This window comes from Cinclus cinclus, chromosome 5 (genome assembly GCF_963662255.1).
Source record: "Cinclus cinclus chromosome 5, bCinCin1.1, whole genome shotgun sequence".
Classification (NCBI taxonomy): Eukaryota; Metazoa; Chordata; class Aves; order Passeriformes; family Cinclidae; genus Cinclus; species Cinclus cinclus.
This window is the reverse complement of record NC_085050.1, coordinates 51237777-51309865: the sequence shown is the minus strand read 5'-3', so window position 1 is coordinate 51309865 and position 72089 is coordinate 51237777. Positions and strand designations below refer to the sequence as shown.

The 72089-nt window shown below is 44.6% G+C and overlaps 1 protein-coding gene across 1 annotated transcript; it reads right to left on the bottom strand.

The window, feature by feature from the left end:
- Positions 1–43994: 43994 nt before the first annotated feature.
- On the bottom strand, positions 43995–45458 carry CXXC4 (CXXC finger protein 4). Its single transcript, XM_062493653.1, has 2 exons — positions 45354–45458; positions 43995–45248 (listed from the first exon to the last, which is right to left on the bottom strand). The coding sequence occupies exons 1-2, from the start codon at positions 45456–45458 to the stop codon at positions 43995–43997; spliced, it is 1359 nt and encodes a 452-aa protein (XP_062349637.1).
- Between the last annotated feature and the right edge of the window lie 26631 nt (positions 45459–72089).

The window sequence follows — 72089 nt, the reverse complement described above, 5'->3', positions numbered from 1 at the left end:
TCTCCGTCCTTATTAACATCTTGAGCCAGAAATAGGTTGAGTCAGTGCCCCTCCAGGGTCGGCCATAAGCCAGCCATTCTCAGTACATAAATTCAGTGGGCTCCACCTCATGCCCTGGGGAATGAAACAGGACAAACACTTTGTTTACGACTAAGGAATCCCCCGGTATACATGTGCCACCGTATTTCCCCAGCTCAGCAATGCTGGCTGTACTACGGATGTAAATCCCAGAGTCAAGCTATGGCACTGACATCACTGACACACTGACCGACTGGGAAAAAAACCCCAGCGCCCTGACCCTTTCTGTTACATGGAATCCCGGCAGCAGCCAAAGGACAGACTGACTCTTTCTTGAACGCTGGCTTGATTAACAACAAAGCTGTGCTTTGAAAAAAAAATAAATGAGGGGTTTCTATTTTATTGGGCCGGCCTTTCCTCTGCTGAATTGTGTCTGTTTGAAAAACCAACCTAGGGGAGGGGGCAAAAAAGCAAATTGCTTTTTGGAGCGAGCAAGGAAGGAAAAATAGACCAATAAAAGCAAAAACCGGCAGAAGATCAGGTATGAAATGACTGCACTCAATAACCCTTTCCCCTTTCTTCCCCTGAACACCATTGGTTTCCAATTGTAGAGCATATCGATTTGAATTTTTTTTTCATGTTAACTTTTAATTGCCTTGCTACAGCTGCCAGGCAGCGCCTCGCTGAGCCCATTTCCAGCCGCCATCCCGAGCGCCCCACCCTCCCCAGCACCCTGCGCTCTCCATCAATAGGAAATCAAGCGGCTGCTCACAGAATAACTCTTCCTTTCGCACTTTTCACACTTAGCAGCGAAGCTTTTTCAGCCTGCTCGCGTGTCACCAACCTTGGGAGCAGCTTCGCCGCCCGACTATCAGCCCTGCTGGAGACTTTTTATCTTTCTTACAAACTTATCTTTCCAAGGTGCTTTTTAATGTGTAATCGTTGTTTGCTTTGGCAGGGGACGCTTCCTTGGGGCTTATTGTGCTTAACTGGCCCTATTGTTGTGAGCCTTCCCGATAGAAGATGTTGTAAAAATACATGGAGGTCGGGCTGGATATTTGCGCTTCCATTTCATGGAGATAACGACATTTTCCTTAAGTTATATGAGTCCCATTTCATTATTCCGTGAACCTCTCGGTGAACCTCAGGCTTCACTGTATAATTTATGGTCCTGATACAATCCAACGGTGTAATCTCATGATTTATACGCTTCATTTATAATTTGATCATTTCGGTATAATACGTGTTTTCCTAGATGATTTATGTACTTTCACCTGTACCGCGTGTGTTTCGTGCCATGATACACGCATTCATCAGCCGCGGGCTCTGCCCCTGATGGCACTTTCCCAGGGAGGAAGGTGGGACACCCCAGCCCGAGGCCAAGTCCCGGGGTTAATTGCAATCAATTCACCTTCCATGCAATTACACTTTCATCTGCACGCGCCTGTGAAGTGAGCATGCTTAACGCCGCATCAGCGGGAAAGCAAATGTGCCTCTTTTCCCCTTAGAGCCAATAAAGCCAGCCGTGGCATAGGATTACAGGGGGGCAGCGGGGACAGTTTAGCCCTCCTTTCTCGCATTTCCATTGAGAAGGTGCTGAGAATAATTAATTATGTCCCCGTTGTGCTGATTAATGCAGGTCTCGTTTCGGTGAGTATCCCGAATGCTGACGAGGCAGCAGTAGCCTGCTCTGATTTCAGGAGAGCATCCCCGTGCGGGCACAAAGCCCAGGAAAACAAAAACATACCCCCTCCTAATTCCCCCCCTCTGAAATGAGGGCTGGAAGAAGCCAGAGGGACCACCCTGTCTGCTCACTTGTGGGATCAACTGTGCCCAAACTTCTCCCTGCTACAAGCGGCAAGCCCACCACCCTCCAGGTCACACACGTTCTTCCCAGCACTTTCCACCTTAACCACAGATCTCACTCGCTTGCAACCTCCTGGTCCCTTTCTGCTACACAGCCTGGGCTTCTGGTCCTGTCCACCTCGCCCCCCACCTTCCTGCACCTACTATTATCCTCAGCACGAATCAATCCTGCTCTTTCCACTCTCCTGCGCAGGATGTGCTCCCAACACCACACACCATCCTCAGTGCTCTCAGGTGAACTCTTGCCAATTAATTCATCTTTTTCTCCAAAAGCAGTGCTCAAACTGGTGCAGACAATTCCACCTGAGCCCTTGATAACACTGGATGGTGCAGAAAGTCTCTCTCACCTGAGATCTGCCCCTTGTTTCACCCGGTGAGGCATCTGCTTTTCCACAGCTGTGCTTCATGTTCAGCTTGTGATGCGCTCCAACCCCTTTCTGCCTGTTAATCTGCTGTCTTGCTAAGTGTTCCTGATCAGAGTTGTGCACCATTTATTCCTACCTAAAAACAGTTCTTCGCATTTGTCCTTATTGAAGCACCTTGGCTTTCCGCCAGCTGTCCGTGTTGCCCCGTATCCCACCATAGGGATGGATCACAGAGGTGATGGTTCATTGTTAGTGGCTTTTCCCCACCCTGCATGGTGGGAAATGCCTGCATGATGGTCTGCATCCCTTTGGCATCTACAGGAGTGTGGCTTGAGACAGCATCAGAAGCCTTGCTGAGTGAAGATATATTATATTCACTGCCTCTCCACATGGCTTATTGCCCTGTCATAGGAGGAAATAAGGTGAGTTTGACATAATTTGTTCCTGACAAATCCCTGTTGTCTGTTACTTATCTCCATACTATATTCTAGAGGCTCATAAATAATTTGCTTGATTATTTCTTCCAGCATTTTTCCATGCACTAAGTAGACTGACTGGTCTATGGCTCCGTGGTCCCCTTACTTTGCCTTTTTACCAAGATGGCCATTCCTGTTATCCTCTTCCAAGCTTCAGAAACCTCCCCAGTCCTAAAAAAACAGAATTGCCAACAGCTAAATGAGTGTTGCTGTGAGCTGCCTTGGATCCAAGTCTTGTGAAAAATATCCTGCTGTATTCTTCTTCCACCCTACATTCTACTTCCTTGTTGCTGAGATGAACACTGTCAACCTAAAAAAAAAGTACATTGGTGAATAAATGGGTAAAGCTGGAGGAAAAATAAGAAAGTTATGGAGTGCTTTCATCTTCCTGACATCACCTATTGCTGGCCTTCCCACCTCCTTTAACAGCAGGCCAGCCTTTCCTGGTCATCATGAGAACCAACTAAGGTACCTGTGGAACGCATCTGTATTGGAATGAGATGTTTCCTTGTCCTCTCTTAGAAGATAGATAGATAGATAGATAGATAGATAGATAGATAGATAGATAGATAGATAGATAGATATGGATGTATAAAAATAGATGGTTGTATATAAATACATAACAAATATAAAAGTATGGGTATAAAACAAGCTGGTGCTTTGATACCAGAAGGGGCAGGATTTCCACATGGACAGGGCATTCCCTCAGCACCAATGCTGCTCATTTTCAAATATTCCAGGCTGTGAGGTAGCTTGCCAAAAGAAATACCACCAAGCTGCAGCTTTTTACCACAGGATGAAACAAAAGCCCAGAACAAACTTAGTGTGTTCAAACTCAGCTGTATAAACAGGAGGAAGCTGGTGTGTGTGTGTGTGTGTGTGTACTCTTTTAAGTGTAAGCCAGATGTGAATCCAGGTGTGGTGCATCCCTTCCAAAGCCAGGGTCTGAGGAGCAGGGACTTACACAGCCCAGTCTGCCCTGCTGTCTGCTTCCCTCCTCAACACAGAAACTCGGGCTGTTGTGTTCATGTCAACCACCACTGCTCTGCATTAAGAAGGAGCATCTCTACATCATCCCAAGACTTTGAAATTAAAAATTAGCTTGACAGACTTTGATGATATTTGCTGGGGACTCCCTCTCCGAAAGGGGGAAATCGCAAGTGGAGACTACTTTTTAGAAAAAGAAAATATTTTGTTTAATTTGGAATAATACAAATAGTATTCTGCACTATAAAAATCAAAGACAGAAAAATAAAACCCTCAAACCCCACAAAACTCCAACAAAAGGCATGCAGCCCCTCAAAGACCAGAGCTGTGATCTAACTGGTTTTGTTAGATAATATTGGATATCACTGACAATTAAAAGCATCTTTCAGGAACATGGTGCTTAAAAGATCTTATCTATGCATCAGAAAAGCTTAGGCCTCTTGTGTCTGAGATCAATTACAGTACTGAATAGGAAATAAATGTTGATTTGTTGCAAGTGTGGAGGGAATTTAGTCCATCTTAGTTGAAACCAGTCACCTAAGAACTGGCCTAAGGAAGTAGACTCCCAACATGTCAGACAGGATGAAGAAGGATTTATTAATTCTTGCCTCACTGGGAAAAGACCTCTGAGAGCATAAGGTTATTTACCGATTATTGCCATTTTTTTTCTTGGCCTTGCTCTCCAAAGAGCAATGCCACATCTGGTCCCACAGTTTTGTGTTGCCAGGGCCTGGGTACATCCTGGAGCGTCACTCATAACCATCTGTCACTCAGCACAGCCCAGAGACCTCTGGGTTTTAACAACAAGGGGAAGGAGAAGAGAACAAGAGAGAGGAAAAAGAGATGCATTGCAGCCTGTGGACACACCCCAAACACAACAGGATCAAAAAGCTGAATTTTGGAGTGACCTCTTAGCTGCTGGCACGTTCACAGTGAGGCACTGGCAAGCACAGCCCCAAGAGGGGCCTGGAGGAACGGAGGGACAGACATCCATCCCAAACTGATCTGCTTGCCAAGAGCTACTGCAGTGCCAAAAAAACCCTCTACAACTGCAGGCAGCTGGTGCAGACCCTGGGACCTGCAGTGCTGCAGCTGGCCAGTCCATTGGTGCTGCTGTCACAAGTAAGGTCATGAACTCTGGGGGTGTGCCAATGAAGAAGACTTGGGGAAGAGTGAACTTCACAGCTCACACCCTGCCATCAGGTGTCCTGTGAGATTCTCTGACAGAAGGTACCTCACAACCATGTATTCTCCTGGGTCTGCTGCTGGCAATCAGCTTCTCAGGGAAGAGTGACCTCACAAGAACATGGCACAGCTGTGTGAAGGCTGCTGACAGAAATTACCTCAAAACCATGTACTCCAGTTCATAGAATTGGGGAATGGTTTGGATCAGATGGGACCTCAAAGACACTGTTTCCAGCTCCCCAGCAATGGACAGGGACACACCTTCCACTAGACCAGGTTGCCCAAAGCCCCATCCAACCGGGCCTTGAGCCCAGGAGTTTTGGCTCTTTTGGTGATTTATCAGCCCCCCACTGCAGAACTGTCTGCACCAGCACATACCAAAGTCAGTGCCTGCCTCTGACACAGCAGCTGTACAGGCAACAGCAACACAACAAGAACAAACATCCAAGCTGCCCATTTGCTCTCCAAAGACCCTGCATGCACCCAGCTTTCCCACCCTGCTTAGACCTCAGTAGTCTTTTTTCCTTGACAGGCTTCAATTCCCAAATAGCATCTGATAATGGGTCTGAATAGAGATTTTCTTATTACTGACTAGGACACATTCCCAGCCACAGTACCAGGGGCTTCCTGAACATACTCACCATCATCAACCTTTACCTTTCAGCTTCATTCCTGAAGCTCCTCTCCAGGCGTACTGCTAGTTCAAGAGCAGCCTCAGGGAAGTATTGCATAGGACTTGTGCCATCAGAGAGGCAGAAAGCTTGCAGGAGATAAGACAGCTGACACCCTCAAGGATTTGCATGGTTCTTTCTAAGGAGCCACAAAGAGCGCTCCACAGGAGCATCAAGTCAGGAACAAAGCCATTTCCTTCAGACACAGAAGGAAACAGGCCACTTGTGTGGAAGAGACTGGCCAAGGGCCAGTAATGACCTCACCTCAGTATACTGGGTGTGTTTACCACTGAGATGGAGATCTTCAAATGTGGATGAAGAAAAAAAATCAAAATATGACGAAGTAGGTCCCATGCTCTCAGTAATAACCCTGTTTGAGTGGTGAATGTTGGACTAGAATCCTGGGTAAAACAAAAGTGCAGCCAGGTATTTGAGGTGGCATATAAACCTAAAATATGTTTTCCTGTTTGGTGTATTTGGTTGGGATCAAGCTCTGTTTACTGTAAAGCTTTGCATCAGGAATTCTTTACCTTGTATTTTTAAGGTCAACAAACATGGTTTTTTTTCACCTATAACTTAATTTAATTTGCAATATAGAACAGTGAACAACAGAAGATAAACACCAAACTTTTATCTTGACAAAAATAATTAGGGGGTTTTAAATCTTTTAGTTGAAAAGTGAGGTCCTTGGCAAGCCCTGCATTGCACCCAAGCACTGAATTACCACTCAGACAAAGAATTTGTGAGTGGGACTTGGCTCCAGGCAGCTGCTCAATTGAATAACCTCATCAGCAGTGCACATGTAATATGGACCTACCATTTTTCAAATGTCAGGGGACTGGGCTGGACAGTTCCCACCAAACCATTCTGCAAAATGTCAGCACTTGGCTCAACAAGCACAAGTCATGAGAAATGCTGAGTTTTATGGAATGGTAGGCTGAATGTTATGAAGACACCTATTTTCTGTACAGCACCAGTGTTTTACTAGAGCCACAGCAAAGCAATAATTAATGTCCCCAAAGCTCTCACAAGAAGGTGGTGAACTGCAAGTGGCCACCAGCAGCAGCCGATGGGTGGGAAGATGTGCCCCATATTCCCTAAGAAGCATTGGCATCAGCTTAAGCCCTGGTCTGGGATCACAGAGCAACACTGATGTGACACATTATCCAGAGCCTTGGGAAAGCAGCCCTAAGTTCATAATCTGATGATTAAGTAGACAACCTTCTTGGCCTGATCATTGGTGTAATTTTTTAAGGCTCACTTTTAGGACAGGTGCATTAACTGCAGCACAGCAGCTTTGGGACTGGGAGTACCCATTGCCACAGAGTTTGTGGTAGGGTTTGTGCCCCTGGAAAGCACAGATGTGATGGAAAGGGCTTTTTCAAGAGAATGCAGCTGTGTAAGATGGGAGATTTGTGCCACTCTAATTTCAGACCTCTGGTGAAAGCCAGGTTCAGCACAGCCCACATTTCAGAATGTTGCTTGTGCCAACAGAGATAGGTGATAGCCATCAGTCCCTGGGAGGGCCATAAGGCTGATGCATGAGGAGGTTTGGCAGGGAAGAAGACAAAAGCATGATGCTGTCATGCTCAAGACCATTGCACTTTTGAAAGGAAAGCAAAGAAGAGCTCTGCTCTCTCTAGTGACACAGCATGTTCCTTGTAGCTTATGACTCTTCTGACTGCAGAAATGAAGGAAGGAGCAGATTTATCATTGCTCTGAGGAGGCACCCAAAGACAAGACCAACAGTATGTGAGCCTTCAAGGAATCCACAGTGAGGTCATGTAGGACCTGTGGAATCAGGAGCTCCCATTGTCAAAGAGTTTGTAGCCAGGTGCCTATGGAGACTGCAGGTGGGCAGTAAAGGGGTGAATAGTGTCATCCATCAAAAACAGAGCAGACAGCTATTGGAAATAAATCCTATGTTGAAGTAGTCAGCTCTGAAGGTACTGTACTGCTGCTTGCTCTTCAAATCAGAAATGCTTTGCAAACAACATCCAAATTCATGTGAAGTACTGAAGTGCACGGAAGTTCAGGTTTTGGGAGGGAAAGGCTGGAGGAAAAAGCTTTGTGCTGCAGCTGGGGAGGATGCCCAGCCAGCTCCTGCCACTCGTACTGGAGCCACGACTGGATGGCCGGGCACGATGGCACCGGCAGCGAGTCCATGCGGACAGCACATGAGCTGGGAAGGGGTGCCTGACCCTGCACCAATGACAAGTGACCTCTCTGGGCAGCACCAAACACCTCTCTCCTTATCTGGGATGTCCCTAGGACAGCCTGACTGAGCTGCCACAGCCACCCAGTGGAGGTCTGGGACCCAGCCTGGGGCCACCCAGGGCCACCCCACCCTGCCCCAACACGGTCAAGAACTGCAGGGACCTCACCCCCAAGCACTGTGAGCCAGCTTCCTCCTCTCGTTTCCCCAGTACCTCATGCAAGGTTATGGGTTTCCTCTCTCATGACAACTCGACTGCTGCTTCATTGTCTGAGGTATCGGGGGGGGGGGGGGGGGGGGTGGGGGGTGGGTGGGGATGGGGGGGGGGCCACCTCTGGCAGGGAAGCCATCATTAAGAGAGCTAAAAAGTGAAAAAAAGACAACTTCTCACAGCCTCTCCTAGCCCAAGGCTGAGCACCTCATTGGCTTGAGGGACAACAGAAGTGTCAAAATCTGCTCGTCCCTTTCATTTTAAAATTATTTTTTGCCTCCCAGGCAGGAAGTGACCCATACTCATCCTGCTACGTCTAGAACTGGCAGGTTGGGGTCTGGGTGGGTGGGTGACTCTCATTGCCCCATGCCAGAATTGGGAATACTGAAAGTGGTGGGTCTGCCTGTCATGCAGCTTTTAGGAATAACTTCCCAACCAGAGGTGAGTGGGTCTCTGGCAATACTGTTCATTGGGAAGAATTGAGAACTTTTCTTCAAATAAACTAAAAAAAAAAAAAAAAAAGGAAAAAATTTGGAGTCAGTATGTTTCTCTCGCCTGCAAGATGCCCGTGAGCTTTTGTGTCTGTTTAGCTGCAATCTCCTGGTTTCTTTGTTGTCGGAGCGCATTTCACTCTCGTGTCAAAGTGTGTCAACTCTAACCTTTCCCTCTGCAATGCTGGCACCCCTCCAGCCCCCCAACCCTTCTGCCTCAGCCAGCCACAACACCACCCTGCACGGCGAGCAGGCACCTCCTCCCCCTCAGTACAGGCAGAAAGGCAATTAAAACTGTTTAGGTATTTTTGTTGTTGTTGCTGCTGCTGTTTTCTGAGGCTCAACAGCGTAAATGTGACTTCTGCTCAATTAAGCTCTGGGATAAAAATAAAAGAAAAGAAGGTATTAGAGTGGTTCTTTATTTCTGCACATTAAAACAGGAGTCTGGGATTTACTGAGACCCCCTCCCAACACTCTTACTGAAGGAAACTTTGAAATAGATCTTCATATAAACATATCTCCAACCAAAATGACCATTCACGTCCACAAGCAGGCATATATATATATATATATATATGTGTGTGTGTGTGTGTGTGTACACATATACAATTGCATATATACACATCCACACATACCTATATATAAACCCCAAATCCGTTTGTGCCTATTCCTGCTAATGCTAAGGGTACATTCCTCCCCATTACAACAGCATTTGCACATTTATAGGAGGAATAAAGAAGGAAAAGAAAAAAGATGCATGATACATGTGGAGGAGCCTTTCCTCTGCCATCCAGAGAAAGAAGAACTAAAAGGATTATAAAAGTTCAGATTAAAATGATATAAAATCTAGCATTTGGCTCCAACACTAGTGCCTTGGTCCTCTGTAGCTAATCTGTATGCACTCTGTGACCTCCTCGCAGCGAACCCTGCTAAATATATTATTCCCACGGGGGCTTTCACTGCTGCTTGGTGTCAGAAATCAATATGTATGAGGCGCGTGGATGGGAATTTCTAATAGATCTGCCTGGCCCTGTGCTGCTTTTCAATATCTGCCTTGGACTATTAGTGCCGGCTCGGTGCCTGTGAAATAACCGAGATAATCTTTTAAGGTGCACTGTTAAGGTGGAACCTAAATGTTGCCGTTTCAATTAAAACAAAATATACACACACACACACACACACACACACACACACACACACACACATATATATATATATATAAATCAGTCAGTGCTGTGCATAACCTTGTGTGTAGCTCAATTATAAACAAGGATGGGGATTAAAGTATTAAGGCGAGAATGCTAATGTCTAGATTTTTGAGGAAGAGCTTTAGTTTCTTTCTTATTTTTTCTTTTATTAATAGAAAATTGTATGGATTTGCAGGAGAAGGGGGGAGGAATTAAAAGTGGAGGGAATGAGGGATGGCACATTGTCTGTGTGATCGCCTCCATGCCGGCGGAGCCACGGAGGTGAAAGAGCGAGATCGCTGTGTTACTGCAGATAATGCACCCATTTTACCTAAGTGACACCAGACTGTGGCTCTGCAACGCTCTCCATTTTAGACCGGTTTGTGCACAGTGGAATTATTGCCTGAGTGATCTTGAGTGGGTTTTGGGGGGGTTGTTGGCTTTTTGCGATGATGGGGGGAGCCTTTTTCAGTTATTTGCATTCTTGCCCCCAACTGTGGCTTCCCCTCACTATCCTGAGGGTGCTGAAGGAGTGAGCAGGTTGAAGGTCCCCCCCACAGCCCCCACAGCCAGGGCAGGGTGCGCCCCCCATGCAGGCAGCGGAGCGAGGCTCAGGTCTGAGGGGAAGGCTGTGTCCTGCTCCTTCATTCTCCTTCTCACTCTTTGTTTTCAGTTGAATGCACAGAGGAAGCTGTCTCAGCTCAGTGCACAGAGGTGCGGCTATGAAAGCAACAACTTGCTAAAGGACCTCTTGCACTCCCTTTCTTTCCCCTTTTTATTAGGTAATCACTAATCCATGCATCTGCTCCCTCAGCTTTATAGGCATCCAGGCTGAGCTCAGCCCTGTGCTGGAGATGACAAGTGGAGAGTCACCACCCCAGAGGACCTGTTTTAGTCACATTTAGCTCTGCTGCCCTTGTGAGGTTGTCACCCTACCAAAGGTTGAAGAACTGGCACACAGCCCTGGTATTTTTCTTTCCCCTTCTCTCCTCCTTGCACACTTCACTTAGCATGGCCCAATCCACCTGACAACTCTCCAAAGTGCCCTTGACTGCTTGTCTGGCCTGAGCTGGAGGCAGAGGGGGCAGGGCAGCAGCCCACCATTAAGGATGTGGGTCTGGGGAGAAGCATAGGGAGAAATCTCTAACCTAGGAGTGCTCACACTGTGTCAGGGCTGTCCATCAGGATAAAAGCAAAAGGCTCCAAAAGGAGGTTTTACACATTTGAATTTCACAGCGACTCCTTGAAATGAGAGGAAGATGGTATTGGATCCGTTCCGTTCTGTTTTATGTAATAATTGTGCTTTTCTTCACAGGTGCCATGACCCTGCAGGATGCTGCCCTGGTCCCAGAAACAGAAAAGCATCAGGGTTACCTGAGAAATAAGAACATGGTTTTTCAGATGCTTTTTTTCTGGGTCTGCTTCAGTTTCTGGTTAAGCATTAGTGTGGTGTACAGACATAAAGTAAAAAGCCAAAACCAAACAAAAACAAACAAACAAACAAAACCACAAAAAATACTCAGGGTGGTTTATGGATCTTATTGTTTTGTTTCTTTTCTTTTCTTATGCTTAGCCATAAATAAGCCACAAATCTCTCTTGTCCCTGAAAAATTTCACCTGCATATATTTCTGCCCCATGCACTGTATATAAAAAGATCAGAGCAGCAAAGCTCAATTCTAGATTTAAAAATCCACCTGCAAAGACTGCAGGTATTTACACCCAGGGAGTGGTTTTCCAGCAGCTCCTCTGGAAAACAGGACCAGGCAGGGATGTGTGCATATCTCAGTTCTGCTGCCTAAGGTCCTGGTCCAGGAAAGAAGCAGCACTTTTGACAGCCAGAGGAACTAAATTCCAGGTGTGTAATTTGGATTAACTATCCCTCCCATCTGGGAAAACACAAATGTTTATAAAGGGCTCCACCATCACTGGTGGTTTTACCCCAGATGCCGAGAGCCAGCTCACTCTCTGCCTCAGCTTCTCACAGTATTTGTAATACAAACACTTCTAATCTAAGGAACGCCATTCCCAACAGTTTAATAGGGCTGAAGTTCCCTCCCTGCCTCCCCTTTCCCAACCCATCAATTAGGTAGATATATGTGAAAACAAACAACCTGTGTGTTTTCTGCATCTCTAAGGAGGTGTAGTGGTGCAAAGTGCTGGTTATGTGCGCTTACTGATGGGAAAAGAGGAGAAGAGTGGGTCTTAGCAAACGGCAGGTTTGGTTTTTCCATGAGTGCTGAAAAACAGCAGCAGAGGCAGTGCTGGAGAAGGAAAAGGCAGGGGAAGGGCTTGCATGCATGCCACAGCTTTGCAGAGTGGCCATGGTGTTGCCAGTATCAGGAGTGGTGAGAATGAGATCCAGAACCTAACCCTGATGCCCCAGGTGGGGCAGACATCAGGCTGTAGCCCAGAAAAATTCCCCTCCCTGGGTGTGGAAATCCCTCACCTCTGTTTTCCTGATCCATTTAGTCTCCTGTCTTTATGTTCATGGCAGCAGAGTAGGTCATGGGAGTCCCTTATGGTCCACAGCTGATGGTCACTTCTATTTTTCTTTGCTTTAGTCCATGCTGACCACCAGAGCTCAGCTACAGACCTGAGTCCATATTTAAACAAAAGGATTCCTCTAATAAATTTTTTAAGTCCACACTCGCACCTATACTTCCGAGAGGGTGCACACCTCCAGTTCCCAAAGAGGCTTCCAAAGCAGCAAAAATCCATGTGGGGCTCCACCAAACCAGTGAGTGACACATGAAGCACCCCTTGGTCTTCTGAGTAGCTCTTGTGGTGTAAAATATCACCAACGTGTAAAATCATGTGTGCACATATCAAAACAGTGTGTGAGCCATTACTGACAAAAGCACTGGAGCTGTTAGGAGGAGCAGCCTTCAGAAGGTGGACCAGCTGCTCCTCATGCGTGCCACTGTCCCATGCCATGTTCACGCCATTGCAGCACCAGGACAAACGCCTGCCAAGGCAGAGCGCTGCTTTGACTGACCTTTTGCCATGACCTCTGCCTTATTGCCTCACAGACCACATCTGCAAAGATGGGATTTGACAAGAAGTGTCACGTCTCTTCCATCCTAAAGGCAAATAAATGTCCCTTTCGATCATGGCTGTCACACGCCGCTCATGGCTGAGTGACACCTCAGCCGAGCAAATTACTCCTACCCTAGTTGCTGCCAGCATTGGAAATGCAGGTGATTTGGAGACACTCCTAGATTAAGGCAGAACCAGAAATAAACCCAGACTACAGGTCCACCCTGCAATACTCACATGCTATGTAGATACCATCAGCACCCAAGTAATAAAGAATCATTTTTGCAGTAGCATGACCTTTTTGAAGGTGGGCATTCTACAGGCACACTGTGAAGGGAAACGCAGTTAAATCAACTCTGTAGAAAACAGCTGGAGGCTGTGAGGGAAGTCACAGCAGGGCAGGCAGATCAGCCCAATTGTGCTCTTTTTCCACACAGGTTGATGGTTCGACACGGGAGTGGTTTATGGCCCCTTCCACTGCACAGGGGAGGCACAGGCACGCTGCCACCTGCAGCTTGGCAGCAACCCCAGCAACCAGTGCCCGAGAGTCTGGGAAGGGAGTGGGAGAGACGTGCTGGTCTGTGGCAGGGGCCTGTGCAAAGACAGCAAAGCCTGTTTGGATCACTATCTGGCAATGAAGCTGGAAGTCAAGCCTATGTTGTACATGAGACATCAGCATGGGAGGCAGCCACCACCCAGAGCAACCCTCATTTATTGTGGCACAGCTTTGGGATTTCCTTGCATGTCCTGGGGAAAAAAAGCTACCACTTCCTGGGATGTTGAGATCCTTTTGTCCACGCTGTTCCAGGGAGTTCCCACCACACCACTTGATCACCATGGCAGCTCCCTGAATTCCTCCTCTGGTGTCCTACTGAGGTGCTGCCTACACCTCAGTGGGCCAAGTAGGAGCCAGAGTAAAAATGGGCTTGGAAGCTGCTTGTGATAGGTATCCATTAGAGTACGAATGAAGCAAAAATGTCATCCAAGCCTGAAACAGAGAGCCCAGAGCAGCACCAGATAGTGCAGAGCCTTGAGGTCTGTACAGGCATTGTGCCACACCATATCTCTCCTATGCCAGGCCCATGGCCAGAGCAGGGTGTCCCTGCAGGGCATTTCCAGGGAGTGTGGCCATACACCTTACCCTGCCAGATTCCTCAGACACTGGGAAGGGCTATGAGGAGCAAGTTCCTCTCTTGAGGGGCCAGGGAGAGGCAAATGCTCTGACGGTGCATGGGAGGAGAGACCAGCAGGGGCCGCGGGCAGGGCCAGGAGCTCAGGCGCACCTTCAGGGTCACGGCCATGGCTGCTTCCTCTGTACACACCCAGACAGCAGCTGCTGGGCTTTATTCCTCTCCTGCTTCCTCTCCTTGCAGTGCTGCCACCTTCATCCGATGAAGGGGTGGGGGACTGACTGACAGCACGTTTCCCAGCACAGGAAGGGATGTATGCATTTGATAAGGGATGTTCTCGAGGTCAGGGTTTTTTTTGTTTTTTTTTTTTTTTTTTAATACCTGTCTACCCCTCCAGAGCTGTAGCACCTTTATTTGTGGAGGTGCATGTTTTAAGCCCTCCTTCTCTGGCTAAAGCACCATCACCAAAAGCTCTCGGTCGCTGCCACAGCCCTGGCAGCGCTGGCGATCCTGACCCGAACCCGTGTTTGCCATGAAAAAGCTCCAGGGAGCAGCACTCCCCCCAGGGCAGACCCCGCCCGGGTAAGGGGCAGAGGGAGCCGCGGGCACCGCCGGCCCGGGGATGGGCTCCCCCTGCTCCGGGGCCTCTCGGGAGCCAAAGCAATTCATCTCAGCCTTCTCGGCAAATTACTCCTGTGACCACACAACGAGAGCCGGCCATTCAGCCTGAACCCTGGCCGTGCATTATCCAGACGGCGAATCCCGCTGAGCCTGGCATCTCAGCCCCGCTCCCGCAGCTCGCCCTGCCTCCCAGAAGGCAGCTCCCGAGAGCTGCTACTGTGGCAAAGGCAAAACTCCATCCAGTGGAAAGCAGGCAAAGTTTTACATCTCCCAACTCCCCCCAAAAATTATGAGCGCAGGTGCTGTCTCACCTGCGTTCATTCTCAGCTGCTCCAGCTGCAACCTGCAGCTGAAATACCCCAGGAAAGGGCTTTCTGCATTGCTGCACTATTGGTGTGTGGGTTTCCAGTGAGAGCAACGCCAGATCTCATAGAATTGCTCAGCTGCACTAATCAAGGTCTGTTTTCCCTCTTTTACTCCCCATAAGGAAATGGGGGTTATGGAGCCATTCAGGGGCAAAGGCAGAAAGGGAAGGGGAAGGAGGGGAGAGAAAGAGAAGGAGTGGGAACAGAGCCAAATTGCACAGCCTGTCTTCAAAGAAGTAAAAAGTAGAGTTAGACTAACAAACCTAATCTCCAGTCGAGCACTGTCTGTTAACACTCGCATGCCCACACAGATGACAAGCAAATGCAGATGCTCTGGGACATGGTGGCACCGATGGGTCCAGCAGCAGAGATGGTCTTTGGGCTGTGCCTGGTGTGCTTGGGCTGGCTGGGACACAGGCACAGAGGCAGCTGCAGGCATACCTGTAATCATGTGCAGCAGCACATGCCCACAGTTCTGCCCCTGCTTCTCTTCCTGGAGGTGTCCCTGCCTCAAGCTCCAGGAGCAGAGAAGCCCCATCTGTAGAGACCAGGACAGCCCAGCAGAGTAGCTGCTACCCTTCCCAGCAAGCCATGAGCCAGCCAGTTGCATATGGTGACCCTATAAGGCAGTCTTCCCAGGCTTTTTTCAACCTAGACGGGCAGTTTCTCCTTTCAGCCTCATGGGCTGCACCAGGGATGCTCAGCTCCGTGACTACCTTAGGTGAAAGCCAAATTACCAATTCCAGTGGCTTTTTTCATGTCCCCTCCTCAGTTTCTATAAGAGGTTTTGGGCAGCCCAGTTAGGACACAACCTGCTACTCTTTTCCATGGCTATTGGCAGGTCTGGTACCCAGCTCAGCCATGACCTATACAGCAGTGGTGGCATTAGGCACACGTATGTCCCTGCTAGACTCAGATGGGAAACAGCTTTGCTTCCTGAGAGTGTCCTCTCCTGCAAAAGTGGCAAACACACAAGTGGTAACAGAAGTGTTTGAGGAAAAGGTGTTGCAAAAAGGGAATTCAGAAGAAAAATACCATGTTCTGGGCTGAAAACTAAAAGCATTTCCCAGCACAAATTCCCCATTCCCATCTCCCCGCAGATGAAGTCTGCCACCCCTGAGCCACCTCCCCACTCATTTGCAGGCAGAAGTAGGAGAAAGTGAGCAAAACTGCATTTAGAGCAATCTAAGAAAAATGCCAACCTGCCACGGCCAGACAAGATTGTTTCTGCATGGCTCTAGATTCCAGACTGTGCCACTTTGATGCTTGGAGCCTGAAGGACCACTGAGGCTTGGCACAGCCCAGTGCAGCCGCTACAGCAAAAGGAAATGCTCATCCAGCAGCAAAGGCCAAACACAGCATCCCCAGGTGCCAAGAGCCACGAGTTTTGTCTCCTGCCCTTGCAGAGGGGAGAAGCAGACCCCAGTTCCACAGGTGTGATGGCAGCAGAAGGCACTTGGCTCCCCCCAAAAAATAATGTGGAGGAAAGAGCAAGGAAAAAAATTCTCCCTGTAGTTGAATAGACATCAGGAGCTCCAACACCCACTTTGTTTAAGGAGAAGATCTTTGAAGGAGAAGCATCAACCCACAGGAGGAAGAACCACGATACTATGCATCCCACATCTTGTGAGATTACTGCCAAATTGGTGTGAAGGTGACACATCGCAGGCAGAACAGCAACTTTAAAATAATAATAATTAATGAATTATTACTGACAATTGGAAAAAAATCCCATTCACTTGTACAAATGAACGTTGGCTTCTGGAGTTTCTAGTGATAATAAATATTTAAACACCTCCCTTGTTTTAACATAAAGCAGAAGAGAAATGCAGCAGTCACAGTGGGAGCGGCAAAGTGTCAGAACAGTAGCGTAGAATGTTGGATCAAAACACGGCAGAGGCTTGCACCCCCGTGAGCAGGGAGCAGGGAGGGGCCACCCCACTGCCCGGAATGGCACTGCCAGGGCATCACCATCACTCCCAGCTCATTCCTATTAACAGCCACCCTGGATATAACCTGCCTCTGTGCTCAGCACACACCAGGCCGGGAAGCTGACAAACTGGGTTGCTGGTTCTTTTCAGTGGAGCCAGAGACTGAACTTGTAGCCTTCACAGTGCATGTGCCAGGAGAGCACCTCCTCTGCATGCTCCCTGGGGCACAGTTTGGCATCTCTGGGAAGCATTTTGGCTGGCGGTGCCACAGCCACCTGCTTTCCTTGCCCAGCTCATCCTTACCATCATATAATGGGTATTTAATGCTAAGGGGATGCCCACTCAAAAATCCCCGACCCACCTCAGCTGCTTCCAGACCAGACAGTCTCCCACACAGAGCTGCAGAATTAATGCACTTCTCATGCCCTCCTTTACTCCTAGCAAAGCTGGTGGCAACATCTGCAGATCACATCACCTAAAGTGCCTATTACAAGGTCCCTTTTTTGGTTGCTCATAGCTTTACTCAGACCTTTAATCCCACAGACTGAAACCTTTCAGGCAAGACACCTGCCACCAGCACAGTGCCTGCCTTGAGCAAGGCGTGCTTTCAAATTCCTAGCAAAACCAACTCAGCTGTTTCCAAGAAAATAATTAGGGAAAAAATAGCTAAGACCTGGCTTTCTTTCACCTCTTTCCCAGAACCACTGCTGTGGCCAGAGAAACTTTAGGACATGCCAGTGATGGATCAAACACGTCTTACTCTCTGCTCTTCAGAGGTCCCCCTAGATTTTCTCAGCACCAGCATTTTAGGGCACATGTAATCTACATATTCACTGCTATCATTGCAAGCTGCACCAGCATCCTGACCCTGCCATGCTGGGGGATGTAAAAACTTCAACATCGACTGCTTCAGCCCAGTATCTGCCACCATTTCCCCATGGAATGCAGTGGCACGAGCAGAAGAGCAGCATCCCCCACACTTGCTGGGGCACCACTCCACACACCAAACACCTACCTACCTTGCATTTGCTCCAGCCTCCAGAAGCTCAAGCCTTTATGCAGCTGCAGCTCCATCACCTTCCCAGGACACAAAGCACGGAGCTGGAGACTGCTGGCAGGAGACACAGCATATGCCATATCTGCCTTCCTCTAGGGAAGAGAGGAGTAAACGAAAAGAAATACAGGAGAGAGGGGAACAAAGAATGAGAAGGAAAGACTTGAGCAAATGAGCTTTTTCCTCTGCCTTGCTGGGGAGCTTCAGTTTTCTCTGGTTGCTGCAATTTTCTCTAAGGTTATTGAAGTAAGATGTGCTGGGTCACAACAGGAAAAAAAAACCATCAGATAATAATCCTGCTTGTGCTCCATCTCTGTGGTGAGGCTGCCTCAGGATCAACCCCATCTTCTAAAAGCCATTGTTTCCAGAATAACTAGGAAAGGCCAGAGTAGTGGTCCCCAAAGATCCCTGTCTAGGACAGCTGTACCACTGGCAGGGTCACTGTAGATGGAGGCTGGGTCCTGTCCATTCCAGCTGTGCCATTCAGTGACACTTGATCTCACTGCTTGCATTCAAGGCCTGAAAGCTGACAAAATATCAGCCCTCCTTCTGCTCTTAAATTCCCATTTGCTCTTTGGTGAGATTAAGATTATCTGTGTGACTGGGCCTCCAGTGGACTGAAAAATACAATTTTTATGCACGTTTGTGACACACTTCAGATGAACATACGGAAAGGATGACAATTTCTTTACCTAGAGGACTACATGTAGTTGTGTGCAGACATCAGGCTAACATATTTTAGCTTTGCTGCCTCTGTCTGCACAAAGTGCAATTCCATCCCAATGGCCTCCTTGCAGAGATCATGTAAAAGGTTATCAATTACTGCCAGCTTCCTCATCTACTGAGATGTCTTAAACAGCTATTACATGAGAATTCATGTCCTTCTGTGTACTACACTTGGTATTGCCAAGCTGTTTGAGTTTGAACTAACCACCTAAAAAAGAAAATACTCCACCACCTGCAGAGTCATCTCTGACCAGACATTTGCCAGGCACAGCAGGTCAGGGAGCATCAGACCCCAGGAGCGTGAGAAGATGCTGGCCCTGGACCTCTGTGTGCTGAGAGGTCGCCTGCCCGCGTGTGCTCCAGCTGTGCCTGCGCCGACACGCAGCCTGCAATGAGCATCACCCGGCCACAGCCAGGGAGCCACACTGGAGGCAAATGCTCTGCTTAATTGGTCTCAGCCGGAAGCTGCCCTGTGCATGTCAGCATGTTTAAGAAAGGAGGTCTACAGGAGAGAAGACACTAGAGTAACCAATTAAAGAAAAAAACCCAACTTCCCTTCCCCCTCCTTCCCCTCTCAGCCTTAAGCCCTGGAAGTTTGCTTTATTTGTAAGAAGGAGTGTTTCTCACTGTTAATGAAATCAACTTGAGAATAAGGTTTTACTGTTGGTTTTTCTAGGTCTAGTACTGACAGCATTTGTGGAGATAGTTACAGAGACCTGGTTCAATCAAGTCAAGGTTTGCACCTTTATTTCTTCTTTTTTGTTGTGTATGGTTTTGGGTTCTTCTCTTAAAAAAGAGGAAAGAAATGACACCAGGAAATGCTTCATCCAGTTCAAATCCAAGTTTATTAGCCTGTAAAAGTCTGTTTCCACACAGTAATCATAATAAATGAATGAATGAATGTTTATGGAGCGTAGCATAAAAATATACGGAGTCAGCCATAGGTTGGAGTTTATGATTGCTCACAAAAATTAATCAGCAGATCACATGGCATTGCATCAGAAAGGCAAATCAGTCCTAGGAATGCAAACAATCAGGATAAAAAAGCAAAACAAGTAAGAGCAGAGTACGAGAAAGCAATAATTAGTTCACGGTTCCTAATGTAGATTACAAACTTTGCTAGATCAGGTTATTTGCTCACTAATTCTCCAACAAAAGGCTGAAAGCCAGTTGTAATAGTTCTGCATTAATCTCGGTCAACATATCATCTGCTCAAATTCACAATCAGTCTCTAGGTGTGACCATTAAAATGTAGGCATGTAAGAGACTAGGCATATTCAATAGCCCAGAACCTTCTCCTACAGCCTGGTGGCCACCAGCACTCACAGCTACCCATCAAAAGCTAACACAAGATAAGTAGGTCGAGATGGTCTAGTCCCTGTCTGGACACGTAAAAACCTCTCTTCCTAAAAACCTCCAGCATACTACAGGTTCCTTGGGTCTAGGGAAGTTCACCTCTCTGCCGGGCACAGCAAACCTGACCTCCTGCATGGGAAGGGTGTTGAACCCCTGGCATTAACTTGTGCGTGTCACATGTACCAGGGAGAGGGCAGTGGTGTCCCCCACTGGGTCCTGTTTGCTTTAGTGCTGATGTTCTGTAGGGCTGTGTCCAGTTGCCAAGATGATGTGTGGACTTTGCTCACAAGCTACATCCAATGCAGACAAGACCCCTGTTAGGAGATCTGAGTAAGCACCAGGAGCTTCTGACCTAGACTAACTCTTTTGTCCTTTCCCAAAGGAAAATATTTATCCAAAAAGAGATGCCTTTCTTCTAATGCTTTGGGCTTTCCTGAAGAAGTGCAGAGGGCTAGACTTATTAACTCCATAAAGAGAGCAGCCTTTAAGGAGCAAGGGAAGAAAGCTGCTTTCTTTTCAAATGCAGGATGCTTATTTACATCATAAACCAAGATGGGGAGAACTGCACTGAATAATTAATCCAGGCTCCGGCTGACATCATGACACCCACAGATCCTTCTACCAGAACTGTGAATTCTTTTCTATCAAAGATCCCTGACTCTGCAAGTCAAGGCCCTATACAGGCCAATGAACCCACAGCCAGAGCAGCTTCTGTTATAGGGAAGTCATATTACACTAAGGAGCACCTTCAGAGTTGGTTGGGAAACGAATCCATTAAGGCTAACTTCTAAAACCTGTTTTTCAGCAATAGGCGGTAGCATGACAAATCTTTCTTGATTATTACATTAATAATATTGTGAAAATCCTTTAATATCATCTAAGAACACAGAAGAGCAATGAAAATCTACTGGACCATCACAGCTTCTTTAGGCAATCTAGATCCTTGTCTTGCCAGAATAGCATTTTGCTACCTGTGTTTCCTTCATTCTACCTGCCTTGGGCAAAACTGCTCTGCTGAAGCCCCCAGAGAGCTAGCCAAGTGTGTCCATCCTAAAAACCAAACTGCAAACCAAGAGAAACCTACAGGGGGAGCAGATCCTGCAGCACTTCATCTTTCTTTCCTCAGATAGATACAGTGGTTTCAAACATCACTGTATGTTCTGCAGTTACTACAGAGAAGAATTTCTTTCCTTTATAGATTTTGGGGCCATCTATCCATGCTTAGTGCACACTGGTAACTGAGTAGATTCTTACAGTGAAGTAAGATCAAACTTATAACTAAGTACCTATATAATATCCTCCAATTCCATGAGCTATCTGGTAAAGCCCATGGGAACGTGGGGAGGATGGGAGCCTCCCAGAAGGCACACTGCCCTGTATCACTAGGCTGTTCATAGTTCCAGACCAGTTCCTTGGAAATATTGACATGGCTAGTGGCAAAACCAAATTGAGCCAAACACAGCCTAGAAGAAATGAGTTTCTACATAAAAAGGTATTTTCCTTCCTTTAATTGGCTCAGTAGTAAGTTTGTCAGTTTTGGCTTTGAAGAATTACTTGTTTCTTGACTGGGTTTTTATTTGTAGTTGCTTGGTTTTGTTGTTTTGGTATTTTTTTTGTTTGTTTGTTTTTTAATTAAAAAGTAAAAGCTATTAAAAATTAGAGGTAGTTTTAAACTGCAAGGTTCACGTCTGAAGTGAGTATTTCTTTGGAGCTGAGGGACGTTTTTCATTCAGACCAGTATAAAACAATACTTGAGGGGGAAAAAATGTTGAAAGAGAAAGCATTAAAAGAATAGGAACTCAGAGACCTCTTCCTGCTTCCAAATCGACCATCTCATGAAATGAGTGTGTTTCCTCCCTGTGAATTCTATATTTAATCCAGAGAGATCATGGAGTATGCCTGAGCAACCTGGCAGCCCTTTTCCTCCTCTTCAAACAGACCTCAAGATTCACTCTTGTCTAATGAGCGCTCTACGTCTCCCAAGAACATATATCCTTACGGATTTCGATGAGAGCAGACAGGATCAGTGGAAAACCCACTTCTGTTCCTTTTTCTTTTGTTGCTTTCTTTAAAAAACAAAAGGATACACCAAGGCTCCCCCTGGAAAATCAGCTGGCATTGAAGGCATCTCACAGACTAAAGGACCTACCTCATTTTTCAAACTCATTCAAAATTCTGTTTTGGCACCTAAGAGCCGACTTTCTGTTGATTAAAAGAATGCACGCAGAAAAATGACGTTCCAAATTTCACCAAAACCAGATGATGTGCTGCCAGCTTTTGTCACAAACCTCCCCACCTATTTGAAGTTGCTTTAATGCTGGCAAGTAGAATGGGGAAACAAAATGTCAAGAGGAAAACATTTCCTTAGCTATGTGTAGTTTTTGAGACAGGTAGGGAGCTGAATGTTGAACTGAGAAGCAGTAAAACAGAAAGGAAGATAATGTTGTCATTCTCTCACAAACCATATTTGTAATTCCAAGTACTTCAACAGCAATGGGATGATCTATCCTCAGGACTACAGTTTGTTGCAAGAGCTATAGATGAGATTTCACCTTTGCATGCTTCTCCATACAAAGCTAACTGCTAATTTAACACACCCTCACTAGTCCACTCTTTTTATACAACACAGGTCTGCATTAATGGGTTTAAGGCTGTTCTGTAATCAGTCTTGCTCCTACTTCTCTAACCTTTCAAAGCCTCAAAATCTCAAAGTAACATTCCTAGTCAAAAAAAGGCAGTATTCTTTTCTGCTATTTTAAAAAATCCAGAGTACGATGTTACCTTCAGTTATACAACTTATGGGGTTTCCATCAATTGCCAATTGAGAAGGAATAAGCTCTGTGGCTATTGTACCATCACTTCATAAGCATTCATTCCCATACACAAGACTGAGGTCAGCATTTGGACCTTCTCGCTCATTTTGAGGGTTCTGTTGTAAAAGAGATTTTCTTTGTTTAAGATCCCACAAACAGGACCTGTTTATGGAAAAAGAGAGATATTTTGAATACTAAAGTCCTTTATTCAACAACACAGAAATATCACAAAAACAATTTTACTGGGCAAATTTAATGTTTTTATACAGTTTTGTACATGCCCCATAAGTGATTATTTTTTCATAAATACACTGTTTTCCAAAACTGGGTTTTTCCATAATTGCACAAGCATACATACACCTTACACAAATATCTATTAGAAAATTTAATAGATAACTGCACAGTTCAGAAATAGGAGAACACTGTGAAAGGAGTACATTTCTGTGGCCCATGTTTCTGAAAATACCCTCCTAGTTCCCTGCAATTGTGAAAATGGAGTACTTTCTAACATAGGAGCTGTCTTTTGTTCACTAAGAATACAGTAGAGCTCAGCGTGAAACTGCCAAATTTAATAAAAACAAAATCTGAAACATTTAGCTGTTACATGAGAACCCACTGTTTGATATCACTATGCATCTAACCATGATCAAAGACCCACTACTGCTTTTTGCTGAATGCATTCGACCCCGAATGGTATGTTCATTTAACTACTTTCTTTCTTCATTATTTGATTACAGATATAGCCCATTTAAAGACTTTACATTCTTCAACATTAATTGTAGGACTTACATACCGGGGGGTCTGTACAAAAGGGAGTATTTTCCCTCATAGGGAGGGTCTGTTATTAATTGACAGAATGGGTACAAGTGCCTCCCTTTCAAGCTTACCATTTTTCATAAGTTTATCTGGGCTATGCCAAAAATGCTTCCACTAGGCTTAGTGCTCACACCTAGAAGACAGAAAGAGTTCTGCTTTTTTTTTTGCCCACACCCTTTTTTTTTTAATTTTCACTATGAGAATAAAGAACAAAGAAGAATACAAATTTTCACTTTGGAAAATGGTATTGGACCTTGTGAAAAGCACAAATTTGGTAATTAGAACTTGACAATAATCCGATTGACAAATATGTAAATAAATGGGGAGGGGTGGGGAGGGCAGTGGGGAGAGACAGGCCAGAAAATGGATTTCCTTCTTCAAACATCACTAATTAAAATGCTCTGTGCACACTACATCATATAAATACTGTTTCAGCAGAATCTAAAAACCTGATGGTGCAAAGGAACAATATCCAAAATGAAAACCATATGGGTAAATCAAAGAAAAATCACCTCTCGTCCATTTTTAATAATTAACAGGTATGTTTGTTTGTGTGTTTAACAATTTTGACTTGACATGTAAAACACCACAATTACAATATACAGATCCATCAGTTCTTTAAAACAAAACAACAAAACAAAAAAAGGAACCACAACAAGACATGCAACATTAGGGTATTAGATAGTAAGTACATTGCTATGAGTATCTTTGTACACCTAATGTACAAAGAACTGAACTTGGCCTCTGCTTCTGTAAGAGCAAGAAGAGTTTTTCAAAGAGCAAGGCAAGCCTACCAGCCAGATGTGCAATAAGGCTTCAGTTTGTAAATCAATCAGCACTTTGGTAGAGAAGACCTTGCAGAGCTCCTACGGATCTAGTGATCAGTAACAGAGGCTCCTAACCAAAAAGTCTCCAACACAAAAAAAAAAAAAATCCATATACGGCTGCCATACAAACAGACACAAAGCTCATTGAATGGGCATTGGATGAGTATTCAACTGAGGATCTCAACAAACTGTAAGAGGGGCACCATGAAAGAAGCATTTTAAATGTGACACTCCGTCTCTGAAGCCATGTATGTGATGTCATATGACGCAAGGGCACAGACACATGCACTGACCCTACGTTGAGGATGCAGGTGTAAGCCCAGCCCAACTGTGCCCTCCAGTTACCCTGGGTCACCCACGCTCTGCCCAGTCCTGCTGACACACACACATCATTTCAGGAGGTTTCTCTGCCTCCATCCCTTGGTCTTCACTTTCTGGGCTGTTCCCAACACCTGCCAGTCCTCAATTACCAAAGCTGGCCTCTTCTCCACCTGCACAGGTCCCACACTGGAGCATTCCCAACCCATTCCTCATGCTTCACCAAGTAAGTGCGACCAGGGGCCAAAGGCTGAAGTACTTAGCAAAAACTGGAGAAAGTGCTGAAACAGTAGGAGATTTGCATGTGCTCTGCAACATTATCTGGTTATTTCCATGTCCAGCACCTTGTCTGTGAAACTACTGGTAGGCCTACCTTGTATAAAATTATAAATCTATCAAATACATGGCACAGCAGTATTCACTTACTTTGGTGGCATGGCCTTTTCACTTGTGAGTAGTATGACAAAGCCAAGCAATAGAAAGTGATGATCAACTGATAATAAGCATCCCTAAGTAAAGAATCCTCCATATTTTTTACAGCATGTCAGCTATATCCCTCTGTGTGCTGCCTTTCCACGGAGTAGACATTTCTTCCATACAGCTAGAACAGGAAGAAGAACAGCAAAGCATTTTTGTGGGGGCTTAAGGGACCAGTCATTCAGCAAAGCTGAGATCAGTGGACCAAGAAACATGTGGGGAGAAGTGGTCTTTTTTAAAAAGCATTTAAAAAAAAATCATTTTTATACCACAAAAATATCAAGGCTCTCAAATGAGCACAAGTACAAGTGAGACCTAAACCAGTTCAACTGTCAAAACTCACTTAACTGTGAAGAGCTCCACCTGAACCAAAAATATGGCATTCCATTTTATAAAATATTTACTCCATTGACTGAAAATGTTACATAAAATCTTGTAGGTGAAGGGTAATTAAGCTGAGTCATCATTTCCCCTAAGGTCTCATACTCTTTTACATCCTAGAATAACATTTATTTAGATGGCTAGTTTTGCACATCTGCCTATGCTGGGCACTCCAGCTCAGAGCACAGTGAAAAATGAGTCAGACACCAGACAGCATTTTTTGAGAGATACCCCTCTATAAAGCTCCTTTGGAAGCAATGCAAGTGCACGAACCACTATTCTAATATAGTGCTTGAAAGATTAATTTTAAGTGATACGTCTTCCCCTCTCACAACACCACAACAGAAGGTAATTGCTGGATATGTCACAATCTTTTGATCTTGGAAAACTTGGCATCAAGTCTCTATGGAAGGATGCATGGTAAAACAGTGCTGCTGTTGCTGCTGCTGCACAACTAGCAAAATAATAGTTAAAGCTAGAATTTATTGCTCCGGATTTAATTTGCAGAACCACACTGTTGTGTACAAACCGTTTATCTCCATTGATGCTCAGACATGATTGTCTCCTTGTGTCTAAACACACAAAATACAAGCGGCTATCTGTACAGTTTACAGTACTGAAACACATATATTTGAAAATGAAGTATAGATATGTTACTTTTCAAAGATACATGACTTTATAGCAGGGGTTTACCCAAACTTTTTTTTTTTTTACAGCCACTTTAAAAATAGACAACAACTTCACTAGTATAGCTAAGTTACATCAAAGAAAGAATTGGTGTACTAAATGTGAAGAAGCTGGCCAATTCCCCAGGCTCACAGATTTTTGTCTTTTGTTTTTGAGGAAACCCCTATACATAAATGAAAATAGTATCTGAGTATATTCTTCAATGGTGGACTAAGCAGTTTCTTAAAACAAGACTTTAGCTTGCCATTCACTTCGGACTGCCTCGAAAATAAGATACACTACTGCTTAAAAGAACCATCGGAATGCTTCAGCGCTGGGAACAGGTGTTCTCTAAAAAAAAAGCAAGAAAACAAGTTAAGCTTTCTTTTGTGGCATTGGCATACTCGAGTTCTAGTTGTTCTTTTCCCTTACATTTTAGGCATACTTTCAGTTATTTAGGAACAACACGATGCCTCCCATTGCTTGACGATTAATAGAAACATCCTTCTCCAAACACACACCATTTTAGGATCACACGCAATACATCGTACTCAGTATGTAACACACCTAACACGCTGTCTTCTTAGTTTGTTAGCAAAGTAGTCATGAAAATGTAAACATTGCTAGAAAAAATATCTGGAAAACAGACAGTGCTTTTAGAATAACCACATGGTTGTACAATGGTTTCTGCCTTGACCCAGCATACTGGGCATGCAGTTATGGTTTGGTGGGTTTGTGTGTTAAACAGACACCTTGGCAAGACCATGCTCATGACAGGGGAGTAGCAGAGGCACTGCTCTGTCACTTGGAAAGCGTGCTGTGTCTTCAGACACCTTAGGAGGAGAGGTCGGCGTTTTCAAACCTCACCTTGTTCCACATTTAGGTTGCTATGCAGAAAGAACTGAAAACACATCCATGACTTCATTCCACTGAGGGTATCACCCTCCTGACTTAGGGGTGCTGCCCAGACTGCCCCTGTCCTTTCTTTCACACACGTGCAGGACCTTGGCTTACACAGAAACAGTCCTGTGTAAACACAGCTACTTCCCCTCTCCTTCCCCCACCTGCTGCACCCTGACAATGATATCCACTTGCATCCAGGTGCCTCCACACACATTTGAGTAGCAGCAAATTCCCTTCACAGCTTTAAAGTACAACTTACATGGCTGAAGAAGCTGAGCCTGTAAAAGCTGCGTCATTTCTGTGAGGTATTTCTTGTCCTCAATTTCCTTCAGTCAAAAGATGATGAAAGCACCCTTGAACACATGCATCACCCACATGTCTCCCCTCCAGAATTAATGACTGCACTGTCCAGGGAAGAGAGAGTGAGCCCTAACATGATGACACTCTATTAGTCTGTCCCAGCTCACAAGTACTTGTTTCATTAAGAACTACCCACAAAACAGTAGTGTTACACCTGAAAAAAAATTCTCCTAAAAGGAAAACTCTGGAAATTTGCAAGTAAATACTTGTAACAAAGAAGTTCTTATGAATGCTGCCAGTGCCACATTTAAGTACCATGTCTCTTTTTGAAAGAATTATTTTTGTTTCAGAGAAGACCTTTTTAATATTTCCCTAATTTTTCCACTAAAATCCAACAAACCATGGACCCAACAGTGTACAGTGTGCATTGTAGTTGGTGTCAGAGTATTACTTTTTGAATTCCAGGGAAGTGCTCATCAGTATGGCATGTATTTTTTGTTGAATAATTAGCCCAGTTTGTGATAAACAGGCTTAAGCACATAGCTTCTCTTTTTGCAAAAGCCATATGAAATGAGACCTGTTATTGTTATGTTTATTGCTTCTGCACTTGGAAATACCAGAGATCAAAATAATTCTGCTGTATTATCAGAACTCTGACCTGTTGTCAATTCAATATCCACTCCCCCTCCACAAATGCTACACTTCAATAAATTATCTGAAAATTAACTTCCAAGGACAATGAGCTGGTGTGTTGAATACAATCACCCTGACTAGTGTGAGTTTTCTTTGTGTTGGTGGTGCAAAAGAAGGAATTGTTCATATCCATCTTTAATAGTCCCTGTTCTGCCCATTTATGTGAGGTGAGCATGAGCACAAGTAGTGACAGAGCACAGCAGCCCTCACACCCAGGTACTCCGAGGAGAGCTAATGCAATTTCATCCACACTGGTCTGTGTGGGCTGTAAGATGGCTGCTGAGAGCGAGGTTTACAGATTTATAATTTATAAAGAGCTTGGCTGCAGAAGAGGCTGGAGTTCAGAATGGCAGGAAACAATTGCATGACTAAATTGACCTCAGAAGAACAGTCAAACATGCAAACATATTAAACACAATACATTATCTTCACTTGAAAACTAAATGCAATATTCTGCTGTGGGTCCATCTGCCTGAACACAAAACCACAGCTAGACAGAGAGATTTAAAGACGTAGTGACTGAGACGGCTTTTATTTATTTTCTTGCCACATCAGGTTGAGTTTCTGTCAGACGTTGTCATATCAGCTGGAAGTAAAGGTGTAACATCTGATTAAAAGGTCATTCAGACCTTTAAATACACAGAATAGTATTTTTGAAGGGCAAGGCTGTGGTTGAATATGTGTGTTTTTGAAAAACTGCAAGATAAGGAATTTTTGTACCCGTGTACCAAGTTCTAATTAGTGATATACATTTACAATTAGATATCCATCACACTAACTACCAGTTTGGGAATGAATTAATAATCCACCTTTAAACAAAAACAAAAACAAAATAGAAATCTTTAAAAACTGAGCAGCTAAATCAAGTTAAATCTAAACCAGTATACGCAATGAAATGCATAGATTTCACCACTCCAAGAAACCAAGGCTATTTCCAGGCAAAGAGAGTCCCTTTAGCCCGTTTAGAGGTTCAGCACACCGACACACAAATTTAAGTGCAATGACCATCTACTGCTTAGCTGTGTAAATCCAGCAGTCCCAGCTGGGGAATCAAACTCTCGGTAAGATTACAGCGCATTTCTGGATCTCTGTACTGCCGGTGGGGAATGGTTATCCTGAGTGACAGGAAAGACATATCCCTCTGGAAGCCTAGGAAGGGGTGGTGAGGAGCAGAATCAGAGTTGATCAGAGCTGTTTTGCTGTAAAAGCCTTCACTGCTTGGGCTGGTGCAAATGCTGACAAACGGCAGGCTTGCTCTCAGGAGGATGCTCAGAAACCTGCAGCCCTGGCTTCTCCAAGAAGGTAATGCTATAAAGCATGGTACTGGAGAGGATTTATCCCTACACAATCCCAGGATGAAATGTCCTCCACACTTCCAAACTTTCTATTCTGCTCCCTATTCTGCCAGCTTTCACTGTGGAAAAAGTAGCTTGAATATTTGAAATCTAAAAATCTAATTATTGCCTAGAAAAATGAGCTTCATATAGGGAACTAAGCATGCTACATTTTTGGAAGAGGTAAAAAACAGACAACAGAAACCAACAGAAAATCTCCTCAATTAAGCAGAAAAATGATACCTATGTATCTGTCCTGGACACCCCAAAGGGAAATGCAAAAGCAGACCCTTGCTTTACACAGTACATGAAAACTGCACGCTGGCAGGAGCTGTAAATTCCTCACCAAAGTCTGTTTCAACACTTGTATTTTCACAGCAAAAAGCACTCGCTAAAGAACGACACCTCCCACTGCCCTCTGGGGTGACCGACTGACGGAACAAGGCATGGGATGCTGGACAATGGGATTTGCTCATCCAAGGTCTGCCTACTCACCCAGCCCAGTCCTTGGCAAGGTCAAGCCTACCACACCTGCCCAAGAAATCCTCTCTCCTTGGCTTTCTGAGTCTCAAAGCCACTGAAAGATGCGATGGAGAGACAAGGACTCAGGAAAGTTGGCTGCACATGCTTGGGATGCTGCTGCTGCTTAAGGATGCAGGAAAAATTCAGAGCCATCTAACCAAAACTCACTGTATGTCACCTGTATTACTATTTTATACAAGGCTAGGGAATCATTTGAGTTGAGATGAACTGCATTCAGAAATAAAACAGAATAACAAAATATATCAGAGCACTACATGATTATGACCTAATACTTTACCAATGTTAAAAGATGTTGCATTATGTAAGAATCCTTTGATGTTTGATCCATGAGCAAAAATCCTGCTCTCATTGAAGTAAACTCACATGCTGGCTACAGCAAATTATTAGCCAGATGTGGCAGTCCTTATTCCTGTTAAGGAACCGTGGAAACAATCCAGCTCAACAGAGACTCTTTGGGAAGTATATGGCAACTGAGGTATGTCCAACAAAATCTGGGCTACCTGGTGGTTTTTACAGAGATACATACAACCACAGAAGTAGACAGTGCATTAATGAATCTCAAATTCACATGGCAAATGACATAAAACTGGTGGATTTCCCAAAGCAATGGGACTGGTGCTAGCAACACAGAGAAAACTGAGCTTACCAAGATCTGCAGATAGCCCAGTATTAAATTCTCAAGCTGGAGAACAATCCCTTCTTGAAATACTTGCACAAAAGGAGCAGTTTGGCAAGGTAAGTTACGTACATACATATATGTGTGTGTGTTCATGTCTATGTATATCTCAATATATTTATGTATATTGAGAAACAGATATATGATCAGATATAGAGAAATCTGGTGTTCTATGGTGGCCAAAATGATGCAGATGGAAAGTCCTGGCCCCTGAATGAAATGCAATTTGAATCAATCAGCAGCCCAGCTGAGCAAACACTGACCACCACTGACTATAAACCAGTGCCTGTAGGCTTTCCTTAGTGTGAATGCAGGCTATGCACCTCATCAGTCTCAGAGAGCCCACACGACCATCAGCAGGAAAGCAAACTGGCCTTTACTTCATGTCACACCTTGTATTTCTAGTGTGACAATATCTAATTCAGGTGTCTGATGGTCACCCTGGAAATGACATCACCATTGCTCACATATAAACAGTGCAGACTCTGCTGCAAATTCAAAACTCACTTTCCATCCTCAATTTCCCTCTCTGGAAGACCCTTCCCCAGACAAGAGCTGGGCTCAGGGCACACACAGTGGTACAGGCACAGTCTCATTGCTGGGATGGAGCTGTATTACACTGTGATGGGCTAAAGCCCAGCAGACGGATGCGGTCTCCAGAGCACCGTAAGATCATATAATGGTTTGGATTGGAAGGGCCCTTATAGGTCACCTTCAACTCACCTGCCGTGGGCAGGGATACCACCCACTGTACCAGGTAGCTCAGATCCCCATACAACTCTGCTTTGAACACTGCTAGGGATGGGGCATCCACAGCTTCTCTGGGCAGCCTGTTCCAGAGCCTCACCACCCTCACTATAAGGTGTTTCTTCCTAATGTGTAATCTAAACCTACCTTCTTTCAGTCTAAAGCAATTTCTCCTTTTCCTACCAATACATGTCCCTGTAGAAAGTCCCTCTCCAGTCTTCTTGTAGACTCCCTCTAGGTACTGGAAGGATAACCATCTCCTGAACCACAGAGCATCAGCATCTCCTGACACACAGGAAGGTAGGTGGAAGATGCCATCTGTCCTACACCGACCTACTCCGACACTGGCACATGTAGTCTGGACAGCATCTCCACTCCTTACCTGCCTAAATGCTAAGCCACTCTGAGAGCCTTTCAAAGTATCTGCAGCCCACTTTGTTCCGCTCATAAATATACATTACCTACAGCAGTGACTTTGGGGAAAACCTCATGACGCTCAGATTCAGCTCACACAGTCTCCTTGAATGTTTTTCTTCTGGCAAGGAGGCTTGGGGGCAAGAAACTAGTGTGTGAACTGCATCCCCTGGAAATGCAGAAGGAAAAAGCAGAACCCAGTGTGTGGCATGTTTCTCCCAGCTGCTCCGCTGCCTGTCCTGGAGGTATGCCAGGAGACCCACCACGCTGACCCGGCACCGAGGGGGCCAGCTGCAGCTGCAGGAGGATGAGTGGATGAGGCTTTGGCACACGTGCATACTAGCTGGCACCAGGGAGCTCCGTGCAAGGATAGCCCTCGCCTCAAACTCCTGGCATCCTCCCACCAGCTACAGGCCCACGGGAGGGATGTGCTGCCCCAACTCTGAACGAGGTGTGAAACAGTCCACGAAGTTGCCGCTCCCCACAGCTGCCAAAATCCCTGGCTGCCCACCAACACTGTGCTCCTGCTCACTGTGCATGTTATCAGGCAGTAACAGATGTCCTCTAATAACAAGCTTATTATTGGACTTAGCAGATAAAAAGGGACATGTATGCTAGGTCAGAAGTTTGGTGGTGAGATTTCTTCCACATCCCACTTTAAAATATCTCTTCCTCTACCAGAGCTACAGGCCTGTCTCCCTTCATACCAAGGATGAGATTTAACATTTATTTTAAAAGTCAACTTTATTTGCTCTGAGAGGACATGCATCTGTGTGCTGGAAGTTACTTTTCCACTTGCACTGCATATCTCTCAGGCTGTATTTGAGACAAACCAGATTTAGAACACACCAGATTAGGAAAACTCATTTGACTTTTTCTGCTGCCAGCTCCACCAAGTTAAAAGTAAACCTTTGCCACAGGTCTGTGGCAAGTAGAAATTTTTAAAATGTACTCCTAAGTCAGGGTCATGGTTTGAAAACCCAGCTCTTCTCAAAGAGCTCAGAGGTAACCTCAGGAGATTTCAGTGGAGTCAGCTGGGGAATAAAAGATTTGTGCCGATGGCCACGGAGACCTGCCGATGTACTGCCGGATCCTGCCACTTGGACTTGACATCAGCAGCAGGCCGCAGCTCCCCAGCCAAATCAATAGGATTAGTCAGAGAAGTAATGTCTTTCTCCGCAGGAGAAAAAAGGAGCAAAGGTATCTCTCATTTGCATTCACTACACACCACAGTGTATTTTATACATTAACTTCTTTTTCACTATACAGATGATATCAAATTTGGAGGAATGGGGTCTTGATCTGAAAAAAAATGCATAATGCCATTGGGGAAAAGAGACGGCAACTACGGATCAGAAATCATAAGGAATCCAGACTAACGCTGTCAAAGAAAAAACAGCTCAGTCCCAGGAAATGTTAGTGACGGAGCCCCTCTCTGTGCCACTGAGCATCACCTTCGGCTCTAAGGAGAGCAGCTCACATGCTCCACCACCGGCCTCAACACTTCCAGGGCTCAGCTCGGGTCACTGAAGCGCAGCAGCGGTGCGCAGAGGGCACCGGCACAAGGATGCGGGCAGAGCCCTGTTAAGGAACACATCTCTGCCCATCCCCTCCCAGGCTGGGAGTAGCTGGCTGTGGACGCCTTCCAGCACACTCTCTCCCTCGTGCCAGCGCAGCCCTTTTGGCCAGCGAGCCGACGGACGGAGCCAAGTCTCCACCTCTGCCGTCTCGCTCGCTCCCGAGGGGAGCGCGGCTTGGCCGCCGGCTTCCCCGTGCCTGGCATCCCTGGCAGCGGCGGGCCAGCCGGCTCGGGAACTCCTCCTGCCATCTGCCACCCTGCCGAGCTCCAGCTGGCCGCGCTCCGGCTTCCTAATGGCTTCCTGGCAAGGGCAGCAGGGAAGATACCAGAGGTTTGGCTTTTCAGGTTAGGGGTCTCCCACATCTCACTGTCAAAGGGATTCACCTTTCTTTCCCCATTTCTACATCTCTCTTGAGCAGTTCATGCAGTTCCTTTACTTTTTCAGCTACCCCTGTACCTGATGGTGGAGCTGCTAAGTCTGCTGGAGTGCCTACTCAGCCTATGTGACTACTTTGCTTTTTTTCATTTGTTATTTGCATTCCAGCAACATATGAAGGCCTCAGGCAGGATGAGGGATTGTTTCTGTTGGTTCTGCCTGACTGGCCTCTCAACCAGTAGGTCTGATCTGTCTCCTGCTTTTTCAGGAACTGGGAAGGACTCATATAAGCTTTAAGAGTATTACTTCGGAGCCAAAAATGATGCTAAGCAGAAAAGGTGTCATTCAGCATTCACATACCGACTGTGGGAATTAATATCAATAGTCAAATGCTTTATTAGCAGAAAGCAGAAAGCTCTGTTACTGACAAAAGTTTTATAGAGAAATTCTTGGATACAGGTTTGTTACCACCATCCAACATAAAACCCAAGATCCTACAATTCACAAGACATTAAAAATGAAATATCCACACCAGTGCTCAGCTTCTTTTGCCTAGGACCAGACTTTGTCTGGTTACTTCTTCTGGTGACTTCTCTGTCAGACATCAACTAGAAGTGTGCCTGCCTACTGCAATGGATGTACAATGTACATACACCTCCCCCTCTCTCACACACATATTCACCTTCTCCCTAATCAAATCTCTGTGAAGACCATCCATCAGCCCCTATCATTTATCCTTCCCACACATACCAGCTCACAAAACAGAATTATTCTTGTTAACATTCATTCCATTAATGAGAAATCCCTGTTGGTTCATCATCCAGCAGTACAAGTCTTTGCACTCACAGGCTGACATCTCTATCATCCTCCAAACTGCTGCCCTGGGGTACAGTAATCTCTTACAGACTGGTCTCCAAGCAGAGGAGAGGTACGTTTCTCTGTACCAAACCTAAATTTAAATCTCTTTCTCCTTGAGCTGCTGGGGCTTCAATATCTTTTTCTCCTGCATGGAACCTAAAATCAGCTATGATGCCTCATTGGTTAGCTAACTGCTTCTGTCCTTTGGGATTTTTCATATGCTGTTGATAAAAGAGCCCGTGAAAAATATATCCATGAAATTCTTGGTCTCTGCTTGCTTTTTTCTTTTTCTGCAAAGCTTGCAAAAAAATTTAAAAAAAGAAAAAAAAAAGAAAGAGAAATACAGAAATACATCACTCAAATGCAACACTTGATATCTGAGCTGAGGGAGTATAATCAGCCAACACCTAAGACTCATCACAGGTGCCAGTTTGGCTCTCTTATAGCCAAGCATCAAGGTGAGCACCCTGTATTGTCGGACTCATGCAGGAAGAGGAGCAACAACACACTCATACAGCAGGTCACCACAATTCCTGACTGGTGAGGGGAAACGTTAATACATTGTAAATGGTTTTAAATCCCATTCTTTCCCAGGTGTGTCTTCTGAAATTTCCAAGGATGACAATTAAAACACATCTCAGTAATTATTTTCATAACACTATGACCTCCACTGAACTTTGACCTCCAATTTACTCTACATCAGCTTCCAAGCAACCAGCCAACTGTTTCACCACCTCCCAGAGCTCAGATGAACTGATAATGTAGAGGGAATGGGTTTTACATCATTACTAAGATAGTGTCATCGAATCCTCTCTCACCCTCTGCCATGTGGGTCACACAACCCTTCCAAATATATTTTCCTCCTGTTTTGTTCGCTCTAAAACTAAAAGCCTTTTTTTTTTACTAATACTACTCACTTTGGAGATCACATATTTGGAAAGAATGTCTATTCCTTGCCTCCCCTTTTCTGTTTCCAGCCTTTTTTCATTGCCTTTCACTCTGCCCTCCTTGTAGATTCTACACAGACTTTGAGAACTCTTCAGCTCTCTTCCAAGCCTGTAACTGACAAAGCTGCTGCACCCAATCTCCAACTCTCCACCAGTTAGGATGTGCAGGACAGATGTTACTGAACTACAGTTGTTTTGGGGTACTGTTTTCATGACAATGGGGCAAATTCTCTGTGTTAACATAGTGCCAAACTGATATGCTGTCAGCATGCTCTAGCTTTCCTAGGAAACACAGTACACACCACCAAAGAAAACTTTAAGACCAAGAAGTCCTCGTGCAAGAAATCATTCTTTTCAGCCTCTCCTTTGCAAGCTTCCCCTCTCTTTTTCACATCTATTGGCATTTTTGTATGTATGCCTTTATAATTTTCTTACCTCTGGAACAACTTGTTTGGATGACAAGACTCCACACATACTAAATGCTCACCCTGATATCCAAATTCTCTCCACAAACTCCAGTCAATTTAAAAATTAATTTTAAAAATTAATTAAGGAAAGTGGTTTATGATATCAACAAGGGCATGGGAAAACCCTGCTTACCCTCATCCAGGTTCCCTTCAGCTCTGTGAAATCTTGGTCTTCCCCTGAAGAAGGTTTTGGAAGAGCTCTTCAATTGTCTCACCTGAATACTGATTTATTACTCACAGCAGCAAACGCACCTTGTGCTATTCTCAGCAAGGGAGGTATCACTGCATCTTCAACCCTACCACTGCACCCTTCAGTGCTCAGTCTGTCCCATGGTAACTGAGTCACTCCTGTGGAGGAGCAGGCACCCCCTCACTGAGGCTTCACATATTATAACTAACCCTCAGCCACTCTGGAATCCTCCTCTCTTTGAGCACTCTACATCTCTTCTTCCCTCCTCCTCTGCCCGCATCTTAAGTGATATCCATCTTGAACTCCTTTTGACTTACCCCATTTCCAGTATTTATTAAGTTCTTCTCTCCACCTCAAATTTTAATACTGCTTCTCCACTTCCTAAACCAATGAATAATCTCTCTCATCTCTGTCATTGATAGCTGCTTAGTCAAATATATAGAAAGATAACTTCTAGCCAAATGAAGTCTGATACCAGCTAGTGGGGATCCTACGTAGAAGTACAACAGACACCATGATCACGGCAGTCTGGAGCAGAAAAGAATACTGTCCTGAGAAAGGAGAGGTGTAAATAAATGCCCAGCACTTCAGAGATTGAGGTAAAGAAAAATACTGAGCAGAGCAGGCAAAAAATAAGATCCTATGGTGAGTACAGGAAAAGCACTTGATGAGTATGCTGCCTGACAAGAACACAGTATCCAGCATGACCCAGGCTGCCTTTATTCCTTTTACCTTCTCATATCTCACTTGGCACCACTGTCTGGTTAAATAGGAAGGAACAGAGAAACTGGGAAAATTGAAAAAAAAAAAAAAAAAAAAAATTAAACAGGCTTCACATATACCTGGCTATGGATTTTTATAGTGCTAATTAAGAGGATGCCGAAGAGTTTCAGGGAGGAAAAAATATTTCCCATAATGTCTAAGAGTAGAAGTTAACAAGCCTGCTGGGATCTTTTTAGCCCCTGCAGAGCTAAGCCTTCAACATTATTAAATGGCTGTTGCATCTAAAGTACAGTGCAACATAACACACAACAGAAAGCACAGGATGCTGAAATGGGGGATGACTTTAGATTACACCGCAGAGTAATTCAATTTCAGGACAGCTGTTTGCATGTGACTGAACAAGAAACGACTGTAGGAAACAATAAAAGTACCCAAAAGAAGAGAAAAGGCAGACATGCAGTCAGGGTCCTCAAATAGCAAGAAGAGCGTCAAAGCAAGCCGCGTGCTTCAAGATATTGTGGTTCAGTACAATCATCCAGGCACATGAGGTATCAGAAACACTACAAGACACTACAGAAGCAGAGAAACGCTTTCCCTGGGTGGTGGCACTCCTTAGGAGATGTGTTTGCTGCTAGTTTTCAAGCACATAGTTAGTGGCTAAGGAATTATTAGCCACCAAGGGTACAGTGACACAAGTAACTTATTGCTCCCAACTCACTTGGGTACATCCAAAAACCTTATCTTAAAGCCTTTTCCTATGCAAGTAGCAGCCATTTCCCATTGCAACCAAAAGGATTATGCTGTATTTTATGAGTCTTTGTGGTGTACATCCGAGGTTTGCCTGCTTAGAACTATTTCACCAAACCTAACCCTTACAATATATGCATGTTAAGAGTTGGAAGACTACTAGTTTTCTTTTTATGAATAAAAAATTTTAGGATATTTGGGAAAGACCTGCTCTTAGTTATTGCCATGCTTAAATGCATGACATGACAGCATGACAGCATACAGAAATTAATATCAACCTTTTTTTTTTTTTTTAACTCTCTGGGGCACTTTTCTTTGAAAACCCAAAAAGCAATAACAGGATGTTGCTTTTTGACCAATACATAAATAAACAAATAAATAAAAATATATATTTCTGCTCCTTTTCTTTCCCCAGTACCAAGTATCAAGGGATTGCTTCCTGACATCCTAACATGTTCTCCAAATGAGCAAGCTCTTCCCTTACTTCAGTAAAGGTGTTAGGTGTGCACTTAGCAAACAGAATTACATGGAAAGTGTCACCAAGATTTGTTAATATGAACAAACATGAACAAGCAGACAAAAATTGAGACTGTTCCTTACTGTTACCCATCCCTAATAAGTGGTATGTAGTATGACATTCACATATCTACCAACTTAGACAAAGTCTCCCTCTATGAAGCAGGCATGATGTGTATAGTCTACAACAATTTGTATAAACAGAGAATTTGAAAAGATGTTCCAAACATCCTGTAGCTGCATAGGACTCCAAGTCATTATGGTTTTATACACCTCTAACTGAAACATATAGTTCAAAGTAACCTAAATGATATGGGGGGTGGGGGGGGGAAGGGAAAAAAGATACTTATGCTAATTACTGCTCAAAAAAAACCCCAAACCATCCTCATTCATCATCTTTCTCATGACACATGCAGCTTGCCCAGCCTAAACAATACATACAGATTTCATTATGTCAGCTTAAAAAGTAGACTAAATAGTCACAACACTGAAATCCAGAGTCTGGCACAGAATCATGATGCCCCAATGCATAACCTATGCTAGTACTTAGAAAACCATGCAAAGAACTACTCAGTGCAATCAAAATTCAAAACTACCACAACCAGTTAACCTCTCTCACCATATGGACAATTTCACTAGCAAACAATCATAGTTCAGTGATTTAAAGCAAGTGATTTTCAATGCAAGTAAAAAGCAGTGTTTGTATGAAAGAGGCTGTTAAGTCCTTGACTGGCCTACAACTTTGCAGAATTTCTTGAAATTCTGTTCAGTTCAGTACCAAATCCCACCACTAAGAGATTTTCTTAGGCAGGAGCAACTTCATTTTTAACCCCCCGTAACAACAGTATGTACAGCATATCAACCAGCCATTTATACTCTAAACTGAACAGTAATGCCATGGGGTTTGGGCACTTCCTCTTCTTTGCAAGTATCACACGAGGAAAGGGAAACAACAACGTATGAAATGGTAAACCAGGCACCATCCAACCACATTTCAGAGGAAATCATTTGCACTCAGTGATCTGCCAGAACTACAAGGAGACCAAAAGTTCATCTCCTCTGGGCTCTAAATATATTCCTCCACCCCATGACTCCCACCAACTGCAGCACATTCCTGCCTTGCAAGACTTGAAACTAACACAGAAGGTCGACTCCCCTCAAGGAGATTTCTGAGCAGCAGACATCCGGCACTGGTGAGCAAAGACACAGCTGCTCTTGTCGGTGCTAGAGGTGGCTGTAGGAGGCTGGTGTTGTCCCCAAGAACCTCCAGAGGTCAAAAGGAAAACTCATCATTGAATGTATGTTTATCCCAGACATGTAGTACTGAATGAAAGCGACAAAAACTCACGGCAAAATGTTCAACAAAGGTCAGATCTTGGCCTGTCTCTCACTTCCTCCCCTCCTTACTCACAGTCACAGCAGGATCATGCACCATGTTGGAAGTCCCAAGCAAGAGCATCACAGTCACCCAGAGAGGGCTCTGTTACAGTGCTAGAAGCCAGTTCCAGCACCAGGCACACTCCCTGCAGGCTCCGGCCTGGGAACAGAAGAACAGAAAACCCTGGCAGAGCACCAGAGGCACAAACAAGTAGGAAAGAGGGGAAAAAACAGCACTCAGGGCTGATCAGGCTTTGCAGCCAATGCCAATGTAAACTGCACTCAGGGCAGACGGCAGTTCTTGCTCCAGCTGTAAACGCCCAGGAACAAGGACTGGTTTTTTGCCCTTTTGCAAAGCATTTAACACATGCACACAGGGAGCCTTGGCCAGATGGAGGGCCACGAGGCAGTGGCAGGCAAGAGAGACAGCCTGTCATACAGCAGCACTGCTGATGTTTAGTGATGAACGGCAACATGAGCTGCAAGGTGGTCTTTCTTTCCACCTTCCAGTAAGCCCATTGGATCGTGTTAGCCGCCTGCTTCTTATCAGACTTTACAGTTCCCCCTCACCACTGCTCAATTCCATCATGCCGTCACTTAACTTGTGCATGTAATTTAAAGCCAGATAGAGGGCAGGGAAATTGCTTCCTCTGAGGCCCCTACTAATTGACCCCTATCCACAGAGCTCAGCAGTCTTCCCTTAACAGCGCTCACACGCGCTACCGCAACACAAAGTGCAAGTTCGGAGTTTGCCAGTGCAGCCTCTCTCCCCTGTGGCAATGCCATATGGTGTTAAGACTTTCAGGATCAGACACCATTCCTGCTGAAATCAATCATCACAACCTATCCCTGGAGAAGGCCATTTCAAAATCCCACTGGCTTGAAGCACAGCTCAGCAAAGTGCCTCGGATTTGGAGGCTGGTATTGACTCAATCAGGTTGGCAAGCAAATGCTCAGTTTAATAGCACACATATCAATTAGCTGGGCTGTTACAAAGGGAGCAAGTGGTGCCCACTATGATGACAGCATGCCTAAACAGCTGATATTTCACATTTGGCAGGACCCTTCAGCCCCTGCCAATGCAAGTCAGCCTCTCTGACTGAACGTGCTGTCATGCTAATGAATATGAGCACTGGGGCAACTGAAATTCATACACTGAATGGGGTTCACTTAAAAGAAAGAAGGATGTCAACTACCATCAGGCACCTAGTCTTCATAACCTGCAGCAGAAGTTACAGACATACACCAATCAGAGGAAAAAAAGTAGTCTCTATGGGTAAATAAAGATTATGTCTCTTCAAACTGATTGCAAATCTGAATGAACACAGAATATACATACACAAGTAGGCAGCATGCAACGTGACGTCAATCTGATTTTTATAGATTTATTATTGCCGTACATAAAGTTTCCTAGTAATAATAACATTCTATGAAAAATTCTATGTGAAAACAGTAATATGAAAACAGTACATGGAAAGTAGGAAAAAATAATTCAAGTGTTAAAAAAAAAATGCTGTGCGAGAAGGATTCCATGAAAAATGCAAGGGTCAGGAACTGGAAAGCATTCACATGAATCTGTCTTCAACTCCATATACTATCTTTGAGAGTTATATCCTATGCCTTCGTTACACCAGTAGAAGATATTTAAAGGAAAAAGAGATAAATGGTTTCTGTGGGATCAGCCAGTTTACAGTTTATTGGTATTTTTCTAATTTTTCATTTGTTTTTTAAACATGGTTCCACCCCCTGCCCTAAATCACCCCTGCACTTTGCGGCTACTGTCGAGCACAATTCACGAATCATTTAAGTGTGTCTAGCGGATTGCGAGTCCCTCAGTCCTGCATATCCACGGGAGCGTGTAGGTGCCAGGGGACCATCCACACAGACCAGTGGATTGATTCCCTGGGAGCACAGGCCAATGAGTCACTCCAGCCACTCACTCCGCAGGGAGGCTGCCCTTACCCAACACCAACACCAACACTGCTGACACAGGGCCCTGGGGAGGCCCTGTCACCCTCTGACACCCTTACAGCTGGTGGCCTTACAGCCAGAGCACTGCTGCTGCACCTGTTTTGTAGGCAGCACTTCTGCCACTTTATTAGTTAATTTAAATGTTTTATAAAGAAGAAAGACTTAAGGAAACATCCATATAACTCAATTATTCTTCCTCTCCCACTGACAAACCACACTTCTGTAAAGAAATTAGCCACATCCTGTGACATAACTTTGTGATGGGCCATGACCTGCAGAGAAGTGATGCCTTACTGACATCTCCGCAGCTGGAAAGAGAAATCTGTTTCCTTCCAGTCACACTAGAGCAGCAGAGGAGCTTTTGTGTCTACATATCTTATAGAGCACAAACAGGAGAAAGTGGGGAAAGAGAGAATGAAGAAAAGAAGTGAAGGCAGGTGGTTATGGTAGCACACAAGTGGCTAATTTAACCATGGTTTTTACTAGTCACAGTGGTTAAATAATTTTAACAGGAGGCATTTTCATTGCACTTCTGAAAAGTTTTTAACACTACCAAACACCTTTGTCAGGAGCAAGGAAGTTCTGGAAATGTGCTCAGAGATGCACACAAACCCATAGGAAGATCTGATAATGTACAAATTTGTTTCTTCCAGAGATAGCTCACTTTCTGCACAAATCGATAAACCATCAGAACCTATCATTTATCACAAACATTAAATCCCAGCAGCACTCCGGTTTGCAAGCCTAATGAGGGAACCTGGCACACAGAGGCACTCTCAGTGCTGGGCTGTATGGGGGGAATTCTCCATGCCTCTGGTTCAGGGAATCTCTTTTAAGCTGTACTCTCTATTAACAGACCAGGGTGTTAACTATCCTTGTTGCAAACTTGCTACAAAACCAACAAAGGCATATTATTGAGAAAAACAAGAGCTGAAAACCCAGTCTAGTTTCTATCCCCTGGGAAGTCCATCCTGGTTTTTGTGCTAGCAATGCTGGGTCACCATTCAAAAAAAAAAAAAAAAAAAAAAAAGAGCTAAAAGGATGCAGAGCTACAAATTAAACTTTCAGCAATAACAGTTCACCCTTGCAAGAAGGAATTAATTAGTTATTTTGATGAGGCTGGTTAGAAAAGAGTTAATGCTATCAGCCAAATGTCAGTTAACCCCCAAATGTTGCTTTTGTCCCATGGCAATGTCAATACCAGCACTATTATCTCAATTTATTTAACACAGAACAAATTAATTGGCTCTAAGTGTTGCTTTTTCGCTGGAATCCCTCATCCCATCTCTTCTTGGAGAGAGCTCCTGCAAGCAATGAGCAAGGGAATAAACTGCTGTGCAAACACACAGAGGCACACACACGCACTCACACACAGAGAGAAGTTGCAATTTCTCACTTACTTGCTGATTTCTGTGACTACAAATCTTGGTGTCACCCACCACACACTACTCCTCTGTACTAAATTCATCATCCTCGACACCTTCAGACGCATCTGAGATGTGTGTCGAACCAGCAACACTATAATTTTAATAATGACAAGGAATTAAGTATGATTACTAGTCTTTACTCTCACTTGTTTCCTTCCCCTAACGATACCATCCAATTGCCATTTTCCTCACGGTTGTGTATTTTGGTTCCCATTGTCTGACGTACCCAATACAATAACTGAAATGTCTGCAACACGGGATCTGCCTGTCTCTTGTACGTCTAGCAAATCTGAAAACCTGTTGTTACAGCTTTGGGGAACACAATACATAGTCAGTTCCGAGGAAACGCTTTAAAAATAACCGTACATACAGTTCGGTCAGAAATCAGTTCAGTCATACCTGTGCCATTCTTCCATTGTGTTTAATACACCGCAAGCAGGTTATTTCATAAAAGACATCGCCAAAGAGATCTCTTGGGTGCGTTTCACCTACTACTGGGCTCCACGGCCCGTTGTCTGTCTGGGACAAACTGCTACCAGCCAACCTGGAGATGAACTTGACATTGCTTTCCCTGAACTTCTGACAGCAAAAGCCGGGTGTTCAGCTAAAACTTTCCGTTTCCCACCCCCCCGTTCCTACAAACAGTCCCGAATCGTCATGGTTGCAAATAATTAAAGGGGTGGGGGGGCGGGGTAGGGGAAGAAAGGGGGGGGGGGGGGGACGGGGAGAGAAAGAAATATAAAGAAAATAAGAAGAAAAAGGAACCAGAGAACCAGCAGTCTTATGGAAACAGCACGGCAGGTAAACCAGGTTAGCATCGTTCCGTAACGCCCACGAGCTGGCGGGGCGGGGGCCGGCGCCCCCCGGCCGTCCCTCCTCGGCCCGGGGCCGGGAGCCAGCGGCCGGGCCCGGCTCGGCGGGGCGCCGCGGGAGGCAGCGTTTCTCTTCCCTGCGGGGTGGAGAGGGGCGGGCGGCGGGGCCGCGCCGCGGGGAGCCGCGCCCGCGGCGGGGCTCCCTCAGAGCCTGAAGGAGGCCTCGGAGAAGGGATGCTGCATCTTGAAGCTAGACAAGAAGCACTGGAGGGGCGGGGGCAGGGGATTGAGGAGGGACGGCGGGAGGCTGGGGAAAAAGAAATCATCTCCTCTGACCTCTAACGAAGTGCCCGGTTTTTTCTTAAGCTCTTCACATTTCCTAAATTTGCAGATCTGGTGTCCCGTTTTGCGGTTCCTGCAACTGCTGCAGACTCCACAGTTGATGAGCCGCTTGCAGGGCACGCACACCCCGCAGCGTTTCCGCTTCTTCTTGGCGGGGTTGCCCGCCCCGGCCCCGGCCCCGCCGCCGGTGCCGCCGGCCCCCCCTCCGCCTCCGCCGCCACCGCCGCCGCCTCCGCCGCCCCCCGCGCCGGCGGCGGCGCCCAGGGCGGAGGCGGGCGAGGCCGAGGCGTGGCTCTGCGGGCAGTCCGCCAGGTTGGCGATCTGGAAGGCGCTGTCTGTGACGGCGGCCGAGGCCGCGGCGGGGGAGTGCAGGGCCGTCATGACGATGACCCCGGGGGGCAGGGAGAGGCCGCCCAGCGCCGGGATGGCCGAGAAGGTGCCGACGCGGTCGGGGAGGTTCATGATCTCGGCTTCGGCGGCGCCGCACTTGAGCTTGTTCATGCACTCACCGGCCAGCGGCCGGCAGTGCTCGGGGGCCAGGGTGGAGAGGAAGTTGCCGTTGGCCATGGGCAGGGCGGGCTGCTCCGCCGGCGGGCAGCCGGGCTTGCCCAGCCGCTGCGAGTCACTCCGGTGGTGCATGCCGCCCCTGCCGGCGTGCAGCGAGGAGGCGGCGGCGGCGGCCGCGGAGGCGGCGGCGGCGGCGGCGGAGGAGGAGGAGGAGGAGGGTTTCCTCGCGCCGCCCGCCGCGCCGCCGCCGCCGCCGCTGCCCCAGAGCATGGCGGTGGCGGCGGCGGCCGTGGCGGTGTCGCAGTTCCAGGGGGACATGCCGATGCGGGCGGCGGCGGCGGCGGCCGCGCTAGGGAAGATGGGGGTGGTGATGCGGGCGATCTTGGCCGCCTGGGGGAAGGCGCCGCCGTTGGTCTTGTAGAAGGTGGCGAAGGAGCGGTACCTCTCCATCTCCGAGTTGTAATCCACAAGGCTGTTGAGGGCCCCCTCGGGCAGGTGGCTGTCCTTGGGCAGCCCCGGCGCCTCGGGGTTGGGGCCACTCTCCACGCACACGTTGGTGTTCATAGTGGCCGGAGCGGGGGGGACGGCAGGAAGGGACGGGACGGGGGGCTGGGGGCCGGGGGAAGAGGGACGGGGCGGGGTGGGGGGGGGGGGGGGGTCTCTTAATCCTCCTCCTTCTCCAGGCGCATCCCCGCGGTCGATGCTTGGCCGGACAGCCGTTCCTCCGGCATCCTCACGGAAGCTGCCGCAGCTGAAACACAAAAAGTCATTTCCAAGGGGGTGCGCGCGCGGGGGGCGCTCACGGCTGCCCACGGCCATCCCGGAGGAGGGGGGAGCACATACGAGTGGGGGGCACACGCCGCCGTACCCGCGGGCAGAGGGCTCGAAACGCCGGCCCGGGTGGAGCAAGCCCGGTCCCGGGACAAGGTGGGGGCGGGGGACACGACACGGGGGCCGGGGAGCTGCCCACCTACCAGCACCGGGAAAAATGAAAAGGCAGGGTGAAAGGACGGGAGGGGGGGGAATAAATAAAAGGAATTAGAAAAAGAAGAAAAAAAGAGGGAGGTGGGGGAGGGAGCCGCCAGCTGCCACGGTGTCCTTCTGAGCCCGGCGGTCATTAGCTGCCTGCCGGCACAGCTGGCTCCGCCGGGCGCTGGTTGCGGCGGCACCGGCTCCCCACGGCCCCCCACCCCCCTCCGAGTACGGGGGGGCTGCCTGCAGGCCTCGTGGGGCACGGGGCTAGGTTAAAAAAACCCCAGAAACTTAAGCCATTTCACAGCTTGTGATCCCGGCGCCTGCAGCTGTACTAACGATGGAGTATTTATCCCAGCCTCTCGGGGAGGATTCCCCGGCACCGCCGCCGGGGGCTGCGCAGGGAGGGCTGGGGACACACACACCGAGACGGGGACAGCCCCTCTGTGGGTGCCGCGGGGCAGGGGGCTTCACCGAGAGACAGCGCGGGAACTCCCGGGAGGGCACGTCGCTCTACCTGCTGAACTAGCCCTCATGGAGGAAAGACGGCTTTCTGCTTCAGGGTAGGAAAGTTTAGCAGTGGGCTAAGGATACGGCGTCCCTTTTATTTCCCACCGCACCCTTTCTCCCCCAGGGAGGTAAGGGGGGTATTTTAGTTCATGGCAATGAGGAAGGTATATTATGGTAGCCTGTGCGAACTAAAGCAAAACATAAGCATAACTTAAAAAGCCCTCAGTTTATGAACAGTGCCTCTTTGTTTTCCAGATGCTCTACCTGAATAGTTCAGATATTTTCAGCATCTTTTCTGATGTAGGGCTATCAGAAACGCTCACTCGTGAGGCACTCGTAGGGCTACGTCTAGTTTCCAGACTCCGGTATGTTTAGTTCAAAATGGTTATCAATTACGGTAATTACGATCATAATTAGATTAATGAACCGTTTGCAGCCCAACCTACCGAGTGCAAAAACTTCGTCTTCTCCCAACGTCGTGCACTAAAAGCGGGCTTTATGTAAACAAATCCAGATGAAGGGAGCGTAAATTTACAGAAGGAACCTCACCCCCGGCTGCACTGGGCACTGGCGGGCGTCTTTCCGTCGGAAAAAAAAAAAATAAAAAAGACCCCGAGCTCGCTCTCAGGAGCCACCTCTGTGTTTCCACGTCAGGGAAAAACCCAGACTCTCGGTGCCTTCAGAGGTCTAGTGGTAATACAAAGGCTGCCCCGGAAAGCTCTAGGCTAAGCGTCGTCTTGTGGAGGGATGCGAAGGATTTGCTTACAGCAAAAGAAAAAAAAAAAAAAACAAGAACCTTTCCCGTTTCCAGAAAGGAAAACCTAGCTGCATGTCCTCGATAACAACTACTCAATAAAACTAGTTTTGCCAGCCATGTGTACGAAGGCCACGCATCTGGTAAGGAATAAAATGTTAGCGTTCAGCTTTTATGCCAGAAGTCATATGCATTTTCTTGCCCTATTTACCCCAGCATTAAACTGGCTTCACAAAACCTTCCCTCTCTGGCTACCTTTTCTCTCTCCGCGATCCCTTCTCAGGCTTTATTGCCACCAGCAGCGAGAAAATGATGGTGCCCACCAACCGGGTCATTATTGTTTAATCGATGCATCTCCGGAGCATGAAAAGGGTACCCGAGACGCAGTTATTGATTTCCCTCCCCCTCTAAACTATCGCCCTCTTTTCCACGAATGAAATAAATAAATAGAAATTACTAGCCGGGATTTGCGATTCTGTCCCTTGCTTAAGCTAAATGTGTCCGTATATGTTCAATATTCCATGTCTGCTCTGCCAAAGACAGAGAGATCAAAGGTCATATTTAACATTCAGGAGGAGGGGCGGGTGCATATTAATTAATAAATTAATATAGCGACGCCTTTTATTGCCCAAGTCTAGCATTAATCTACTTTTACGATCCCAGAGGACAAGAACAACAGGGAAAAAAAAGCCCCCGACAAACCCACAAAATTTTTAAAAAACCAAACAGCCCACCGCGCTAAAAAACCCCCACAACTAAAATCCAAAACCACACACACACACAACCAAAAAAAAACCCAAAACAAAACAAAACAAAAAATCCAAAAGAAAAAAACCCGCGAAAGATAAGGGAAGAAAAGACGAGGGGGGAAAGCAAACCAGTCACTTACCAGGCTCTTTATTTGGGGGGGCTTGAGTGTGCAGACGCTACCAGCCTGTCTGCCTTTAATTAGTTGCACATCAGTCCCTAACACAAAGAAGAAGAAAAAAAATATCCAGATGTGCCTTGGCAGCTCCTCAATTACAACTTTGATACTTGTAAACAAACTGCGAGGGGCGGTGGGGAAGGTGGGGGGGGGGGGGCGGGGGGGATAAATTAAGCCGCCGATCCACTAAACAAATACCTGTAAGTGGCTTTTTTCCCCCCTCTCCCTCTCTCGCTCGTTGCAGAGAAAGGAGGAGGAGGGGGGAGCAGGGGAGGCGGCGGGGGGCGAGGAAGGAGCAGGCACAGAGGGAGGGCGGGCGGGAGGGAGTGTGCGTTAGCGTGTGTGTCTCTGTGTGTGTGCGTGCGTGTGCGCGGTGGTCTCCTCTGCCGGCGCGCTGCTCGCCGCTCGTCTCTCGGCGCCCGCCCTCGCACACAGCGCCGGGAGTGCGTGTGCGTGTGGCGGTGCGGGGGAGGGGAGGGCGGGGGCGGGCGGGAGGCGATCGCCGCCGAGGTGAGGGAGCGCGCCGGGAGGACGCAGGGATGCGGACACCCGCCGCGGCCGCCGCCGAGCGCTGGCGGGGCCGCCGCCGAGCGGCGCGCACGGGCCGCGGCACAGAGCGGGGGCCGCCCCCGCCCGCCGCCCCCTGCGCTCCCCTCCCGCGGCGGGGGCGCTGCGGCCGCGGCCGCCCGGTGCGGGGCTGCCGGCGGGGCGGGGCCGCGCCGCGCCGCAGAGGGGAGGGGAGGGGAGGGGAGCGCAGGGAGGGGAAGGGAGGGGAGCGCAGGGGGCGGCGGGCAGGGCGCGCCCCCAGCGCTGCGCCCTGTCACCCTCCCCGCGGGCGGGCTGGGAACTGCCGGCAAACTTCGTGCCCTGGGAAGTTTGCGGAGGGGAGCGGCGGTCTCCCCGCCCGGCCCGGCCCGGCCCGGCCCGGCCCGGCGGGCTGAAGCGGCAGGCCGGTGCCCCGGTCAGCGCACGGCCCCGCAGCATGCAATTTTTCAGGCGCGTTCGCAGATCTCTAATGACTACCAACCCCTGTGCACGCTACAATTTTTATTTCAGATGCCTGAGGTCCTGCAGATTTCAGGCACATTTAGGCGAAATGGTGAACCAGCTGAACCGTGGATGTTACACAAGTGTCTCGGCACTCACTTAGAAGTGCTTTCCCAACATTTGCTCTTTGCAGGTGCCAGAGCCCAGGAAGTGCATGGCACCTGTCCGGGCAGGCCACATGTACCTCGCACCTGGACTGCCAGCATTGAAATGCATCTCTTAATAAGCCACCGACGTATAGGTACTGCATGCAAACACACAACAGTTCCTTAAAGAAATTCAGCAAATTATTAAAAAAATAAACCACAAAAAAACCAACAACAACAAAAAATACAAACAAACAAACAAGCCCACCTGCCTTCCCTGGAGTTCTTGCAAGCACAAAAAAGGGCCTATATTCACGGAATAAATTACGCATCGCAAGTTCTTCATGCAGCCCTTCCTGGTACCTCCAGAGCAATTGCTGGTACTTACAGAGCCATTGCTGCAGCCCGGTGCTGCCAGCGTGGGCACTAAGCAGTTAAGAAATGGATGTTTCTGCCAAGAAAACAATTTTAACCGTTTGTAAATTACAGAAAAAGATGGGGGAAATGCACTGTTTCACTGGTTTTATGTGTAAGTAAATGAAGGATTTGTGTGCAGACTGAAGTTTTATTTCCTTCTGCTCCAAGCTGAATTCAAGCTCAGGGTGCTCAACTCTACAGAATTACCCAAGGGAGAGCACTGCAGGAACCTTTTCCCAGGAGCAGCAAGACAAGGCGGATTTGAGCAGTGGGCTTCGGTAAGGACCAGCAGCCTTGTGGCTAATGCTCCATTAAGTGAGACTGACTGGTACAGATGAGGGACAGTTTTGGTCAATCAGGTAGGTCGCAGACCTGCAAGAAGTCGTGCCCCTGGCATTTATGTTATGGATTGGTACACTTTATTTGGAAGCCGTATAGTTTATCTAGCTAATTAGCTGCCTCTAACCATAGGATGTGCATTTTAAAATATCCCCAAACATGGATTTACATAATAAAGCATAACCTCCCAACTAGCTAGCGTCATCCTTTATGACAGTTCTGCTGCCATTTTCAAAGTCTTTTCTGTTTTGATACATTTTAGCACAAACTTATTGGGGGGGAGGGGGATACAAATGAGGGGAAATGGTGTTTCAGTAATGTCACAAAGTGACAAAAAACAAGAGCTTTTCCTGTTGAGGCTCATTCCCTACCACTTTTTTCCCAAATTAGTTGTCAAAAGTCATATGCAATAATCCAAACACTGAGGATGTTTTTCAAACACACACTTCTCCTGAACTCCAAACTTCCTTTAATCACAACCTGTGTCTCACTTAAGCAATCCTTTCCGAGTTAATTTATTGCTCTTGAAGGAGTTACATTTTTAATAAGCTAAAAGAGGAAGAGGGGAAAACTCTGATAATCCTTTCTCATGCATAAGGAAGACCATTTAATATATTTTTTAATTGTCATGTGAATTAAATTGCAGTGCAATATATAACCTTTCTACTCCAGCCTGGGAAGTTTTTTGGTGCTGGAGAAGAAGTGTGGAATCCAGTTCAGATGTTCAGGGGTTTTTTTGTTTGTTTGTTTTTTGTGAAGCCTTTTGTTTAGTAGAGTTTGGGGGCTATTGTTTCTTTGGGGTGGTTTGTTTGTTTGTTTGTTTGTTTGTTTTCCAGGGGCGGGGGGGGGGGTGGTATTTCTGCTTTTTGGTTTTGGTGTTTTTTTTGGGATACAAATCTGTTTTATCCTGCATCCTCCCCTCAGCCTCGGAGCTGAGAAGGACTGTTATGTTCAGGAGTCTATTGGTGAGGTAGCTATGACAGTTTCATGATGAGTCCTAAGATCCTAAGAAAGCAATTCCAGATTATCCTTTTCACCATAATCTGTGCTTTGATGGGAGGGACAGAAAGTTAAAAATCACAGGCTCTGATTTTTGTTCAGAAACCATTCCGCAGGAATGCAGCTAGAGCAGTATGTTGTGGCATTGGAACACAGGAGCTGCCCTGCCTTTGTAAATATTGAGGTTGTTCTGAAAGAAAGTTGCAAGAAAAAGAAACAAACTGAAATTCACATTCAGTTCTTGTTCATTCTGTTACTGACTCTAGTGTGTATCTACAAGTAACCACTGTAAACCTACCCAGATCCATCAAGTATTATAAGCATTGTACTAGAAATAGAAAAAGGAGGCGAAGCAAGCGCTTGGGGAATTGAGCAGTTCATTGGATTCCAAGATGGAGGTTTTTTGGTTTTTTTTTTTCCTAATATCATTACTCTTTCCTTTCTTGTGTTATTTTCCTAGGCCTCTTAAAGCTCATGGAACCACTGTCAGGGCTAGACTCTGACCCTATTGCTGTGTTTGGGTTCCCTTCTGCTGGGGTCAAGAACTCTAAACCAGACATGCTGCAACTATGGTTCTCCTCTGGGTGGTCCATGTGGCACACACTATGAGCAGGCTAACCTTGGGGTGTGGGCCTTTGTTACAGAAGAACTGTGCATGGGAACTGGAAAAGCAGCTACCTCGGCTCCCCTCCCTTTCTCATTAGGAAATCTCCCACCTTGAAATGGAAATGGTGGGTTTTCCTTCAGGACCACAGCCTTTTACCTGCCCTCAGCTCTGTGCCACACCCCTTGATTAAAATGGAAATAGTGGCTCAGCTGCTTTACACCCTCAGGAAGAAACACATTTCTGGCACAGCCTTTCTTCTAGTACAAGTCTTGTGGGCACTCTGAATGTATGGTCCTTTCCTTCTTAGATGAGGGTAAATTTTAAAAAGTGATGCATAAGTTTTCTCAAAATTCCCAAACCAAATTCTTTTTTACTTCATTGGTGCAAGAAACATGTGGCAACACAGAAATGTCTTGCACACCATCCACAGCCATAACAGCACACCTGTACCCCGTTGCCTGCAATCACTCATAACTCTAACATCCTATGAGTGCAAATTATTTCAAGGACTCTCGGGGACCTGGGCTCCAGTCTGACCAGATAGCTGTCTGTCTGCACTGCCGTGATAGCAAACCCAGCTCTTCTTGAGCTGCAGTTCATCTCTGCGACTTACAGCACTGTTAGGCCCCTTCCCTTCCCTTCCCTTCCCTTCCCTTCCCTTCCCTTCCCTTCCCTTCCCTTCCCTTCCCTTCCCTTCCCTTCCCTTCCCTTCCCTTCCCTTCCCTTCCCTTCCCTTCCCTTCCCTTCCCTTCCCTTCCCTTCCCTTCCCTTCCCTTCCCTTCCCTTCCCTTCCCTTCCCTTCCCTTCCCTTCCCTTCCCTTCCCTTCCCTTCCCTTCCCTTTCCTCTCACCTTCTTGCTGGCACCTATGCACCATTCCTCATTCTTATAGTTGAAGCCAGACACATCCTATTCACCTCCCTCATACCTGTCCCTCCTGATTTTCACACATGCAAGCCATCCCAGCTCTCTGGCAAAGGGGGAGGCTTCACTCCTTGCCAGCTACTGTGGAATTCTTATATCAGTAAAAGGAAAGACCAGGCACAAACTAGTTTTTGTGTTCTGCAAGAAAAGACGCCTGAGAACTGCTGAAAAGTGCTATCTGCCAGCAAAAATCAGGGTAAACCCATCCATTAGAATTCCTTGCTTTCATCCAAGATTACTGAAAAATACTCTCCTTTAGTTTGAAAGGAAATGCAGTGATTACCCCCTATTACAGACACCTACAAATATTTACTAAAATAATGTAGCAAGGGGATTTTTTAAAAAGTTACTACAGCTTAAACATTCCCACTACTTTGCATATAGTTTGATTCTGCTTCAGGTACAGACACTTCCCTGACACTTTCTAGGAAGGAACCCAGATTGCTGATCTCCAATTAGGCCAACTCCCAGAGGGCTGTATCCATCACTGATGCAAGTCAACAGTGCCGCTCTGCATTTCATAGGATGCTGCCAGATGAGGAACAGCAGTGTCCAGGAAAAAGAAAGCATACAGGGATCCTTATTGTCTTGATATTGGGACTCTTGACAGAACAGAGATGGAGAGCTCTGAAACGTGGGTCCAAAGAGCTGGGTACTAGAATTACCTGGATTTGCTTAGATTAACTCAGTACCTCCAGATGTGTCTCCCCTGTGACTGACAGCCCATGTCAGTCCTACAGTTTCATTTCTTTACGGTTGGTAACAACCACCTGCTCTTGGAGGGGGACTTGAGTGGCTTTTACCCTGTGAATGCTGTATGAATCTAAATGTCAAGCTAGAGATGCCATGCCAGCAGCTAACAAGGGGCTTTAGAATAAGCACTCCCTGGCCAGCACACAGTAAGCATGGGCTCATTCACCTCATCAGCTTTTGGGCTCCTCAGTGCAAAGACTGCATTCTGTTTTTTTCCAATGGCATTGCACCAACACTCTTCTGGGGCAGCTACTCAGAAAGTGGATTTGTTCTTTCAGGGCTTGCATGTCCCAAGAAAACTGTGAGAAAGGTATGCATCACTGCTGATAGTTCATGATGCCTGATGGTTTTTCTTTCCTTTTGGGCCCTATTTTCAGATACTTCTCCATTTGTCAAGTTTTACCTCTTTGATCTAAAAAGTTCCCTGTTTGAGAGGTATGCAGTCTATGAAACCATTCAGCTGGTTTCCAGAGTTCATTCTTAGCTAACACATTTTCTGTGCTAAAATAATAACTATCTAAGAACGATTTTTCTAAGGAGCTGTAATGCCTTTGCACTTAGAAGCAAAAAGTTTGAAATCTGGTCATCATGAACATACCACATTTGGTCAAATTGCACATATTTCTGAGTTATAAGAAAGAAATCTTAGTTCTCACACAAGAGAATTGCTAGAAGTGCAACCAGGAAAAATTAATTCTGGATGATCTTTGAATAAGATTCCTTCTGTAGTTACATTACCTGCCCTGGAACTGCTAAGAGATGTGACACTAGCAAAAGGTCAGCATCACCCATAGAGTATTCAAATTAGGCGATCTCTTTTATCAGATTATCAAAGCAAGGAAGATATCCCAGAGAATGTAGACTGATTCACTGATGCTTGAGAAGCACATAGGTGTCACAGAGAGAACCTGTACAAATAGGGAATTTGGAATTCCAGTTTTGGAATATGGTTTGTGTGGAGTTGGGGCAATTATATGAAGGAAGAAAAGACTGATGCTGAGAATGGACCAGGTCCTAAATGAGGAAACAATACCGGGGGGAAGATTAGTATGCAATCAGACATATGTACAGAACTGGTACAGTAAGGATTTAATGGATAAGCTCAACTCAGGCACAGTCTACATTTCCAGCACTTTAGTCTGTGACCTTTGCAAACATTCTGAAGGTTCTACGTCCTTGGCTTGGCTGCCTTTTGAATTTGGTACACGTCTTGGAAGTGACAGGTTTTGCTTTACCCCTGTATTTAAGTTTTTGATGAGCTAGTTCCACTTTCACATTTAGTAAACTGGGGAGAGTAAACACTTACTTAAAAAGCAGAGTTTTGTCAATTTAACCCCATCTTCAGATAATCGACAGTCATCTCATGGCAGGTTTTCATATCACTGCGATAAAACACCTTTGCTAACACAGCAATGAAAAATCAAGCTCATACCACTGAGCTGTGACTTTGGCCCTGGCATGCCCGAGATAGCTACATCAAACTATTCCAGGTTCTGTTGGTCAGAAACCAAAGTAGTAAGTACATCAAACTTTTACAGTATGTCATAAAACAATAAAAGAAAAAGTAGTGTCTGCTTCAGTTAATTTCTATAGGAAGGAAAATCCTCTAGAGAAAAGTATTTTCTCTGTAATTGTGATGCTGCATAACTTTGGCTACCTTCTCACTGAAGTAGCCTGAGATTCTGCTTTTATCTCAGTTCTCACACTCTGACAAAAGACATGTATATTTTACTATCCAGTTTCGTTAATGCTTTGCTCCCCTCATCTGTTGTCACACTTTCACTGTTAAGACTGGTCTGAAATAAGCTTATATTTTTAAATACTTGATTTCACATACTGCTACTATTTATGGTTAAGGCTTCCTTGGGAAGAATGACAATCACTCATGACTCAAAGATGGTCTCAGTGCCAGAAGCACTCGTATCCTTCTATAGGCCATCATTCCAACTTACAATAAGCATCAGCAGGCAGTGGATGGCCATTTCCCTTACTGTTCCCTGAGGTCATGTTAATCATCCTTCAGCTTTACTGTCAGAAGGCATAAAAATGGGACTCCACTGCTGCACACTGTAGGACTGACAGAAGACCCCAGAGGAGTACTGTTGATCCTCTGCTGATGTCCCCAGAACCTGCTTCTCTGATTTCAGATGTATTATACAGATGAATCGGAGTGCAGAGGCCAGCTGGCTTCTCCACACATCGGGTGGTTTAAAAGGTGCTGCAAGTAGCTGGATACTGACAGCACAGAGTCTGGCATTTAGATGACCACAACTAAGCACCTCCTTTGTAAGGCAGGACATTCAGCAGCAGGCATTGTCTCACAGAGGTAATTGCTGAGATTTAGGTAATAACAATTTCCATAATTTTACTACTGTTACCCCATTTCCCTGAGTGATTTTCAATATTCGCCTTCTTAAAGCTGTGGACCCAGAGGTTCAAGAAATAGGATGCTGAGAAAGTGAAATGATATTCCAGATGAAAATGTGTGGTCAGAAGAATACACTACAATCCCAAAAAATGGCAACAAAATGTGAGCTACTGGACTCGGGAAGAACAAGAATAAACACAGTGAAAAGCAAACACAAAACCCCCCACAAACTGGTAAGAATTGAAGAAATATGGATACAAATGTATTGTGATGATTTAACAGGAAAATAAGGGCAGAACAAAACACAGAAGGCACCACAAGGGACATGAGCAAACTTTCTTGTTTCAACAAGATAGCTATCCTTTCTGGTGCATGTGCAATCCTGTCCAAATGTGCTGTCACACAAATATTTTAAGCTGCTCTCTCCTGCCAGCAAGAGTTGTTATCATGGCAGCCGGTGCTGTGCTGCTGAGATGAGCCCCCAGAGAAAGCCCTCTCGTCTCTCACTCATGCGCTGGTGCGCTGGTGTGATTCCCTGCGATTCCTGGCACACCGTCCTACGTGCTCAGAATGGTGGGCACGTTTCACTGAGTGCTCCGACCCTTCCTGGGTGTAACTTTAGCCCCCTTGAGGAGTCACATACCTGCTTTACACTGCATCTGCAGAACAGAAGAAACAAAGCCCTGAGCGCAGAAATCTTGTTAAAACATGCTATAGGCAGACCAGGAGATTTTTATCAGCCAATTGAACAAGGACCAATATACCTTCATTCTTGAACATTTGTTTGTTATCACTGCTCTGCTGAATCTGCTCGATTCCAAGTAGCAAAAGGGTTACTCTAAGCAGATGACAGAAATGCCCAGTGTTAATGAATGGGTATTTATTTTATTACTCTTGGTTCTTAATGGCCCAAGATATTTTGACTGATTATTGAGGTCAAGTAACAGTGTTATTTCTTTTATACCTGGACTGTATGCAAGTCTGTCTGTCTATCAATCTATCGCAGGTATTAACCTGTGCAAATACTTTAGGGTAGAACTCCACATACTCAGTATATGGAGTTTTCCTTAACACTTCTCAAGCCTATTTGATATTCATGTTTGTTGTTACACAAAGCAATAAACTGACCAAAAACCAATTTGCTTTATAAAGTGAACATTAAGGCTTTAATCAACAATGTTGTCAAAGTATCTAGAAGAAATTGGTTTACCATGCATAGCAAAGATGGGTTTCTTGAGACTTCTAATGAAAGCTGATATAACCATTATCTGATTACTGTAACATACACTCAATCATTAATACAAAAGTTCTCTTTAATGATCTTCATTTTATGCCCACAGTCATCCTAGGAGAAAGCCAGGAGGTGGCAAGGGGAAAGTAGTGCTCCTAGCTTTTGTTTATGCCAATTCTAATGGTGTTGTGACACTGAAGAATGCTAATTTGAGACTGATGTGTATTTCTTGGCCCTGATCACAAGATATAGGTCAGACTTAGGAGAGGTCAGCAGTATTTGATGTCCTGAGGGCAAAGTGATGCTATTCAAGATTTAATATAGAGGCTGTGCTGGTCTTCTCTGGTCCCAGGGATTGCCATCTGGCCCATTAAGATGGTGTAAATCCATGTTCTCTATTGCTTGTTCTCTATTCAGCTGTGCTGAACCAAGTCCTGCTAGGAGAAAGGAACTGTGCCCTGGCATCTACCTGGAAGTGATGATCCTGCTGTTCATGAGAAAAACCATGGGGAAAAGTAAAGATGCATAAGGGGTCTGGTAATTATTTCTCAAGTTTGCTATGGCAAACTGTACAATGTTGTGATTTTGCTGCTGTGGTTTCTGCTAATAATTTGTTCTCAGGTTTTAAATAATAGATCCCCAAAAATGTGTTGGCATCTAGCTCAACCAAAACAGAAAAAGTCAGAATAAAGAAACTATCTTTCAAAAAAGGTGAGGACTGTGTTCTCTGAATGTAGATATTTTTCAAATGACTTTGGATTTTGCAGATTGTTGTCATTATACAGCTATTTATGAAGAAGTATTATTGCTGTCTTTGTCATTAAAAATCTTTGAGAACACTGTCTGTCATCTAGGATTAGTATTGCCATAAAGTAAATGTTCTCTCAATATTTTTGTAGATGTCTTCACAGGTCTCTAATGTTTCACATTAGAAAATCTGAACCCCACTCTTATTGCAAATTAAAATTATTTAATAGTGATACCTGTGAAAGCATGTTGTTTTTACAGTTGTCAAATGCCTCAAACACTGGTAATTTTGTTTAACAATACATCATTTTCCTTTAGTTCTTCTAGACATACTAAAACAAGTGTTATCTGATGATACTTTTAATGTCTGTTATTGTAAAAGTACTAGTATACCTAAAATAGGTATTGATTTTGCATCTATAAAAGCAAGATACTGAGAACATCAATTATATATTTACCTCAGTAATATTAATGTCTTTATGCACCATTCAGTGCACTCTGCAATTTGCAACTCTTTGGACATACTGCATATCATTTAAGTCTCATGTAAACCTGTAGGTTAAATGGTAGAATAGTCTTGTTCTGAATCAGGAGTTAAATGTATCATTCAGGAAGGCTTCTAAATACCTTGACTTTCATGACTGGAACATTTTAGCCTTTCTTTTTGTTAAAGTCACCCTCAGAATTAGCTTTTTGTTGCTCCCCCTCCCCCACATAATTCCTTCTCCTGTCTGGAGAATCTCAGTTTCTAAACCCACCACTGCCAAATCTGTTGCAAACTGTGGGCAAGAGAGAAAGATCAATGAAACAGGAACACTTGAGCTTTCTGTTTGTGCCATACTGTGACTATAAAACAGTGGAGTCACAGCAGACCCGTAGAGTATGTAATATAAATTAATCTTTAAGAAATGTATGTTTTCACACATTTACAGGGGTACTAAACTCACATGTTTTCCTACTATATGAAATCTGTCACTGTGTATAATTCTGTCTACATTCCTATGGTTCACTTCCGGCTGTAGCCATGACAAATGTCCTTTTATATTTAGGGATTTTAGGGTCATTCATCTTTCATTTTATTATCAAATCTGTATTTCAAATATCCATTTGCATCTTGCTCATTCCTGTGTGATATATCAATCTACAGATAATATATGCATCCCATGCTTAAATATACCCATAGAAGCATCCAGAATTGAGTTCACTGCTCTCTTTGGCTGATATTCTTCCTTGACCACCACACCCTACACCAATCCCTTCAGCACCATCAGCCCACCTGAATTTTCTCTGCTTTTGATCCAACTCAACAAACCCATCCATTTCTCCGAATAAAACACTGAAAGTTTATGAATTATTTTTGTTTCCAAACAAATACCGGTATATACAGATATTCATTTAATTATATACAGCGGCCATTTGCTTGTGCTGTGGTCCTTGGGGAGACCAAACATGAGCTGTCAATAATGTAACCTACTTTAGAGTACAGGTCACAGGTAAGTCTGACTGGTATCTTAATGATTCTTATCTCTCTCTCTTGACTAAGATTTATATGTTAGGAGGTGAAGGCAGATGAGATGAGTCCAACCCATATTGCTGAAAATAACCACTTGCAATAACAAGGCGCAAAAGTTGTAAGATGTGCAGGGAAACGAGAAGTTTCCAAAGTGCAATCTAAGACTGATCCAGAGAAGACCCAAAACTAAAATCCTGATCAGATTTATGTCAGATTTAAGAAGCAATACAATTATTAAGGTGGTAATCAATGAAAAGGGGAAGAGAGGAGAAGTTATGGGCTTTAGTAAGACAGTCATATGTATGTTCACAGCAACTATGCTCAGTGAGGTAGTAGGGAATCAAGGTAGTTTTGGTTACTACTTGGTCTGGTTCATGTATGATCTCTTTAACTATAAATAAGGTCATCTCTCAAATTGCCTATCAAGCTAGGTTCCTTTGACAAGGTGTTTCCTTCAGGCATTGCAGTGAAAAGATCTTTTTGAAGAAGGATTTACAAGGCAGATGCAGCTGGCATGGATTAGAAATCCCTATGGAATGACTGAAAATTAATACTATAATGGGAAGGAAAGGTGGACATGATTTGACTCACTGGTCTTCCTTCTGCCTAGTGGAGACACCACATCTGTCACTCTAGAAAAGCCTGCTCCAGTTGTGAGATTTGACCATATAAGCCATTTCCAGGAATTTCTAGTTTGCAATTTTACTCTCTTCCTCCATCAAACACCTCTTAACATTTTCCTCAAAGTAAATCTTGCCACCAACATGAATAAATATATTAAGAGTAATGTACAGTTATTGCAAGTACTTCAGCCTAGCCTGGACACTTCAGGAAGTTTCACAATACATTCATGTACAGCCACAGTGTGTTGTACTCTCCATCAATCCTCACATGTTCCTCACTCACAATATTTAGAAGGAAGAAAGAAGGTGAAAGAGGGTACATTCAGAAATATATGCTGGTCATAAAAAGCAGTGAGGCTCCAGAAAAATAATCCAAAGAGCTAGTTTTCCTATAGCAAGTTTCCTCTGGTTCAATTGCATTTTTTCTGTTTGCTGTTTATTTTCTCTGTAGCTTTTAGGTTTTCACAGTTCAGGTCATTCAACAAGTCAAGAGTTCCTCCTTGTTATGTTACCACTCACTGAATTTAGAATATTATACTTTAAATTTCATATGTACCATTATATTTAGGAAATCCCTCTTGTCTCCACGTAACTTAAATGACAGGATGTTTCCTCCCTGTTTTATGTGATTCTAATTGATTATGTAGTTTGCCAATATTGTAATTAAAAAGACAAAAATCACAGTTATTCCACAGTGAGAAGCTGTCCTAGAGCTTTAGAGTACCTGATTTGACATGCTGAAGAAGTCAATGTTATAATTAAGAAGGTCCTGCAGTCTTCATATACATTCCAAGGTTGTTCTCCCCAGACTGGTGTTTTTTTCCTTGTCTTGCCACTCCAAGCCCTGTACTTGCCCATACATGCCACAGGGAAAATGGAACCCCCACAGACCTGTTTCTGCTGTGCTCCCAGCAAACTCTGTTAGCTGGACAAAGGATACTGTGGGTGGCTTTAATTTAGTCTTTCCCTTTTATCCGGTGTAAAGGAGCAAAAAGGGCTGAAACACTCACCTTTTCTCTCTTCGTCAAAGATAATCTACTCAGAGCTCTCAGAACAGAAGCATCTAGTAGAGTATGTGTTTTGTAGGAGGGAAAGAGCGTTACCTCCTGCATTGCTGCAAAGTCCAAACACATTTAAGTCAAAGGCAACCAAGTTTCGAACCCCTACGGCAGTCTCCATCTTGGAAGAGGAATTGCCTTAAGAGGTACTATTAAAGTCTGCCCAATAAGGGATTTCTGGAGATCATTGTTGTACACTGGGTATATATTTTAAAAGGTTTTTTAAATTGCTAGGAAGAGTCTTAGAACACATAGGAATATGCATATACACACATGTCTCTAATAACACTAATTCCTCTGGTCCTTTTTACCCAAAAGGATTTATTTTGTAGGTGGTAAAATAGACCTAGCAAGCAGGGGAATCTGTTGGCTCAGTAACAGTGATAAAAGTTAATAATCATAATATTTCCATTTCATTAGGAAGCTATGTGTCTCCTGGTTGTGGCTGATTATGACCCAGGAAAAGTGGGTATATGGCTTGACACAGTATAGAAAACAAAAGCTATGTATCAATGATCACAGGCTGTTTCTGTTGTTCACAAGGACAGTTCTCTCAGTTCCAGTTGTACAGTGTTTGACTTGGCAGTAGTAGGAAAAGGAACAGATGATTCAGTTGCTGTAACTTGTAAAAAGCATCAACAATTTTAACCTGCGTTTTCCCTTCAGTCATACTCTCATCTCAGTTAAAGCTTCTTGCTTGACGTTTTCCTTCACTCTGACCATCCTTTAAAGCATGTGAGATGAAGTCAGGTAGAAAAGCAGAATATGGTATCTTCTGTGTATGCTCTAACAGCATTAGCATACATCAGTAAAGGGAATGGATTACTTCCCCATACAACCTACCCACGTTCTTACCCTGAAGTGCCATATACATAAGACAATCTAGTGACATTATTGTACAGCTATGGTTTGGGGTACCAAGGTTTTGACTTAGGTGTTTGTGTGTTGCGTGTACGGTCTATCAGCCAGTCTAACTCAGCCTCCCCAGTATCATTTTGGTGAGAGGGGTGACAAGTGCAGTGTTTCTCCTTGAGTTCTAGGTTGAGAACCATACCTTAATAACACTTAATAATACATTAAAGCTTTCTCTGCAAAGCCTTGCTACTTTTTCCACATATAGAAACTACATTAATGTTCAGTCATATTGCTCAAGAAGAAAACAATACATCAAGCTAATCCCACGTATTCACTTTGCATTATACCTTGCTTCCCATTTATTATAAAATTCTCTCCCTCTGCAATAAATTGATTATTTTTTTCTTTCTTTTCAGTTTTTCTGATTCCAAACCTCTAGCTAAGCTTGATTTGCTGCTTCTGTTGGGCCACCTAAACTGTGCCATGTGTATTATACCTCAGGGTAGATCATTAATTCTTACCTCTTTGATTTAGCTGCCCTCTCAGATTCCTGCATCATTTTATCTCCCTCAATTTTTTTATTCCAGTTTGAAACTCAGCTTTGGTTCTGCCTCCTTAAACATTAGAAGAAAGTACATTTCTTTTTCTTTGACCTCATTTTCCCACCTGACAATACTCGGCTTTTTTACTGATGTCTCCCCAAATCATGTTTTTTTCCATTTAGTACTGAGGTTAGCATTCCCATGTTTCAGCAAAAGCTGCTATTTGCGTTCCTGCGATGTTCAGAGTCATCCTATGCGTTTGCCTGTGCAATTCTGAGTTCAGTGCCAAAACAATTTGGGAATGTGTATTAAAGCTAGAAAGCCTTTCTACTATCTTGATAGCTTAGCTGTATTTGCTGTCACAGTATTAATACAAGCCAGTTGTTTCTGCTTTCCTCAGTATGTTTCTGTGTAATCTCTTGTGCTCTGTATCATTGTTGGTCACTAGTTTCTAATAAAACATTTTCATATGCAATGATACATCCATCAAATAGCTGGTAACATTTCTGTTACTATGCAAAAATTCAGGCTAAGACTTCTAAATAACTTTCAGGCTAAATCTACAGTTAAACCATTTTCATATTTAATTCAAAACTAAGTTTCTTCATATTTTACTCATTTAGTTTGAGTTCACATTAATACTCTCCTCAGAGTCACATCCAATACTTCACAACATTAGCAGTCCTTTCAGCAAAGTTAAGGTAATGTATCTTTCCTTTTATCAAATACTGCCACCAAAGCTTAATTGATAATGCTCTTCATCTTAGATGGTCCACAATTGCTTGTCTCAGTAGTTTTAGCTCAGTGTAATACTCAAAAACCAGCACATCAACTGCAGATTCATCAAAAAACCCATCTGATTTAACAAAAGCGGAAGCTGGCTTGGCAACCCTGGAGATCAAAGTACACTAATGTATTTACAGGAGCTGAACATGAAACTGTACAATCTTCAACCATATTTAGCTGTGTAAACTTTATTCTGGAAGCCCTCTTTTTCAGGTCAGTCTTTCAGTGCCAGTACCCATTTAGTCCTTTTGAATCCAGAGAGCAGATCGTGTGCTAGGTATGGTTATGATTTTGTTTCATTTTGTATATACCTCTTCATCTACCACCCTTATCAATGCACCCAAACCACATCAAACTGTATCAATCTTCAGTTACTACTAAAGAGAGCCACCACAACACTGACCTCCTCCATCTTCACCAGCCACCACCTGCTTTTTAAATAAATATATAGAACAGAATCATTTTTCTCTAATAAAACCCCACAATTTCACCTACTACATAGCTTAAGAGCTCACTTTCACTGAAGCATTTTGCAACGCTCCTCACTATGCACTGTAGAGGTTTGAGTCTAGGAAGATTTTGCTCTCCATTAAGAGTTCATCTTCTGAGTATGGCTTCAGTGCACAGACAAAACAGACTGTGATAAAGAACCAGAGGTGATAAATACAAAAGGGTTTAATAGAACAGAAAATATCTCAACTTACCATTTGGTCTGACCCAAGCCAAAGAGGAACAGTCCAAAAGCTTCACAATTTTAGGGAGAGCATGGGAAAATGAAATGCCATTTAGTTGTTTTGACTGGATGGGGCAGTACTTGACAGAGCAGGCAATGGACAGGTTACCATGAATGCTGTGACCAGTACAGAGTAGGCAGAAGTTACCAGGTTTTGGCACATGTGGTGTGACAGATGGAGTGACACCTTCCTCTGGCCCCTGGTAGGGTACTTTTCCTATTCTGCCTCCCTTTCTGTCCCTGACACTTCTTCCTGGGTGTATTTAGCTATGCAGTGATCACCAGTGCTCAGAACCTCAGCTGAACAGGCATTCTGGCTCGTGGGAGAACGTTCCCTGTATTATCTTGGGCTTTGCATTACTGTAATGCACTAAGAGCTTTTATTTTATTTGTTTTGGCTGGAGAGTGGGTGTGGATTAACAGTGCATAATACTGATTTACTCCAAGGCTGTTGTGTGATCTACAGCTTTACAATCCAGCTATTGATAGGAATTTACCAAAGGCCTTGCACCCCCTGCAGCTGGGACTAAATTTTCAGAAGATTCCTTCTCCCTTGTAAGCACCTAAATAAATGTCAAGATTTTCCCAGAACTCTACACATTCGGTGCTGTATGGACCAGCACTATGAGACTGGCTCTTGAAAGAGTCCTGTGAAGTGGGGATTTTGCTACTTATTATTTGTGGTGCTTTTTAAAATGAGACATACAATAATTTCCAGTATTTTCAGTCATTAGAGATCATAAGGAGTTATGTGCCACATAAATAATTACAGCTCTTCCTGCCCCTCTCTGCAACTTTCTGTAGAGAAGATATTTATTTCCTAACAGAGACTGGCTCACTCATCTGTGATGCTGAATGCCTGCAGTTCATAAATGGTTCACCAGAGGTAGTGGGGAAGACTGGATCTATAACACAGCTGGCAGAGGTGCTTGAAGCACTGGCTTCAATTCCACAACTGATGCTTTACTTTGGGATCCATGCTAGTAAAGGATGATGAGCCTGTATAGGTTATTATTTATTCCATTATGTCAGTCATATTGCTCAAATACATTCAAGTGAATTAGTTTTTCTAAAATTTGAACCAATTCCTGAACTAGATAAATTATTTAGTAGTCTGCATTCCAACTTTTTACAGTATTGCCTAGTTCATAGTTTGAAGGAAGAATTTCATGATGTAGGAATGCCACATTAGTTCTACATTTAATGGTGATATTTCACTGCTCCCAAAACTTTCCACACTATCTCATTTCTTGTAGTCATTCCCATTTCTTGTAGCCATTCCCATGTCAAGTTTTTATCTGCCAAGATGACATGCTCAAAGAGCTTTAGCAAAGCTTGTACGGAAAAATTGTATGAAAAACTGGATTTTGAATAGCACTTCCCAAACGTGAAAGAGATATAACAGAGTGTTTTAGAGGCCAATTAATTATGGAGTAATTCCTGCAAATTGTGGCAGTAATTAATGAGTGAGTAACATGCAGTATTTAGAAGTGAACAGCAGTTAGCAAACACTATGCATCACTTTGTGTCTGTAATACAAGAAACAGTCCTGTACCCATTTCTTGATTATGAGTATTAACAGATTCCTGTAGTTAATGATGTATCTTGTGCTTATATCATTGAGTTTTAATCTAAAATGTGACTACATTTTAAAAATAGCACTTTCTTTCTTGCATGCATTCACAGGAGAGAGAAACAAGTTACTGTAAGAATTTGCTTGGGTTGAGAAACCAGCTGTGATTAATTCAGAGGAGACAGTGACAGAACCACACTGGCTCAGAGAAATAAATTAAGCACATCAGGAAAAATGCATGATATAATAGGAGGGCTCAGGTGGCTCTCCTCTTACTTATTCCCTGGGGTGCAGGCAGGACTGAACCCTTTCTTGCAGCCCCCATGAGGTACCCTTTAGGCTTTGTCAAGCAGCTCACACAGCCCTGTGAATAGGAGGAGTGAGACCTGTTCCCTTAGTATATCATGAGAAAGGTCTCCCTGGCTTCTGCACACATCTCTGATCTGGCTATGATCTGGCTCTGATCTCGCACTGAATAAAATTTTGCAATTTGGGTACTGCCAATGACATTTTTTTCTAGCTTGTTCAATCAAGTCTTCCAGCCAACATCACTGACCTGCAAGGCCTATTTTAGTACATCTCCATCAGCTCCTTCTTGTTTAAGATCATCAGGGAAGACCTTCAGGGAAGGGACCATTTCTTTCTCTGTGTTTGTATAGCTTTTAAGACAGGAGACAACCAGTATTAATTGGCAAGTCTTTGAAATAAGTTTATTTCATCTGAAAAAGAAGAAAAAAAAGGTGGTGATGAAAACAAAAATAACAGAGGCATCATAACTAGAGCCCAAACAAATTTGGAGAACTGGACAAGGAAAGGTAGCATTTTAACTTTTAAATGGAAAAAAGCTTATTGTTTACATCATTAGCAACATACAGAAAAAATCCTGGAGAACATTTTTACATAAAGTGTCACCATGCTTTAAAACTCAAGGTTGTTTCATCATTTCCTTTGAAAGATCCCAAAGAGAATCAGCTTATAGAAATGCATTAACATTGGCGACTTACCATTAACTGCTTTCAATAGGATGAAAAAGTAACAGAAAAAAAGAAAGCCTGTGAGGAAGTTTACACCTTATCAAAAGGTTGGGGAATGAACAGACTGAGAGCAGCCCTGTTGAGTAGGACCTGGGGGTGCTGGTGGGTGAGAGGTTGGACATGACCCAGCCATGGGCACTCACAGCCCAGAAAGCCAAGCCTGTCCTGAGCTGCATCCAAAGCAGTGTGGGCAGCAGGGTGAGGGAGGGGATTCTGTCCCTCTGCTCTGCTGTGCTCTGGTGAGACCCCACTGGCAGGGCTGCATCCAGCTCTGGAGTTGTCAGCACAGGAAGGACATGGACCTGTTGAAGCAAGTCCAGAAGAGGCAACAAAAATGATGAGATGGATGGAGAACTCCTGCAAGGAAAGGGCGATCCAATTGGGTCGGTTCAGCCTGGAGAAGAGAAGGCTATGGGGAGGCCTCATTGTGGCCCCCCAATAGCCACAAGAATTAGGGAGTCTGCAAGAAAGATGGGGAGAGAATATTTACAGGGGCATGTAGCAACAGGACAATGGGGAATTCTCAAACTGAAACAGAGTAGGTTTAGATAAGATAGTAGAAAGAAATTCTTTACATTGAAGGTAGCAAGGCACTAGAAAAGATTGCTCAAAGAAGCTGTGGATGCCCCATCCCTGGAAGTGTTCAAGGCCAGGTTGGATGGGGATCTGGTGTTGGAACTACATGATGTTTAATGTCCCTTCCAACCCAAAGCATTCCATGATTTAGTGAGAAATTTTGGTTCTGACTTCTGTAATTCCTTAGATCTCCATTTTTCAAACTGAAAGGATCAGAATTTGGCTAACAGTGCTGAGGACTTCTGTAACATGTCCTGAAATTTGCATCCCATCAATAAAGCCATCTCACTACAAAATTACTTTTGGACTTGAATGACTGACTCTTGAGGGTGCTCAAGTCACAGCAGTCTTCCAGGCAACAAGCTCTTATCCCTAGGGCACCTGTGTTTTGCACTTGCTTCATGGCTACAGTTTAGTGGCCTTGGAACTGGACAGGCAGCACTTGACACCCTACTCCACACTGAAAAGGGCCCAGTTATCAGCCAAGAAGGAGCTGCAACAGTTCTCCTGAAGTCAAATATGTAGGTGCCTGCCACTCTGGATGGGTAATTTTATGTAACCAAGACTAGTTAGTGGGACTGTTTAAGACACATTAATCATGTGTATTTGCACATCATTCAGAGAGAACTATGTGATTCATGCAGTATTGTCAAAATATTTACAAGAAGACCGCTAATGAATTTAAGTTCCCATGTGTGGAGTTTTTTCCTTAAGCATATTAATATTTGGCAGGAGGCATCAGTATGAACCCAAAAGAAGGCTCATCTTTCCTCACAATTCATTCTTGAATAGTAGAAGTTTCAAATATGAATTATTGACAGGTTGAGATTAATCTGTCACAAGAACATTAAGAATTTATTGCTGATTTCTGTTAAAAAGAAAAAAAGCAGCTACTTTTAGATGCCTAAATTACTTATTTTGTCAAAGAAGAAGAAGAAAGAAGACAAGTGCTGCATGTATGAAAAAACAACCACGGGACTGAATTTCTTTTTCCTCACTTTACTAGGGGAAGGAGGGGGTTAAACTGCCATCCACTAAAAGCAGTGATTTTGTGCTGAGGTCTCCAAGTCAGTAAATTTACATTTCGTAAGAACACCCTGAGGGGCTTTCAGTTACTTTGCTTAAAAGGTAGACAGATACATTTACAGCAGCACACGCAGAGCTCCATGTGCTAGCATGGCCACAGATTGGCTTTCTGGAACATGTGTGCTCGGGGTGACTTAGTTCCAAGCAGGTAATGCACTAGGACACTTTTATGTTTTGGCTGGGAATACAGATCAGTAAAGAATGTGACTGTAATTACCAGTAACGAGGGTATAAATTCCTGATCCCTGCTTTGTTGCCTGAAGTTTGCTAGTGTTTCTAAGCATTTACATTTTACAATTGCCTTATTTACAGCCTGGAATTTGGTGCACTAGTTTTTCATGCATGTGAAACGTTTTTTATTGCATATGGAAGGAAACTACTGCCTTCATCAGCTAGCCATTTGTAAAAATATTATAGTCAATTTAGTTTAAAATGTTTTAATGATTTAATAATACATTATTGGAGATTTTTAGATGGATGGAACATACCAATTCTATAGATAGTTTTTTTATTTCAAATAAATAAAAACCCTGTATCATTGTGTTCAAATTCATACAATTACTACAAAGAAATAATTTGTAAATAAAAAACAGTATCTCCCATATTATTCCTCCAAATAAGCCTGTATGTGCAATGTGAAGTTATTACAGAAATGTGGCATATTAGTTCACGTGTAGCTTCAAGCACACAATATGCAAGACAGCAGTTTTCACTTCCATTCCAAAACCATTCAAGCAACTTACCTATGCAAATCATTCCATTCACTTCATCATGTGGATCAGATGAAGTGGGTTTGGGGCCAGGCTGCCATTCACAGCAGGACATGTGAAAAAGTGCCTTTTTTTGATGGGTGAGCTTTCCAAGACTAGAAATTTGGAAGGTATGCATGTTACTGGGCTTTGACAACAGGACACAAACAAAGATCTCCTACAAGTATTGTAATAGTGAACTAATACTTGAATATTATATGTCTCCCTTACACCTGGGAAAGTATGTGTGACTTACTGTCCTTATTCTCCATCTTTTTCAGCACCCATCATACTTGCATCAAAGTCTGGGACTAGGCTGCGCAGTCACTCAGTAATAATACATTCCAAATCTCTGCCCTTCTGCAGTGCCTGTCTTCAATAATATCTTATAACATTTTAAGAACAGCTCAAGTTGACTGATCTTAATACTTTAGGGGGTCACCTTGCCTCACCAGTCAAGTCCTAAATCAAAACGTCAAATTAATATGAACATTTGGTGTGGACTTTGCTTTCCTCCACAACGAATCAAGCCTGTTGTAGAGTCCTATTTTCTGAGCCAGAAGATAAAATTCCCAGGTCTTATTTCTTTATTTCACTAGAGTTGCACCAGATTCATAAGCATATTAGGGAGAGCAGAGTTTTCCTCTTCATATTTTTATTTGAAAACCACTTAAATGGAAATGTCTAAAGGTGGGTCTTTGATTCTGTGTTTAAGTGGTTTATGATGAAGATGTCAATGATACATGATTCTCTTGGAAATACTTCATGTGGGATAGGTTGTGGTTGGTCATGAAGGGAGGAAGAAGAAAAAGATGAGATCATAGCTCTTGTATGACTTGTTCCTCAACCAGTCTCTTACAACAGCAGAGTCCAAGATGAGCCTGCTTGCCTCTTCCCACCTGCTTCAAACAATAAATAGCATGAAATGAGGCGAGAAGGAAGCAGACTACAGTCCTGCTTCCCTCCACTTTGATGCATAATTGATTGAGAATGCAAGAGGGTGCTCTTGACCTGAAAATATGGTTGAAAGCACAACTGTATACTGCTCATGCTAACACTATTTTCATTAGTATACTACACAACTCAGACATAGCAGCAGCCAGAACCTGGTGCTGACTCCAACCCTCTCCTGCCTTCGAAGTGAAGCTAACTTTTGTCTTGTACTACAAACATCACAATAGTAGCTACTCCTCATAGAAGAGGGTGCACTGTCTTCAAACTGGAGATTACGTGAGCATAGATGAAGACTCCTTGGTAGGCAAGATATCCCCTTCTGCTCACCCAAACACATTAAACCTTCCCCCAAACTGCTAGTAAGGTCTGCATATGAACTACACATGACTGAGTCTAGCATCTACCGGACTACAGCCTGTTTCATGGTGGGTTTACCTGATGGAAAATGTACTCGAGAGGCAAACAGGAACACAACAAATATATTTCACAGACAGGAGGGAAAGCTCAGTTTCAGAGCTGACTTTTACTTCAGCATTGAATGAAAGTCTTTATAAAAGTGAAAAATTTAAGAGGGACATTAAGACCCACATCCACCACAGGAGTTATAACAAGGTGACCAACTTTCTTGCTTGGAAGTGGAAACGGTGAGTCTAAATTTATGTCCTGCTTTATCCCTACAGGAACTCTAGCCTCTACGGTGGATACCAGGAATCTAACCCCTGACATAGTAACTCTTTGGACTGGAGAATGGTGAACCATTCCTACCACAAAAAAACTCTGACAAGGCTCGGAGAAATTGGAGAGGCAGGTAAATAGGCAGACGTGCAGTACAAATAACCTCAGCTCCCAGGCTGGACATATATGGGGTGATCACTGCCTCAGGTGGTCATGCTATTTCCCAGGGAGTCATTTTCTCTTCTCTTTTCTTCTTCCCTAAGAATTCCAGTCTAGCCCTGGAAAGTTTTCCCCAAGAAAATGTCATTGAAACAAACACTTCCATGAAACATTTTGTATTTTTGTAAAATGCTGTATTTTGACAGAAGAATATTTTCTAGAAGGGTTTTGGGGTTTTTTTTCCAAACAATTGTCATGACAAGGCTCTAATGCATGCTAGGCGTGGTTTTGACAATGTAGATAACAGAGAGAAACAAGAGCTTAAAAACATAAAATATTTAGGCCAAATTCTGGAAGACCCCACTGCTCATACTGACACTGTGATTGCCAGTCTAAGTACAACACCTCAGATCATTACTCTTTCATTCTTACCATATAACAACAGAGAGTTGATTTGCCAAAACACACCACCCCCCTATGTCACTTTTACTAGTAAAAACCTCATTCTCAAAATATTTAAGATAAGGTTCAATGTAAAATTAATATAAAGAACAGAGAGCTAATGTTCCTGACCACATGGACTACTCAGATACCTACTGATAATAGATTTCTATGGTATCAGCAGATCTGTTCCCCCAGAACTTAAGCTACTAGTCTGAGGACGTTTAGAAGAGATGACCTTTCATGCAGTAAAGAACTTTTCAGTGTAATAGTGGAAACAGAAATCCTTTGCTTTCCTCAAATCTCAAGACAGCAGCTTTTCATCCTGTGTTCAATCAGGCTCAGCAGAAATATTTAAAAGGAGAGAAGAAAGGCTTTGTTTTCACATGGCCTTAAAGCTGCTTTTCCCTCCTCCTTCTCCTCCTACCCTGTACTTCTAACAGACTTTTATGCTCCATAACATCAAGGAAACTTTATTAGACTTGGAATCACCATGATTTTACAGGTAGATTCTACATTTAGAAAAACGTACCATGTCCAGCTTCATACATTTATGTGGATGTAACCTTCTTGAAAAGTTAGATTATTGTTTAAGGCTTTATTTCCATGTGGTTAATACCAGCAGAAGTGTGATCACAGTGTAATTTGCAATGTTCTGAGCGTTTTTTTAAGGGGCAGAAACAGCCATGTATAGGCTTTCCCTGGATTTCAAGTTGACTTCTGATTAGCTTTTTGTGCCGGTATTCCAGGTGCTGCCATTAGTTCGACACTCTTGCTTTCTAATTATATAGTCCACAATTACTATCACCTTCCATTTCATTTTTGACATGACATGATCTATTTGTAGATGTATTTTGGGTACTCCAGGCACTAGAGCTCCAGCTAGGTATGAAGTGACATAAATTGCGTGTTACAAATTATATGTTCAGGTCTCAGGAGCGCACCTTCATTCGTCAGTCTCCCAGGGGGGCTGGCAAATGTAAGTGACAGTCACTTACCTACTCAGGGAGAAAAGGGTACGGAGGCAGCTGGCCTCTTCTTAACAAAAGAGGGGTGGAAAGATTCAGGCTGTGATTTGATGTGCTGGCTGCTGCTGGAGAACAACAAAGGGGACTCATTGAGAAGGTCCTTCAGCTGAAAATAAAAGGAAAAGCCGACGCTTCCAACCTCAGTGTTGAGCTGAGTAGAAGACATCCATGACCCTCACAAGTCTTCCTGGCTGTGGTGGTGGCAGGTACATGGGGAGGCAGTGGTGTGGATCTCTCTTCTACCTAGGATTTCAATGTAAATCGGCCACATGGAGATTTCCAATGCCATTGCTACACAAACATTAAGAGTACTGCCTTCCTCGGTAATTCTGACCAAGCAAAATATGCTCAGATCTCAGGGAATTTTTCTTGCTATTTTGGCCTCTAA

What these genes read in the sequence shown, in the direction of transcription:
- CXXC4 (XM_062493653.1), bottom strand. Translation starts at nt 45,458, where the DNA reads ATGGCCGTGGGCAGCCGTGAGCGCCCCCCGCGCGCGCACCCCCTTGGA. An exon ending in AGGATGCCGGAGGAACGGCT is followed by an intron (nt 45,249 to 45,353) that starts GTCCGGCCAAGC and finishes CCCGGCCCCCAG; the next exon opens with CCCCCCGTCCCGTCCCTTCC.